The 70244-nt window shown below is 53.6% G+C and overlaps 1 protein-coding gene across 1 annotated transcript; it reads left to right on the top strand.

The window, feature by feature from the left end:
- Positions 1-20866: 20866 nt before the first annotated feature.
- On the top strand, positions 20867-62174 carry WDR1 (WD repeat domain 1). The gene is made up of 15 exons (XM_055589106.1): positions 20867-21139; positions 21628-21749; positions 33141-33231; positions 37981-38128; positions 39360-39540; positions 46911-46988; positions 47373-47453; positions 47791-48024; positions 51109-51198; positions 52691-52845; positions 53948-54035; positions 56946-57056; positions 58080-58253; positions 59949-60093; positions 61240-62174. Exons 1-15 carry the CDS (start codon positions 21124-21126, stop codon positions 61344-61346), a joined length of 1821 nt encoding a protein of 606 aa, XP_055445081.1. The 5' UTR covers positions 20867-21123; the 3' UTR covers positions 61347-62174.
- Positions 62175-70244: the final 8070 nt, after the last annotated feature.

The following is a 70244-nucleotide window of genomic DNA, read 5'->3' as shown; positions in this document are numbered from 1 at the left end:
AAGGGAAAGTTTTTGAAGGAAATGAAAGTGCTACTCCAGCGAACACACAAAGAAAGCTCAGCCTCATTGCTGACATGGAGAAAAAAGTTTTACTGGTCTTGCTAGAACAAACAAGCCACAACATTACCTTAAGCCAAAGCCTAGTCCAGAGCAAGGCCCTAACTCTTTGATTCAATGTCAGGGAGGTGAGGAAGCGGCAGAAATTTAAACCAACAGGCAGAGTTCAGTTCAGGAGGTTTAAGTAAGTCGTCTCCTTAACTTAGAAGCCACAAGGGCTGATGTAGGAGCTGCAGCAAGTTATCCCAAAGATCTAGCTCAGATCACTAGTGAACTTGGCTACACCAAGCCAGTACTTTTAAATGCAGAAAAGCAGCCTCATGCTGGAGAATCTCATAGCTGAAGAGAAGTCAATACCTGGCTTCAAACCTTCAAAGGCCCAGTTGACTTGTTCGGGGCTCATCCAGCTGGGGACTTAAGTGGAAGCCAATGTTCACTTGCAATTTCAAATTCACAGGGCCCTTAATTATGCTAGATGGTGCCATCTACAGAGCACAGGCCGAGTCAAAGTCTGAGTGACAGCACATTCTGTTAACATGGTTTCCTGAGTACTTATGTTTACTGTTGAGATCTACTGCTCAGGAAGAAATTCCAAGTATTATTGCCACTGACAATGCACCTGGCCACCCAAGAGCGCTCTGATGATGATGCAGTGAGATTGTGTTGTTACACATGCTTGTTAACATCTGTTCCGCTGCTGTAGATCGAGAAGTCATTCTGACTTTCTCATTTAAGTACACCTCATAAGGCTATAGCTGCCATAAATAGTGATTCCTCTGAATCTGGGCAAAGTAAATTGAAAACCTTCTGGAAAGGATTCACCATTCTACATGCCATGAAGAACAGTTGCCATTCATGGCAAGAGGTCAAAATAAACGTTCACAGGAGCTAGGAAGAAATCGATTCCAACCCTCATGGCTGACCGAGGGGTTCAAAACTTCAGTAGAGAAGTAGCTATAGAGATGACAGAACTAGCAAGAGGACTAGAATGAGAGGTGGAGCCTGAAGATGCGACTAGATTGCTGCAGTCCTACGATAATTTAATGGATGAGCATTTGCTTCTTATGGAGAGACAAGGTATCTAACCTGGTGAAGATGCTGTGAAGACTGTTGAAATGACAGGATTCGGAGAGTTCCAGCAACTTAGTCAAAAGCAGCAGTGGGGTTTGAGAGGACTGACTCGCGATCTGGAAGTTCTGTGGGTAAAACGCCAGACAGTATTGCACACTACAGAGAAATCATGAAAGGAAGAGTCAGTGGTCAAGCTCTGTTGTTTTGAGACATTACCATAGCTACCACCCCCAACTTTCAGCAACCACACTGGTAAGTCAGTGGCCATCAACATTGAGGCAAGACCCTCCACCAGCAATAAGATTCCAACTCACTGAAGGTCCAGGTGGCTAACAACTTTCAGCAATAAGGAATTTAATGTACATTTAGAAATGCTATTGCACACTTGACTATGAAATATCTGCATTGGGAAACCAAAAAATGTGTGTGACACTGATATGTGCTTTTTTGTGGTCGGAACTGAACCTGTAGTATCTCCAGGTAAGCCCGTCATGCACTAGCTCCCTTTCGGGATTTTTACAAGAACAAACTTAATAGCTGGTCAGTCCAAGTAACTTCTAAGAGTGATAGAAGCTCTCTTCTATCTTGATTCAAGAATCAAGAATGCAGTCTTGATTCTGAAAGATTAAGCCTTTAATATTTCTATTCTTATTCTTAGATCACTAAACAGACCTCACCTCCAAGTATTGGGGACAAGACCTCGCAAGATCTCCACAAATCAAAGGGTAAACATCATGATGAACCACTCAAGGCTCAAAACCTGCTGCCCAAGGGAAGTTGGGCACATTCCTAAGTGTCATAGGGCACAACAGGAGATTGAGACAGAAACAAGAGGCTACTGAGATGCAACATGGTTTCTATTCTGCCATCTGGTAAGGATGTTCAGTTCAGTCGTGTCTGACTCTCTGCCACCCCATGAACCACAGCACACCAGGCCTCCCTGTCCATCACCAACTCCCAGAGTTTACCCAAACTCATGTCCATTGAGCTGGTGATGCCATCCAACCATCTCATCCTCTGTCATCCCCTTCTCCTCCTGCCCTCAAATGTTTCCCAGCATCAGGGTCTTAGGATGTACTGGCTTCAAAATCTGAAGTTACTTAATAGGGAAGTTCTTGAAGATGAACTCTTAAGTGAAATGGACTGGATTGAGCTCTGTTCTGTTGACTCAAACAGCCAATGATCCAGAAGTGTCCTTGAAGAAAGATCTTGACCACCTTGATGGGTGATTGGATCTCTTTCAGAGATTAAGGAAGTAGCTGTGACCTTCCTGGGTGTTCAGTGTCAAGTGTGAAACAAGGAGGTGACTGTCATCTAGCAGGGGGTCTTACTCCAAAAGGAACTTAGGACTTTAGGTCTTCCACCTGGAACCACCTCCAGAACCAATTCATTGTTTTGACAGTTCTTCAAAGTTCTAAACACAGGGTCACTATTTGACCCAGTCATTCTTGTTAAAGAGAATTGAAAACAGATTTAAGCAGTTTTATCTGTACCCTGATGTTCACTGCAACATTCACAAGAGCCAAGATGTGGAAACAGCTCTGTTATCCATCAACAGGTGAAGAGAAGTAAATCGCGGTATATCCAGGCAATGGATTCTTCTTCAGACCCAAGAATTGAATTTGACACATTGTTACTACATGGACAGAATTTTAAGTTCTTCTAAATGAAATAAGCCATATAGAAGGACAAATGCTTTATGATCAAAGGGCAAAAAACAGAATAAGCAAGTTACACTCAAGAAAGTAGACTAGAGGTTGTCAAGGGCTTCCTAGGTGGCGCTGGTGATAAAGAACCCACCTGCCAATGCAGGAAACGTAAGAGACGTGGGTTTAATCTCTGGGTCAGGAAGATCCCCGGGAAAAGGAAATGGCAGCCCACTGCAGTATTCTTGCCTGGAAAATCCCACAGACAGAGGAGCCTGGTGGGCTATGGGGTCACACAGAGTTGGCCACGACTGAAGCAACTTAGCATACATGCAAGCCACACAAGGGCTAGGGAAGGGTGGGGGGTGAGAGCCCTTGCTTAGTTGTTGCAGAGTTTTTGTGGGGCGATTGACAGGTTACACTAACAATATTGTATGGCCATCACTAGTGATAGCCAATTGTACACTTAGGATGTTTCAAAAGGCAAATTTTATGCTGTGTGCATTTTAACACGAAAGATGTCTTCAGGGAAAAAAAACAGCTCACTTGCTTTAGGGGATGAGATGAAACAGCTAAGAGCTCAGCTTTTATAGACAATGTTTCTATCCTCCTTAAACTTCATACATTCAAGCCATAACCCTCAGTGTGATAGTATCTGGAGGTGGGGGCCAGGAGAGGTGTTCAGCTTTGATGAGGTCATGGAGGTAGAGTCCCATCATGAAGCCAGTATCCTTTCAAGGAGAGGAAGAGACTGGAGTGCTTGCAGGCTGCTGTGTACAAGTGAGAGAAAGGGCTCTCAAACACCCAGTCTGCTAACACCTAAGATCCTGGACTTCCCAGCCTCCAGAACAAAGAAACAGAGGTCTTCTAGCCATCTGGTCTGTTTTCTTAGAGCATAAAGAAGGGCATGAAAGCAGGCACTCCAGCCCTCCTCTTGCCCCAGAGCTCAGAGGCAGCTCCACTGTTTGGTAGGTTGAGAAAGGGGGCTGAGGAACACTTCATTCTCCCAGAGTCAGCATGCCTGAGTTTACAGAGATCAAATACCCAGTTCAGTCCTGCCCAGCTCCTCCCTTCCCTGTGCATTCAGTCCCTTTCACTCCTGTCCAGAGACAACCCTGTTATAGAGGAGTGAGAAGGCTGATCCAGGAAAACAGGTCTTTCTCACTCTTGCTGAAGGAAGCTGCTCTGCAATCTAGAAGCTACCAGATTCAGAGACAGTAGAAACCAAGAGATAGCAATGGGAGATGCCACTTCCTGGGAGGACAGTCCTTTACAGCCTTTACTTAAAGCCTGAAGCGCTCCTTGCAGAATCCATTGTGAGATCCCTCCAGCTGTCCTGGACCACTTGCTCGGTGTTGTGAACACGTACTGAAAGAGCCTGAGGATGTAGCCAAGAATTGAGATGAATACATAAGCCACAATTGAGTGAACTAAACTTCAATCCCAAATGAAGATCTTGCCTATATAGCAGCAGTATTAATTTACCTCATTAGAAAAATAAAAAGGTCAACCATTCAAATGGCCAGTGGGTGAAGATTCATCAGCACCAAATCTGAGATCAAGGTTTGATATTCTCAAATTTTTTGAGAATTCATACATAACTTGCAGAAGTACTCATCTCTGAAGTGTCTTAAATCTTAAGAGCAGAGACCCTGAAGTGTTTGAGGTAAGAAAGGGGCTTGACAGTCTAGGTGGAGGGGGTCTTCTTGATCTGGATGTTGAAGCTGAAATGACCTTACCACCCAGCATTGAATTTCAAACATGAACCCAAAAGCAGTGGATTCTCTCATCTATTCAGGAATTTTAGTCCAAGAGGATCACAGAAAGGTTTTCCATAGACCCACCTACAAAAAGTTTACAGTTTAGCAGTTCCTCGAAACACTATAGAATTAGCATTTGGTGATGCCCCTTTAGATGTTCAAACTACCGTACACTCATTTCACATGCAAGCAAGGCTATGCACAAAATCCTTCAAGCTAGGTATCAGTAGTACATGAACCAAGAACTTCCATATGTACAAGTTGGGTTTCAAAGAGGCAGAGGAGCCAAAAGTCAAATTGCCAACATTCATTGGATCATGGAGAAAGCAAGGGAATTCCAGAAAAAACATCTACTTCCCCTTCATTGACTGTGTGGATCACAACAAACTGGAAAATTCTTAAAGAGATACGAGTACCAGACTACCTCCCATCTCCTGAGAAAACGGTATGTGGTTAAAGTAGTAACATAACAGAAACAGACAGGTTCAAAATTGGGAAAATGAGTACAAGACTATATTATCACCCAGCTTATTTAACTTGTACATAAGAGCACATCATGCAAAATGCCAGCTGGATGAATCACAAGCTGGAATCAAGACTGTCAGGTAAAATAACCTCAGATATGCAGATTATACCACTCTAATGGCAGAAAGTGAAGAGGAACTATAAGAGTCTCGTGATGGTAAGAGTGAAAAAGTTGACTTAGAAACTCAAACTAAGATCATGGCACCCGCTCCCATCATTTCATGGCAAATAGATGGGGAAAAAGTGGAAGCAGTGACAGATTTTCTTGGGCTCCAAAAATCACTGCAGATGCTGACTGCAGCCATGAAATTAAAAGATGCTTGCTCCTTGAAAGAAAAGCTATGACAAACCTAGATAGCATATTAAAGAGTTAGCCTCCAATTAAAATATTTTTTTAAAAAAAAGAGACCTCACTTTGCCAAAGGTAGTCACGTATGGAAGTAAGAGTTGGTCCATAAAGAAGGCTGAAAGTCAAAGAATTGACGCTTTTTGAATTGTGGCTCTGGAGAAGACTCTTGAGTCCCTTGGATAGTCAAGAGTTCAAACCAGTCAACCCTAACTAAAGGGGATCACCCTGAATAGTCACTAGAAGGACTGATGCTGACACTCCCATACTTTGGCCTCTTGATGCAAAGAGCCGACTCATTGGGAAGGAAAGACCAAAGACAAAGGGAACAGGGAGTGGCAAAGGATGAGACCGTTAGCAAACTCTGGGAGGCAGTGGAGGACAGAGGAGCCTGCCATGCTGCAGTCTATGAGGCCGCAGAGTCAGACACTAATCAGCAACTGATACAACGACTACTGTAAATCTCTCAGCATTTGGCTTTCGGGGCATCAGGCTAAGGATCACAGTTTGGTGACCCTCAGGCATCAGGGCAGCGTCCACATTTGACAGACGCTCTCGCTTATTCTCAGTAACTTGGACATCCTTCACCTCCACTTAAAGGGGCAACACTCCCTACAAGTACCTGGACATGGGAAAGCTGAAGAAACGCAGCTCTTGCAGACAGCAAGCAAGCATTTCCGGCACACAGGACAGCCCCCGGGGTTCAGCAGGCGGGTCCTGCCCAGCCCGGCACCTCTTTCACCTTCTCATGCAGTAGCGCAGGCTGTCCTGCCTGAGCAGCTCAGGTTTGGTGGCACCAACACCTACTAGGAGCTAAAGGAGTTAAAGGAGCCAAAGAAAGCTTGCTTGCTGGTTCCTGGTGAGCTCACAAGCGAGACAGCAGAGAGGGCTGTGATCCTGAAGCAACAGGACCTACAGATCCCCCAAGCTGGGTCACATCAGAGGCCACACCCAAGCACTCAACACCCCTGGAGCTGGACATTCTTATACGTGAAGCTCCAAGGAAACTGCACGCTTGAGCCCCAGAAACACCCCTATAGTCAAACATCCTCCCTGCCCTCAGGGAGTTTCCCATCTGGCAGAGACAATAGCTGAGATGGTTCGGCTTTGACATCTGTTGACAGGCACCAGCAAGCCCTGCAGTTTCACCATCACAATATTCGAAAGCACAGTGGAGCACCGGCTCCGAGGAAGGCCCCAACATCCACAGGGTAGCCCCCCAGAAGTACCCGCCTCTAGATCCTGGCTGCAGTTCACACTGCCAGCCTCTCCCCCAGGTTTGTTTAGTATACAAGTCTGGCAAAATTATATATATATATATAATTCAGAAAAGCTAAAACTAAGGTCATTTGGTACCATGCAAATGGCAACTAGGAGGCAGGGGCATTGAGAACGACATGATCAGGCTCCCAGATTATGGTCTTGCATCCTGTTACCAGGCTCATCTCCCAAGGCAGGCATCCCTCGGCCTCCTGGTGTGTGGTCTTTTGTGGACAGTAGGAAATGACAGACCCACTTGAAACTGCCCGAGATGGTCTCCCAGCACAGCAAGCTGCTTTCCATGCCTCTCAGGAAAGAGGCTGACCCAGCCTGGACCACGAGGAGGAATGTCCCTTGTGAGGCCCCTGACGTCTGCACATGCAGGGCAAACTTCCTGGGTTTAAAAAATCCTCCGAATCAGGAAGGTTCTTTGTCCTGCTCTGACTGCAAGCTCCAAGGTGCCTCGCACTTGTGAAGACGTGTGGGAAGAATTCCACATCCACTTGAGTGACAGCCTCCCCCAAAACCACCTCCCAGTCACCCAGCACCCCCGCCCCTAAGTCGGGCCTGCCACACACCAGGGCACATCAGGCATTACCCAAAACTCAACTTTCTCATCCCCGATCTTTTTTCTCAGCGACCCAGGAAGCCCATCGGACTGTAGCCTGTCCTAGGCCCCAGAGTGCAGCCGTCAGAACTCAGCGGGTTAGGATGCCCTCCTTTTGTGTGTTTAGAGGCTGAGCTGTATGTCCTTGGGGAGCTGAGCACCCAGCAGAGGACACTGCTTATCCTCTATCCCAGTGTGTGAACTATGGATGTTTTGTCCTGGGATAAGGTTCCCAAATATATGCACGTGAGAAAATCAAGGTTGGGAGAGGTCATTCCCAAGGCTTCTCCCCCATTTTCAGCTAGTTACTGTGAAGTCAGCGGGGTCCTACCACACTCACTGATGACATCCCCTTCACTCTGTTTTAAGGGAAACACAGCAATGCCAAGACTCAACGAAGCGAACTCAGTACCCGTTTGTTGAGTCTTGCCCACCCACCACACAAACCCCAGCCCCTGCACCTCATCCCCTGTGGGTGGCCTTTCCTAGCCCTCAGCACCAGCCCCCAGGGCCCCTGGGCCCACCTGCCTCAAGTCAGAACCATGTCATCCAGTTTCACAGGAGGATTAAAGTTTTTAAAATTAGATTATGTTCCCTGGCAGTTCCAGACGTGTTTTCTGGGTGAGGCCTGGGAGGGAATAACTTGATTTGAGTTCAAGTTCAAAGATTCGTCATTCTCAGGGGGGGACTTGGTACAGGATCTGCCTTGACACCTTTGGATTCCAGGCAGTCAGGATTGGATGGGTGCGATGGGAGGGAGCCACTTGCAAAGGACTTGCTGGGAGAAGCAGCTGGTGCCCTTCTCCCTGGTCCTAGCCAATTGACCCACCTCTCCCAGGATTCAGTCTGATCCTCCCTATTCATCCCTCCATTGTCCAGATTTAGGTGCTGCCAGGGGGAGGGGCTGGGGAGCCCACCTCATTTTGGGGAGGTCTCATGAGGCTGGACGACAAGAGCTAAAGCCATCTCTGCAGTTTGACCCTCACAACAGAGCTCTTGTGGCCCTAAGAGGGGAAAAAGGTCAATCTTCATCCCAAATCCCAAGAAATGCAGTACTAAAGAATGTTCAAACTACAGAACAGTTGCACTCTATCTCCCACACTAGTAAGGTCATGCTCAAAGATCCAGCAAGGCTCTTGTCTTTGAATTCCACAGCCAGGCCCCACCATTAGCCTATTGGTTCTTACCACTAGCCTAGAAGACCCTGCATGACACAGGGTTCTGGAAGAGGCTTAGAACCTGTAAGGGACAAACAGCTACTACTCTGACACACCCGAGTCAGCTCCCCAGGTACTCAGGGGACAAGAGTCAAGACCCGGGCCAGGGAGGCCAAGATTTAAGGGTGGGGCCTTGAAGCTGCTAGATCTGCTCACAGCAGAGAGCAGTCTGTGAAAGTCTGCAACACATCCCCACGCAGTTTCCTCTGGATGAATGGTAGCTCGACCCCTGGAGGGCTCTGTTAGAGCCCACTATGCCACACTCCTTCCATCCCACACTAAGTCCAAGTTTTCCCACTGAGCATGGCCCCAGCAAGAGGGCCCCAAGGCATCAGGGAAACCCATCCAGTACACAGCAGCTAGCTCGGCTCCTCCTGGGCCACAAGCTCTGATACCTTGTTCTTCTGCCACTGCCTGCTTTCAAGCCTGTTTAGACCTCTCTTTTTCCTTGAAAAAGTCTGCTCAAGTCCTGACCTCTACTTAGACTGAGGTTGCAAACATATGCCTCAAGTGAGTCAGACAAACCCCTTTTCTGTTTTAAACCCAGCTAAAGCCTCCCAGCACCTCAGGACTTCAATCAAGGCCACGTTTGATACTCCAGCTGTTCCAAGTCCACACGGCCATACAGATTTAGGCCAATTGTCACCATTAAGAGACTAAATTTCGGCCAACACCGGCACAGAGCCATCCCTTCTACACACACAGCCTGTGTCTACACCCAGGAGCATACAGAGCAGCGAGTGTGCCTTTCTCCAGACACACCAGGAAACCCTCTTTTCCAGGTGAGATTAATTAAAATGATGCACTTGGCGGGAAGTTAATTGCATACCAGTGCAGAGTCTGAGCCAAATTCTCCCCACCAAGCTCTAACCACTGCAAAAGGGGCTCATCTTTATGCTATTAGTTCCTTCAGGGTACTGCCTTCTAGAAACCTCAAAAGCAAGTGAATCAACGTCGGGTTGGGGCACGTAGGAGAAACCCGGGTTGGGTGAGCTTATAGAAGTGTATTGCAGGGACTCAGCGCAGTCATGGATCCAACACAAGAGCTGGAGCCAGCAGCCAGGTCCTCAAGCAGGAGTCTGAGGATTCCCAGGCAAAAAAAACTCCGAAAGTTGGCCTCAATTTGCATTCTGTAATCCCTAAAGTCACACTCCCAAGCCACTTCCAAGTCTTTACAGATATAAGAAGTAGAGAAGCACCTCCCCCATCTGAACTCAGACTCTTCCAGTGGTTAGACTTCCCCTCAGTTCCTCCACCGGTAATCCATTTATTTGCAGTTTGATTAAAAACCCTTGCCAGGGCAGAGTCTGTCTCCAACACTAGGCCCTAGCAGTCCTACATAGCCTAGCAGAATTGCCGTTTTAGCTGAGAAAAGCTGGCTCAACACTCAACATTCAAAAAACTAAGATAGCATCCCCATCTCATCGCTTCATGCAAATAGGGGAAGAAGTGAAAACGGTGACAGATTTTATTTTCTTGGGCTCCAAATGCAGCTATGACATTAAGAGACGCTTGCTCCTTGGAAGGAAAGCTATAAAAAACCTAGGACCAAGTATTAAGCAAAGACGCTCTGCTGACAAAGGTCCAGCTATGAAAGCTACAGTTTCTCCAGCCGTCATGTACAGATGTGAGAGCTGGACCACAAAGGCCGCTGAGTGCCGAAAAACTGATGCTTCCACATCGTGGTGCTGAAGACACTTGAGAGTCCCTTGGACTGCAAGGGGATCACACCAGTCAATCCTAAAGGAATATTCATTGGAAGGACTGATGCTGAAGCTGAAACTCCAATACTTTGGCCACCTGATGTGAAGAGCCAACTCACTGGAAAAGACCCTGATACTGGAAAAGATTGAGGGCAGGAGGAGAAGGGGACGACATACTGCAGTCCATGGGGTCACAAAGTGTCAGACACGACTGGAAAACCACCCCCAAGCTGTTCTACTCCTCCCCAGGAGCACAAGTTTACCACTGCAAAGCATGTAACCAGATCATCCATTTGATGGCCTAGCTTAAGTGACCAGATCACCCACCACACCCCAGTTGTCCAAGCTAAACACCAAGCATCACTGGGCTCCTTCCTTTACCTTAACTCCCACTGCCTGCACAGCTCAAGTTTATCTACTCCCTGTTCCCACACACTGTAAGCTAAATTCAAAATTTACTGTAGCCTTAAGGCAGAGGACAATGAGTTAACAATTTGTTAGCAGTAGCCACAGAGTGGACAATGGACCAACCTGGTGAACGTAGTGATAGTCCCCCATCTGGTGGACTTTTTTTTTGGCATTTCTGAAACAGCCCTTCCCAAAGACTCACCTGGTCAATTCCCAGGTAAAATAAAAAATGTATTATAGAGGAAATATCTCAAGAACTCAAAAATGCCACCAGAACATATCGAGTCTGCTCCTCCAGGGGGAAGTGAAACACGGTGTATTTGTAATAGATGTTACATTGACCTGCAAGTTTTAGAAGCTTTAGTAAGACACGTACAAGAATTTGAAATGAAGTACAAAAGTAGTCGTTGATATTAACCCAAAACCATAGGTGTTTCAACATTCACTTATGTAACAAATTGGCCACCACAGGCATCAGTTTCTACAAAAATTCCCTGGTCAATCATGTGTTAAGGTCTTTTCTCCCAGAAGACATTCTCATGCCTTAGGAAAATAAGGAACCTCATATGCCCCATGTCTCTGTAGCACCTCCAGCTCCCTGGCACCCAATATGCCTTTCCTCCAAGTTATGCACTTCTAATAACTATCTGAGCAAGACTATGCTGCTTTCCCATGATGAACTCAAAAGGGATAGAAAACCTGGGGTGCACCAGCCCCCGGAGTACTTTCCCATCTGTGTCTAACTTTTCAGTGCCCATCATTAACGCAATGGATCTTTCAACAAGCATGAGCCCATGAGTTGCCATAGGCCAAGATTTTGTTTTGAAATATTCAGATAGGTTTGCTTGATTCCACTCCCTCTCCCCCGAGTCAAGGATTATACTCAAGTATCAGTATTTTGGCACTGGATAGTGGAATGGTTTGGGGGTGGGCAACCCAAGGGAGGGGAAATAAGTTTTGTGAACCAGTCCTGAACTATTGTGACATAAACTGACACCCATCCAATGGCTGACTCCACATGCACTCTGCCTGGGAATAAGCACTTACAAATTCCAGGTTCTAGACATTCCCAAGGGCACCACTTTAAACATTTCTCTCAATCCTAGCACTCTTAGAATTAAGTGACCTCTTCCAACTGGTTTCTAGTGGTTCTGTAACTGAGGATCACTTCAAACACCCACAGCATGCCAGGCAGACACCAGGTGAGTGGTCAACATGCAGAAATCATGCTGCCTGACCTACATGGTCTCCATCCTACAGGAGAAAGTCGCTCAAGGGCCCACGTTCTCTCCCCTGCATGTCATAGTCTCCACTGTGGCCAACACAGCATCCCCCAGTCTTGGGAATCTCAGAGACACAGATGCACCAACCTCCTGAGAAACTTCCGCCTAAAGATACACAGGGCTTCAGTGGGATGGACATGCACAGAAGACTGAAAGCCTTGTTTGAAGTTATATCTAGATGCCAACACCTCCCAGATGTATGTTACTGGTGCTGCCTGAAGCCATTAACTCTGGAGAGAAATAAGCTCAGACTCTCAACACCAGCCTCACACTCTGCAATCTCCCTTTGGATCTATTGACTTAAACTCTGCAGGGTTCATGTTGTCTGCGTACTTATTATCCAGTCCCAAAGCCATCTTTAGGGACTGGAGCTCACCTGACCAGGAGCAAGGAGCCTGGGGCTCCTCCAGGTCCACAGTCAAGCCAGGGGCATCAAGAGAGCCACCTGCGGCCATTGTCATGGTCTTTGTAGACTGGGACCTGGGGACTGGAGTCGACGAGAAGAGGGAGGCAAGGGACCCAAGTCTCGAGTGAACAAGGGTGTTTCATTTGTAAAAAATCAAAACCACAATGAGGTACTATTTCACACCAGAATGGCTGCGAAACGTCACGTTTTATATTTTTATACAGGCAGCTTCAGGCAGTTAAAAAATTAAGCAAAAACAAAGCCAAGCAAATAACAATCCTTAAAGGGCCAGAAAGAATTCTAGGTCCTGAGTAAGAGGGGCATAACTGAGTAGACTACCTTTAAGTATAAAGGTCACTGAAAGGAATCCAAGCAGATGCCCTTTCGAGTGATCTCAGTACTGCGAACTGTGTGCAGCTCTGCTCGCTCCTGTTTTCCAGGAATTGATAAGGAAGAGAGAGTCCTTGAGAAACAGCACAAAGAGAACATCATATTGGATCCCTTAAAGTTGAACGTCCCCTGACAGGCCACTACCACTCTCCATCTGCCCTTGGACACAGAAGTACTTCATATGACCAGAACAGCCAGGCTGAGGAATTGGGCCACAAATCTCTGGGGAGCACAAGACGCTGAGTAGCCCCCAATATGACAAATGTCCTGGTGGCTATTTTAAGAGCTGCCATTTTAAGCTACAGTTGAGCATTTTCGAATGGGAGTCAGACTTGGGGATGGGCTGGAGAGCAACATTTATGATCATTGATACTTTGGTAGGGCACCTGCCTGGTTGGGGGTTTCCCCCAAAGTCAAGTATTCCAGAACAGGTGCTAAACATGAGTGTCAAACATCTTGCCGCCTTCCCCTCCAAGGGGCTCAGAGGCTAGGGGTTGGGATTCTGGGCTTGGGAAAGGATGCTGATGACAGGTGAGATGGGCAGGTCCAGTCTTCTGTATGATGCAGGGTTGAATTGTGTTCCTCATGCCCCAGTCATACATCCAGGTCCTAGTACCTCAGGATAAGACCTTATTTGAAAATAGCACCATTGCAGGGGTCAAGACAACTTCATCTGGAATTGGGTGGGCCTTGATCTAATGACTCTAGTATCCTGAGGAGGGTGAAGGAGGTACGGACACTCAGGGATATTGCCATGTGAACAAAGACAGATTGGGCAATGCTTCCACAAGGCAGCAATTAATTGCCAGCAGGCCCCAGAAGGGAGACAGGCACACAAGATTCTTCCTCATGCCCTTCAGGAGGAACCAACCCTGTCAATGCCTTGATCTCAGACATCCAGCCTCAAAATTGGACAATGTTTAAGCCACTTATTTTGAGACATCTTGCAAGGCCCAAGTCTCTGAAATTAGGCCGGCTGCTCACCTGGACCTTAAAAGGATCAGATAATGCAGGCTGTTGTCTATGAAGTGATGACAGAAAAATACAAGGATAGGTCAGTAACGAGTGAAGAGGATATATCCTCCCTGAGCTATGTTTATTAGATCTAGTAACCTATGCAGTGATCAAGTTCTTAGACGTACATCCATCGGGCATAACCTCAAAGGTTATGCCTTCTGTATGAAAAGTTCCACAGTTTGCAGGGAACTGCAAACTCCTACCCACTCCAGTGTTCTTGCTGGAGAATCCCAGGGACAGGGGAGCCTGGTGGGCTGCCATCTATGGGGTTGCACAGAGTCGGACACGACTGAAGCGACTTAGCAGCAGCAGCAAACCCCTACAGCACTCGTTGAGCTTCCCCGGTGACATAGCGGTAAAGAACCCGCCTGTAAGCAGGAAACTTTTCAGGAGACTTGAGGTTCGATCCCTGGGTTGGGAAGATCCCCTGGAGGAGTGTATGGGAACCCTCTCCAGTATTCTTCACTGGAGAATTCCATGGACAGAGGAGCCTGGCAGGCTACAAGTCCATACCGTTGCAAAGAGTTGGAAACAACTGACAGCAACTGAGCACACACACACACAGCACTAAAGAGTTATTTCACCTGGCTGCAAAGCCCAGCGCTCTGACACAGCCTGTGAAACATTTGTTTTCATCTGCGCAGCTTGAGGAGGGACCCAGTAACAAGCACACACTCAGAGGTTAAGGACTCACTTGTTCTTGCCTTAGAAGACCTTATATTCCAGAGATTAATCTTCATACAAGGTTTATATAGGTAGGTCAGGGTTTTGAATTAAGCCTCTTTGACAAAGGCCTGGCAGACAAAGGCAGAGATCTTGCTGTGATGGCCCCGCCCTCGACAGTTCTCCCTACTAGGAGAGCAGCCCAAGGGTACAGCCCCAGGTTTCCAGGACAGGAGGAGATAACCTGTAGCTAAGTTTGCCTCATGGGACTTTACCATCCCCCCCCCCATTCATAGTTAAAATTTATTGTAGCCTTAATGCACAGAATATAATGACTTCAAGCAACTCCTGTTATCAGTAGCTAGAGAATGGGTAACTGACCATCCTGGTGAATGTAGGGTTAACCCCATTCCCGCAAAAATCTACCTCATGGGAAATCCAGTAAAAAGAACCCATAGGTAGAGGAAATTACCCACAGGACTAAAAATACTGCCAGAAAGTCTTCTCTTTCAAGGGAAAGCAGTGACCCCCATGGTGTATTTGTAATAGATGGTCTGTTCCTCTGCACAGAGGTGCCTGTGATCCTGCCTACCACACTAATGAAGTATTAGAATGTTTTAGTAAGATGTGCAAAGTTTCAAATAAAGGGCAAAAAAAGAGTTGCTGATATTTCCGCAAACACTGGTGTTTCAACAGTCACTGACATGAATTGTTGGTCACAGGCATTGGTTTCTACAAAAATCCCCCATCAACGTAATTGGACTATAGATGGATGGGAAACTGAGAACAAGATCCCTTAAATACCAACTTGCCTATCCAAGTTGTAAGTTGCCTTTATTAAGCTTCCTGTAATTGTTCTTGCAAATTGAATCCCCTCCAGGGGTCACTGGAGCCTAGACTTATCACAAGATTCCTTTGACCATCCCCCTTATAGGCAACACCTGACATGGGTCAGTGAAGAGTTGCTCAAGTTGTTTTCAGGAACTTGCCCAGATCACTTGAGACCACTGACTATTCAACTGGACCTGTGTGTGACCTTGTGGCATCACAAGAACGCTCTCAGATCACGTGAACGTTGCTACTTTCTGAACATGCATCCCATGAACCATGTCAACTCATACGGATTTTCCTTTCTACCTCCAATTACCTTTATCCTGCACCTTCTACCATCATCTGCTCTTCACCCACAAAGTATCCCAAGCCCCTCAACCTTCGGGGAGGGAGCCAGATTTGAAGTTTGTTCACCCCTCACTTGGGGGCCTCCTGAATAAGCCTTGTCTCTTCTGCAAAGCTCAGCATCTGGCTTGCTGCATTCATCAGGAGAATGAAACTCACTGGACAACAGAGGCCGACTTGACCCAGCCTGAACTCGATTTTCTGGTGATTTGGAAGTGAGGGCCTGCTTGTGGAGCAGATTAACAGGTGACGGCAGTAAAGCTGGCTTAAGGCAGGAGACAGGTGCTGCTTGAGTGTGGCTTACGTGAGCTTGTTTACAAGCTGCAAAGGACCCAGGAAAGTAAGACTCCTAGAGGGCAGGGGGCAGTTACTCTACTGCATGCGACATTCCTACCGCTTCTTCCAAGAGGTGGGCTAGTCCAACCCTGAGCTCCTGGAGGGGGTAAGTGCCTGCCCCGCACCCCCCGCCCCGTTCTTCATTCCTGCACCTGGCACGGAGCCCTCTTGCAGGGGCCCAGGGCAGAACAGGAAGCAGATCCCTTCCTTGGGAGCCTGGACATGAGAACACTAGGGTTGAAAGTGGGCAAGCAGGAGTTCGGAACACCCGTCCAATTGCTCCTCTCCCCCCAAAGCTGCAAACAGCCTACCTCCTGTACAGATCCAATTTAGGGAAGAGACAAGGGCTGCCACCTTCCCAGGTGGCTCAGTGGTAAGGAATCTGCCTGCCAATGCAAGAGTTGTGGGTTCAATCCCTGGGTCGGGAAGACCACCTGGAAAAGGAAATGGTAACCCACTCCAGTATTCTTGCCTGGGAAACCTCACGGACAGAGTGGCCTGGGGGGCTATGGGGTCACAAAGACTGACACAACTCAGCACACATGCACGTAGAATTTAAGAGTTCAATTGAGTGTGTGTGCTACCCTATCTCTGCCTTGTCAGACACTGGAGTTGGGCTAGCGAGAGGGAGGAAGTGGCCACAGCCTTTCAGGTTGCTTTTTTTTAAATCAGGGCTCTTCTAGACCTGACTACCACTTGCACGCTCGTGTGCAACAAGGGCTGAGGTCAAGCATGCCCAGGGTGAAGTGAAACCTTGTAGGGCTGTTGGAGCCACTATGAGGAAAGCAGGAGCGACTCCCATCTTGAAGTCTGTCATCTCTCTTAAGGACAGGATGTGAACTGGGCCTGAACTCTGCCCAACAATGAGGAAAGCGATGCTAACAAAAACCAGGTCTCCTGGAGACTTCCCTCCCTATAGATGGCAAATGGAGACTGTAGTTGAGGTCAGGCTGCTCCTGTGAGATTTAACCATGGAGACATCCCCATGATGTATAATCATTGTTCCCCCATAACCTTAATTGTTTGTTCTCCTAGCACCTGCTTGTTGTAAAACTCAAGTCCTTTAAGACAAAGGAGGTTTCTAACATGTAACCAGTCACATAGCAAGGGGTATAAAAGTCTCAAACATCAGGGCCCTTGTTGGGAACCGATTCCCCTTGGACCTGCTGGCGTCATGAACTGTACTCCAATGTCTTGAGTGTCCTCCGAAGTGTGTTTCACAACTCTAGATTCCACAACAGGACCACACGTTGAGCCTTTTTTTTTTTCCTCTTTTACTACAAATCAGCTGGCAGAACTGAAGGGGAGAGGTAAGGCCTCCTCACACACATACCTGGAGCCAAATGAACGGTTTCTCTCCAAGTTACCCACCTCAGGTAATTGCAACCAGTTTCCCCCAAAGCCAGCCTAGGGGTTTTCCTGAAGAAAGTTTGAAGGAGTATGCCCCAAAGGGTGTGTTTTTAAGAGATGCTATTTTACACACTTTGGAATTCAATGTGGATTCAGGTGATGCTCTCGTGACATCTCCAGAGGGCAGATTGGCAGCTTCCCTTAGCTTATCCGGTGGGCCCTTTGTTAAGTATTGCAAAAACTGTCGGCAGGGCAGGCAAATTGGATTAACCCAGCAGGCACAGCATTGTATGTTAAATGCTGTTTATGTACAGTTTGGGCTTCCCAGATGGTTCAGTGGTTAAGAGTCAGCTTGCTAATGCAGGAGACGGAGGTTTGATCCCTGGGTCAGGAAGATCCCCGGGAGGGGGAAACGGCAACCCACTCTAGTACTCTGCCTGGAGAATCCCATGGACAGAGGAGCTGGGCTGGCAAGAGTGAGGGGCCGTGGTCTGGCGGGTTACCCAGTCTGAGCAAGGCTCTTCAGAGCTGACTGCCACTTGCTAAGGAAGGGGTTGTTCTCTCCCGTTATCTGCAGTTGGAAGTCTCCCCAGGCAGAGGTGTGGGTGTTCCTAAGGAAGTACTTCCGACCACTATTCCCATATCACAGGGATTTGCTCCCAAGTGGTAACAAAATTTAGTTGAATGAACTCCGACCTTAAAATTGTGAGGTATCAGGAAAGGCCTGGAAACAGGTGCGGAAACCCCAAGGCAGGCTCTGAGCCAGCAGGCAGAGCTGAAGAACCAGGGTGAGAGCAGTTTGAGCGCCAGGCTGGGTCTGGGCACCCTAGGGCCTGGAGAGGCTGTTGCTCTCTATGGAGAGAAAAAAGACTGGAGTGGGAGGTGACAGGATATTAACCAGAGATTCGGGCATCCAAGAGCCCAGGTGAAGAATGTGGCGGTTGTGGGTGGGTAGATGAGTTTTCTGGCCAGTATAGCCAGAGATGGGGCCGCTGATCACTGCAGGAAGGGACAGCACGGAGGAGCCGTCTTGTGCAATGGGAGAAGGCGAGGTTGCCTGGTCTCAGCTGGCATTAGGTCCAGTCCTAGTAGGTGTCTCCGGGACACTCCCGAGGTCAGTAATGAGGCAGTTTCAGAAATGAGGGGCTCAGAAGTGGCTGGGCGACACAGCAGTCACAGACTGGGGTACAGTTGTGTTTGAGGGTCCCCACCGGAGACTAAGTACATTGACACTTGTATTAAAGGTGTGGGTGAGGAGTGGGAGAGCCCAAGGGGGGTTAGTTAACAGCTAGTTACAGCGGATACCAACTCAAGGATGGCTGATCCCTTACAGCTGAGATAAACCAAGCTGGGATCACCCCAGGGAAACAGCACCCCTTGTCCCTCTTCCTTCCAACCCCTGAAACTCCCAAGTCATGTTTTCTGTGACCATATTTTTATAGCAAAGGCCAGCATCCCTAACCCCCAGCCAAACTCAAGTCCCCAGACCAACCTAACTTCCTAAGCTATAGTCTAGCTTCCTGCAGGGGTTGGAACTTAGCTTTAAGTTTGCTGTATGGTCTCATTTATCGAGTCTAAGGTTTTACCCCCATGCATAAGGGTTATCTGCTTTCAAAGGGCTTAAGGTTAATGCTTTAGTTTTAGAGTCAGTCCTTCCGTTACACAGATGCCTGAGGGGTGAAAAGTTAGCACACCTGATCTTAATCCCAGTCCCAATTCTCAGATGATTACAGCCCTCACCTGTAGACCACTCTCCTTTTCCCTTTGTTCTGGCAACATCTCTAGGGTGGTTCAGTTCACAAGACTACCTTCACAGATACTCTTTCTCAACTGAGGACTGCACATGGGCTCTGGGGTCAGCCATTTGAGTACCCTGTGCTAGGGACACACTCCAGATAACAGGGATATCAAGAAGGTATTTGTTGGTGATGGAAGGTTTCGATTCAGTCAGGTGATCAGGGTAGGGGGTTTTCCCTGAATAAAGCACACACACATTTAACTACTTTTGAGTAATTCCAGGTAGCCAACAGAGGTTACAGAAGCCCTGGAGGCAAGAGCAAGGCTGGGGGCATTCGTGGAACACCCAGGAAGCTGAGGTGCTGCAGAAAACAAACAAGAGGGAGCAGAGCTGATAGCCAACAGAGGTTACAGAAGCCCTGGAGGCAAGAGCAAGGCTGGGGGCATTCGTGGAACACCCAGGAAGCTGAGGTGCTGCAGAAAACAAACACGAGGGAGCAGAGCTGAAAGTGGAGAGTAAGATAGTCTCATGAAAACCTGAGACCTAGCACATAGGGCTCAGTAGGCCATTTTTATGACTTATGAGACCTTTTATGACTTATGAGAACTTTTGAGACCGAGCACCTACAGGTTTGAGAGTAAGGAACAGATTTCATTTTCAGTTTTAAAACAGGCTGCAGCCTGAAGAGCAGAGATGAAGGTGGGGCAGGGTAGGAGCAGATGCCTAGAGACCAGATAGGACACACCTGTGTTCACACAGGTGCGCCTTCAGGGCCCTGCAGGACTATTCAGTAAAGACACAAGGAATGGACCTGGATGCAATTTAAAAATAGAGCCAACCCAGGTACAACGTCCCCTGCAACTCCGGAAGATTTCCCGAGAGAGCCAGAGGCAAGGATAGCATGGCCCCCGGGAGGTCGCACAGGCCTGGCCTGGCAGAGGAAGACACACTGACCACCTCGCTCTGGAAGCTTCCACCGCGAGCAATTCCTTATAATCAGTACATCGATTCCTATGTCTGACGCCAAGATCTTTATTATGTTTTTTCTATTTTTATATGTTGAAAATTTTTAAAGCTTCAAATGAATAAAGGTTAAGCATAAAAAATTTTTCCCAGTAGGTTCCAGAAAGTCAAGGATCACCCTGAGGTTTTTGTTTATGTTTAACCCTCCTCTACCCCCGTCCCCGCAAACCCCGAGACAGTACCGAACTTGCTTTTTCCCTGGCAACGAGGCGCTGCTTCAGCCTTACAAGTGGAAGTTCCCCCTTCTGCTTTCATTAGGAAATAAGCACTATTTTTTTTTTTTTTTTAGAACCTACATCCCTCCCCCTTCTGCTCTTGGGTTCCTAGTTTCCTAAAAAGTTTTTAAGAGAGCTCGGGCCCTGCAAAGCACATCCCTAAAACTCCTCCTACAGCTGCTTTTTGCGAGGAAGGGCGACTACCAGTTAAACATGCTTTAAAGGAGAAAGCAAGAAAAAGGACTCTTCTGTGTTTGCAAAACCCAAGCAGGACGCCCACTGGGCTGAGAGGCTGGCAGCTCGGTAAACGCCCGCTACGCAAACACAAGCCTTATCCTGGAGCTCCGGTGATTTCAGCGCCCCCAAAACTTCAGCAAAAAAAAAAAAAAAAAAAAAAAAATCAACTTCCTTAGCCCACCCTTCCCCACCACTAACCGAGCCACCCAACATTTCCCAGCCCCATTCTGACGCGCCGCTCTCACCACGCCGCCTTTTCATGCGGTCGCGGTTTCACGTCACTTCCGGAGGCGGGGCTCATTGGGCGGGGCCCGTGCGGGGAGTGGGGAGGGGCCCGAACCGGGAGGGGGAGGGGCGCGGCGGCGGCCAGGTCCGCGCAGGCTCGCCGGAGCCGCAGCCGCCGAGCCGAGCGCTTGACTATATATGGTCAAAGCTGGGGGGCGAGCCGCGCACGCGGGGCCGCGCTTCCGGGTTCGGCGCGTCCGCAGCGGCAGCGCGCAGGGCAGGGCGCGAGCCGGCCTCTGAGACCCGGCCTCGGACCGCCCCCTCCGCCCCTCTCCGCGCCCTGCACGCCCGGCGCCGCCTTTCGGCCCCTGTCCCCGGGCTCGGCCTCGGCCAGGTCTGATTCGCGGCGCGCGCGGCCCCTGGAGGCTCTCTGGCGAGCGCGGCGCGGTAACAAGTGGGCAAGGATGCCGTACGAGATCAGTAAGTGCCGCGGCCCGGTGCGCCCCCCGCCCCGGGGGTGGGCGCCCGCCCTGCCTGTCTGCCTGGTCCCCTCGGCCATCGGCCCGGCGCGGGCGGTCCGGCGAGGTCCGTGGGGCGCAGGGGAGGGGTGCGGGAGCCGGCTGGTGAGCGCCCCGCCGCCCTCCCGGGGGCGCCGGGCTGGCCGGCGGGGGAAGGCGAGGAGAGCGCCCCAAAGTTGGCGATGCGGTCGGGGCCCCGCAGAAGCCTCCGCATCTCCCTGCAGGGCCTGGTTAAGGGAGCGCGCGGACCAGGAAGTCGCACCCGTCCCCTGCGCTCCTTCAAAGTGGCGGCCGCCCCTCCGGGTTGGAGGCAACAGGTGACCGGCAGAGACCGGTCCAGGGCCGCCCCCCCCCCCTTCTCCTTTTTTCTCTCCCCTTTTCCCTCCCCTCCGCCCTCAGCCCGGCGCGGGGCTGGCCCTCAGGTGCCTGGCTGCGTTTGTGTCTCTGCAGAGAAGGTGTTCGCCAGCCTCCCCCAGGTGGAGAGGGGTGTCTCCAAAATCGTCGGCGGCGACCCCAAGGGCAACAATTTTCTTTACACCAACGGCAAATGCGTCATCCTAAGGAACATAGACGTGAGTACCTCGCCTCCCCCGCTCCACCGGCCGCCGCCCGGATGCCGGTTCTTTCCCTGACCACCCGCCCAGCTTTGGGGTGAATCCTTCCCCTTGCACCCTCTCCCCTCCTGCCCAGCGGCCTGGGGCGAGGACGCCACGCCCCCCTCAGCCTCGGGGACCACGCCTCAGAAGCCCAGGGAGACAGTTGCAGATTTATCCAGACCCAATTCTCTTTCTCCGTGGGGGAAGCCGAGGCTCAGATTTAGTTCCCTTCAAGTGAAGAGCTTCTGGGTTTGAGAGATTGGCCCTTGACCCTTGGGGTGCTTGGTGACTTGGCCTCTCTGAGCCCCGGTTTACTCATCTGTAAAATGGAAATGACTTGGGGCTCCCCGGCTTGCCCTGCTGGCCTGGGCCCCCCTGAGGGAGACCCTGCATGCTGAGCGGACACCCATACTCATGGCACACCCAGGGTCCGCCAGTGTGGCAGGAGCGGGGCTCACACCCAGGTCTCTACCCTTCCGGCCTGGTCTTCCCTTTCGCGGGGTCTGAGCCCCACTGCAAAATAAGGAACCAGTTTATCCCCATGAATCATGCACAGGCCTCCTGTACCCAGGCTGAGAAGGCTTCTAGAGCCGGTTCCTTGGGAAATCCTCGAAAATATTCCGTTACTTCTCTGTAATTATCGAAATGACCCGGTGTGCTTGTCAGGCTCCCCACTGCTGAGATTACACACTGAAATCTTCTCTGCCTGCCTGGACTGAGTAGGGGGTGGGGGGTGGAAGCCGGAGGTATCTACATGACCATTCCCTAGTGTCTGGGGGTGGGGAGGGTTCTCCTGAGCTTTCTGTGTGGGGCTTGTACACAGTTTGTAGGTGGATGGCTTTGATTGGCAATGCCCCCTCAAGGGGTGTCAGCTTTAATTCAGGGTATGTGGGTGGTTACCCCTGGGGCACTGGAACTGTCCCTTTGGAGACAGCCTTGCTTCTGAACCTCAGAGCTGGCTGAAGCAGTGCAGGGGCTCTGTGGTCTTGGTTTCCTTGTCTGTGTGAGTTCTGAGATGCTGCTGGCTCTGCCTCCACACCCCTCTCCCCACCCCCACCCCGAAACAGTCTGCTGGGAGACAGAGCTCCATTCGGCAGTTTCTGCCCTGCCCAGGATGGCTTGGCCCCTCACTTGAAGGGGTGGGTGGGTGTGAATGTGCTTTGAAGGTGCGAACAGCTCCTCTGCTAGACACAGATTCCTCGAAAGCTGATCCCAACTCACTCAGAACTGGGGAAAACATGGCCAAGGACTTAGATCATAAAGATCCGGAGGTCTCCAGAGAGCTTCTGAGATATTGCGAAAAGAAAAGTTGAGATGACTTGAGCAGCAATGGTCCGCTCAAGTAGATAGATATTGATAGGTCCTGAGTAGATAGATACTGTAGTTTGTCAAATAAAATGAATGAAGGCATTCTCAGGGATACAGGGCAGCAGAATGAATGCTTGGGTTTGCCCCTGACAAGGCACGCACACGTCCCTGCGGGCTATACTCACTTCCAGATGGGAGCCTGCCCGTGAAGACCTACTGTGTGTCTGGTGCCATGAAAGGTTCTTAACCTGCAGCTTGTCCTTTAAACCACATCTTCCCCACCTCCCCGCTCCACCCGCCCAGGAGACCCACTGCTCAGAACTGGGGTCCAGCTCAGCGAGATGAAGGCAGCCAGTAAATGGAACCACTTCCAATGGAGACGCTGTTTACAGTCACGGACAAGCACCCTCTTTGCAGGAGGCATTCCCTAACTTATGGAACCTATTCTGTTTTCTGCTTGCTTATTCTTCTGAGCTTTTTTTTAAAAATAATATTTATTTATTTTTGGCTGCGACAGGTCTTAGTTGCAGCACACGGGTTTCTCTCTAGTTGAGGCACCTGCTTAGTCATTGCAGCATGAGGGCTTAGGTGCCCCGTGGCTGGTGGGAATCCCAGCTCCCCAACCAGGGATCAAACCCGCATCCCCCACATTACAAGATGGATTCCCAATCACTAGACCACCGGGGAAGTCCCTCTTCTGAGCTCTTCGTCCTTAGCGGTACCCCCTCGAGTTTACCATTCTCTTTGGAGGGCGCGTCTGCTTACCTTTCCCATCTGTTTGTAAGCGTTTTCAGGGCCAGGACAGCACCGGGCTGCAGATGTGTTCTGCCCACCCTGTTGGGGAAGTCCCATCAGGCATTTAGGCTTTTGTTTGATGGGAGCAGACCATTGCTGCTCAAGTCAAGGTGGGAACAATTTTTGTTAGGGCGGAGTATTCCTGGGGAAAAAAAAGACACTACTCTCATGAATATTGAAATAGAGAGTAATGTTTTCTGGTTGAAATACAGGCTCAGAGTCCAGAAGAGACACGAAAGGGAGGGGACCAGATCGGGGAATGTCCAACAGAACATCTGATGGGCGGCTTATACTGAACACGCCCTCCCCATAGTTGGGTTTCCCACGCATTCATCCCCAGAATGGCGACCGCCACTCTGCCAGCTGTTCCCCAGCCTTGGACTTCCCCTTTCCACACCATATTTAGTTCTCCAGTGAGTCCTATTGCCTCTGCATTCAAAGACTTCCGAATCTGACGGATTTTTCACTGCTTCCACCCTCATCGTGCTATCTCGCCTGGACTGCAAAAACCAAAGGCCAAACTGGCCTTTCTCCCTGGCCCTCCTCCAGCCTGCCCTCAGCACTGCTGCTGAACCGGTTATTAAAATATGGGGTCGAGCTGTTCCTTTGCTCTCCCATCTGAGACCGATGGTGCCCTGTCGTCCAGCCTTGCATCCCAGACTTCTCCTCACTGCCACCTTCTCCCCCTGGGGCTCCAGGCCCCCGGATTCCATGCCCCCTCGGAGCTTGCTGCGTGTGGGTCTCCAGACTTGGGCCTTGCTGTTCCCTTGTTTGCGCATTCTTGCCTCAAATAGCAGCATGACTCGCTGCCCATTTGCTGTGGCAGCTTGGCCTCCTAAGTGGCCCTCCCGTCCTGGCCTTCCGGGAGCCAGACGGCGAGTAGCCACTCTCACCTGCCGTGTCCCGGCCTAGCACAGTGCCCGGCACGTAGTCCGGTGCTCAGTAAGTCTCTTCTTGATTGAAAGGCGGGCTGTGTGGCGGAGATGGTAGGCAGCCATGGAGGTTTTACTGTATGGAAGTAAGAAAGGCTCCCCTGGTGGCTCAGACGGTAAAGAATCTGCCTGCCATGCAGGAGATGCAGGTTCGATCCCTGGGTCGGGAAGATCCCCTGGAGAAGGAAATGGCAACCTACTTCGGTATTCTTGCCAGGAGAACTCCATGGACAAAGAAGCCCTGAGAGCTACAGAGAGTTGGACACGACCGCGTGGCAGATACCGCCTTGATTGCCGCCGAGCAGGCATCAGGCCCTTGCTAACCTTGCACTTGGAGCCACAGCCGTCACGCACTTTGCTGCCTTCAAAGTTGCTTTGTGAACCCAGCATCACGGCGCTTCTCAAGCTGGCGGCAGAGAGCGTTTCTCATCTGTTTTTCTCTCAACACATTTGATCGCCACACCTAGGAGAGGAGAGGAAATTCTCTGCAGGGTTAAAAGCAGGCAGTGAGATGGCCATCCAGAAAGGAAGATTCCAGAAGGAGGGAGCCTAATAAACTCGTACTTCGAGGCCCCGTTGCCCCCCGCCTGCAGTGTAGTTAGAAGGTTCCCCCCTACCCCACCAGTGGCTGTGAAGGAGCCTCATCACGTTCTAAACCGCCTGGGATCACTTCCCTGTAAACTGGCTCTGGCAAGTGAGTGCCCGCTGCCAGTAGCAGCCAGCAGATCTGCTATACAGGCGGGTTTGGGGCCTGTTTTTAAAGCTCTGCAGCCCCTATATTCCAGAGCTAGAATGTACTATATGTATGTGTAGTAGTTGCTTAGTCGCGTCTGACTCAGACCTCATGGACTGTGGCCCGCCAGGCTCCTCTGTCCATGAAGATTCTCCAGGCAAGAATACTGGAGCGGGTTGCCATTTCCTTCTCCAGGGGATCTTCCCACTATATATATACACACGTGCACATATGTGGGGGAAAATGATTTATATGAAGTTAAATTCCAGGGGGTGTAGTGTTTGGAGCAGTCTGGTGTTGCTGTGCTTCCAAGCACGGGCTCTGTGGGCTCATCGTCAGCAGGGCAGAGCCCAGCTGGCGTGCGTGCCACGTGCTTAGTTGTGTCCAACTCCATTGTGACCCATGGAGTGGGTTCCATGCCCTCTTCCAAGGGATCTTCCCGACCCAGGGATCGAACCCACGTCTGCATGCCTCCTGCATCGACAGGTGGGTTCTTTACCACTTGGGCCACCTGGAAAGCCCTGGAGGCCCGCTTAGGGGATGTTGAACTCGAGCGCTGAGTTTCCCACGGGGTGACCTGCCGGTCAGCGTGCAGATGGACCACCTTGGGCGTCCCCTTCAGGTGGGGGTGGGGTGTGTACACGAAGGGATAGATGGCCAGAGGAGGACCGACCTCGTCCCTTCTGTCCCATGACACGTGCCTTGAGTCCCTGCCCCCTGCCCAGGACGACTACATGCTCTATGGGCAGCGCAGAGACAGTGCCCCTGCCTGTGTGGAGCTAACTGCCTCGGGTGGGACTGAAACGGGCCGCCTGATGACAAAAGGAGGTGGCGTGTTTGATCGCCACCTGGACAGAAGGCCAGCAGACCATAGGACCCCAGTGCTCTCCTGGCCCATCGGGCCAGGAGAGCACTGGGGTCCTATGGTCTGGCCTTTTAACGAGCAAGGATGCTGGGCTCAGAGAAGGCTCCAGAGCTGTTGGGGAGCCCGAAGGGTGGGGACGTGTTCCACTGGCTTCTGGGCTAATGATCTTCAGGTGCTTGGGCTGTGATGTCAGTGTCCACCCATTGCCAGTCATCTTGACTGTTTGAACCCCCCACACCCTGAGTGTCAGCTGGCTCAGGGGGTCACTTCTACTTCTCTCCCACCCTCCTTGCCCCCCTCCACTTCCTGTGCTTGAGCCTGACTTGATCCTGTTATAGGTGTATATAAGCACCTGCTGTGTAGCGGAGCCCAGGCCTGGCTCTGGACACTCTCCGGCAAAGGCCTGTCCTCACAGAGCTCACCATCTCCAGGGGAAACCGACACTCAGGACTGATGCCGAGAGAAAGAAACATGCCAGGAGGTGTCATCCCAGGGAACCTTGAGCAGCTGGGGCCCTGGGAAGGGACCAGTCAGGTGGAGCGGGGTTGGCGAGAGAGTCCGCACAGGTTGTGGACCCTTGTGGCTGGAGCCCTGGGGTGGGGGGAGTTACAGGCAGGCAGGAGAGGGTGCTGGGAGTTAGGCAGCCCCACCGCAGCCTGGCCCTGCCCCGAGGCCACCAGAACCACGAAAAGGTTCAACAGATGAACCGTGTAGTCAAGTCAGTGGAGAGACTGTTCTGCAGCTAAGGTATGAAGCAGGTGCGTGCATGCTCGGTGCGTCCCACTCTTTGTGACCCCACTGACTGTGGCCCCCTAGGCTCCCCTGTGCGTGGAATTTTCCAGGCAAGAGTACTGGAGCAGGTTGCCATTTCTGCTTTCTCGTGGGATCTTCCCCACCCAAGGATTGAACCCGCGTCTCCCGCGTCTCCTGCATTGGCAGGCAGATTCTTTACCACTTCACCACCTGGGAAATCCATGTGAGGCAGGAGGGAGGGCAGTTAGGAAGCTGCTCGAAGATGAAGGCATCGTCAGCTGCTGCATCCAGTCCTCAGTCCTGACGTTTCCCACACACGTTTCCCGTCTTGCCAAGCCTGGCCCGTAGCCATGGTGCCCAAGGTTAAATCAGTGGCTCTCAGTGAGAGGCAGTTTTGCCCCCACCCCCACCCTGTTGAGGGGTATTTGGCAATATCTGAAGACATTTTTGTGCTACTGGTATCTAGTGGGCAGAGGCCAGGGGTTGCCAAACATCCCACAATGCACAGGACTGTCTTGCAACAAAGAGTTCCCCAGCCCAAAATGTCAGCAGGGGCGAGCAAAGAACCCCAGTAGGTAACATTCTAACTCACCAGGTTAGCGCTTTAAAAGAAGCATGTCCTCAGCGTTTTGGGAACAAGAGGAAAGGGCCAGCTGTGTCACAGAGCCTCAGGGAAGGTTTCTGGAGCAAGGACACTTTTGAGTTGGGTTTTGGAGGGTGGGTAAGAGTTTTCCAGGAAGGGGGTTTGAGACAGCAGAGATGAGGGGAGTCTGGACAAGGGAGTGCAGGTGCAAGGAGGTTGGAAGAAGTTGAGCTTGTGTCCTCTCAGCACTGTTGCGGACTCACTGGGGCCTTTGGGTGTCTGTCTTACCCTTTGTTGTCGTGTGCTTGCTCAGTCGTGTCTGACTCTTGGCGACCCCATAGACTGTAGCCCACCAGGCTCCTCTCTCCATGGGATTCTCCAGGCAAGAATACTGCAGTGGGTTGCCATTCCCTTCTCCAGGGGATCTTCCCAACCCTGGGACCAAACCCGCATCTCCTGCATTGGCAGGCGGGTTCTTTACCATCTGAGCCACCATTTCTTGCCCTTGGTGGGGAGGCAAAGAAACGGCAGCCCTGTCCCTGGTTACACTGTGGGGGCTGACCCTGGCCCCCAAAGCCTGCCCTCCTGACTCCTCCTAAGGCCCTGGGCAGGCAGAGGGAAAGGGGGACAGGAAGGGAGGGGGCGTCATGCTGGGCCCAGCAGGGAGTGGTGTGCCCACTCTCACGTGGGCACCCCCGCCCCCGGGGCCCCTGTTCTAGGGCTTGGTTTGCTTCAGGGTGGGGGCGGGGCAGGGAGCCAGAGGAAGGTTCTGGGCGTGGCCACTCCCGCCGCCTCCGTTCAGGCTGTGCACTCCAGGCGGTAGCTGGGGAGCTGTCACCACCGCTGCAAACCTCTGTTCCCTGAGTTAGGAGTCAGGCTGACAGTGACTCCAGACATAGGTAATGGAGTAGAACCAAGGGGAGCAAGGCCGCTCAGCTGAGTTCAGGTCCCAGTCCCCCCACTTATTGGGCACATCCCTCCAAGTCTGTCTGCCCCACTTCTTTGCCTGTAAAATGGGTCCTAAGGTTACCCGTAGGTACTGTGAGGTTTCAAAGAGAATCAGCTGAAGCGTCACCCCGGCTGTCTGAGAGTAGTCATCAGCATACGATGGTTGTGTTTTCAAAAATGGCTGCTGGGGACTGGCATGCCCCAGTCTTTTCTGCGGGTCGGGGGGCGGTGGTCAGGAGTTGCAGTGGTGAATCAGACCTGGGCTCTGCCTTCTGTGGGGGTCCACTTGGTGAGAAGCTTTGCAGGTGTAAGAATGACATGTGTCCAAGGTAGCAAATAATAAGGGTGGGAGGATAGGGAAGGTAGTGTATAGGCTTTCTGGGCTGGGAGAGATCATTTCTACTTTGGAGCATCAGGGAAGGCTTCCTGGAGGAGGCAGGGAGCCTTTGCCCGAGCGTTACAAGGTAATTCGGAGAAGGTCATCTGGGAAGTAGGGAAGGTATTCCAGCCTGCAGCGCTGGAGGAGGGCAGGGGCAGAATGGGAAATGGACTTTGGACTGTGGCTTAGGGCTGCTTCCTCTGGGTGAGAGGGAGCCTCCAAGGTCGAGCAGGGTGGGCTGGCTGAACCCTGGACTGAGCCTCTGGGTTCAGTTCTGCAGGTCTGGAAGCAGGTTTGTGGAGCTGCTTGGCAGTCATTGAGTTGGGTCCCCTGTGAGCAGAGGGCCCCGCAGGTCACATTTGCCCCGCAGGTCACATTCACCGCGCAGGTCGGGTTTCTAGGGCCTGCTTTTAGGAACTAGGTGTGTCTAGAAAGCCAGCGCTCTGGAAACTTAATCCTCCCAAAGGTCACTTTGCCTGGAGTTCGGAGGAGGCCGCCACGGGCCATCAGCAGCTCCAGAGGAGCAGGGCTTTGTCCCATGGCTTCACTGATGTGGCGACATGTCCACAGGATTCCAGGCGTGCCGTGGCAAAACTGCCACGCCCTGTGGCTGGGGCCACCCCTTACCCTTTCCTGTAAAGTGCCGCGGTGACCTCTGGCCTCAGAGGACACAGGAATGTGAAAGCTCCTTTGGGGCGGGGGGTGCTTTAGGGATTCTCCCTTCCATGTGTGGAAAGGTATGGGGGGAGAATGCTTCATTTGCTGGGCTGGGGCGGGGCCTCCACGCACAGGTGGGAGGTGGGAACGGTCCAGGGTCCTCTGAATGTGTGATCAGAGTCCGGACATAGAGCCTGGTGGGTTGGTGAAAGGCTGAGGGGTCAGTTCAGATGTCACGGTATTGTCCTGGTCCCAGGAGGGGCAGTAAAAACTGGAATCTGGCCAGGGTGGGAAGATGAGTTGGATGGACTTGGGACAAGCCTAGGATCGCAGGGCAGGGCAGGGTTGAACAGCAGGTCAGGGCCAGGGCTGGGACAGGCCTGGGGTCAGAGGTGGAAGGGTGCAGAGGGACGCACCAAGGGTGGAGGGTGGGGGGCAGGGCTGGGATGCACCTGGGGACCCAGCGAGACGACAGGAGGTTTTCGCAGGCTCAGCCCACATCCGCTAGGCACCCACGGGCCTCAAATGCCAAGGCTTCCTTCTGGTTTCTGCCTGAAGCCCCTGTCCCCTGATGGGGCGGTTGGGGGGAGGAGGGCAGGAAGGAAGTCCCAGGGAAGGGGCGCCCCAGCCCCGCAGGGCTGGGTTTGCCATGAGCCTGGCCGGCACAGACGCTCTGGGGCCAGGGAGGCGTCCCCTTTGGCCGGGGAGCTGAGGGCGGGGTTCTGCTGCTGACTCGGAGTGTTCTGTTTGTTGTGTTCAGCCTGGAGAGCTTGCCCCCAGTTGTGTTGGGAATGTGGACGGGGGCGCCGGTTTCACTCGCCCCAGCCGCTTTGGGGGAAGGATCTGTAGGGGCAGGACTGCCTCCCAGGGCCGATGTTTAACTCACCTTCCACTTCTCCATGCGCCACCCCCTCCCCGCTCCCCTTTAAGGGCAGGGCTGGGCTGGGCATCACTGTGGGCATGAGTCCCCCTGGGGGGTGGTCTCCCACCTGTCATGCCCACATGCAGGGCTGAGAGCCCTCGGTCAGCCTCGGAACACGGGCCTTGAAGCCACCTGGCCACAGACCGCTTCCACCAGCTTCTCTATGAGGGAAGTTGTCCTCGTTAGAACGTTCCAGTCTAGAGGGCTAACCTGGGCAGGAACAGGTTGGGTTCTGACTGATGTTTACTGGATCCTGCACATCATCATTTTATTGCAGGGTAATCTAAGGACAATAAAATCCTTCCGTTTCAAAAGCACAACTAGAGTTTTGACAAATTAAATACCGTCCCATCACCCCCGCCACCAGCTGTCCAGGCACCCCCATGGGCCTCTCCACGGGTCTCTCCACCCTGCCCCCTACCCCCCAGGCCCCGGAAGCCCCATCAACGACTGGCTTTCTGTGGCCTGTGGGCTGGCCTTTCCTGGACTTTGATCAGAACGGACTCCTGCCACGTTCTTTGCATCCGGCTTTGTCATTCAGCGTGAGGCTTTCAGGCTCCTCTTATGGTTGAGGGGCCTCAGCAGTTCGTAGCTTTTTGTTGCCAAGTAGTGGTCCCTTGGGTGGACAGCAGTTTGCTTCTCCAGGCACCTGGGGATGGACTTTTGGGTTGGTTGGTTCCCACTTAGGGGCTGTCGTGAACTTTCATGTGTATCTTTTCGTGAGCACGCACTTTTCTTTCTCTTGGGGTTTTTGCATAAACGTTGTGTTTAACTTTATAAATAACCAGCTCAACTCTTCCAGCTGTATTATTTTACATTCCCCCCAGCAGTATATAAACATTCCAGATTGTACCCCACCCATCCTTGCCAACGTTTGGTGACTTCAGTCTTAATTCTCTTGACTCCCCTGGGTATAGGGTGGTTTCTCACTATAGTTCTGATTTGCGTTTCCCAAAAGGCTAATGACATTGAGCATCTTTTCATGGGTTTATTTGCCATTCAGAATATCTTCAGATGGTTGACATCTCTCTGATTTCACTTTTTGCATATGTTTATTCTGCATCGGATTAACGTATGAACCACGTATGTTAAGTACCTACTCTATCATGTGACACCAAGTCCTAGGGGTAAAAGGACTGTGTAAACTTTTACCCCCCGCCAAAAAAAATAATTGAGCATCTGTCGTTTGCTAACGGCTGTGATGGCTAAAGGAGATACGTGCACGTGGAGCAGGTCAAAGAGGAGTTGGAGGAGAGGGATAAGGGGCCCGGGACCGTGGCGTGTGTCAGGTCAGATGCTTCGCAAGCGCAGGAGAGAGGCGGGCTGTCACAGCAGGCTTGGCGCAGACGGCTCTGCAGGCCTGATAAGCGGGTGTTAGCAGGCAGGGAGAGCTGTTGCTGGCGAGGGCACAGCATTTACGGAGACCAGGGGGCTTGCAGGAATGGTAGGAGGGCAGTTGCCGGAGCTGGGACTTAGCAGGACGCTTCTCCGGACTCCGTTCGGTGAGGGGGCGGGTGATCCTGTGGCTAGGAAGCTGAGAAGAGTCCGGGCCTCTGGCCTTGTTGAGGGGCATTAAGGAGATGGGGAGGGGGAGACTGCGAGGTAGTCAGAAGAGGTGGGGGCGGTTGGGGGGCAGGTCAGATGCGCCCACAGCAGCCTCCCTGGGACCCGATGTGTTCACAGCCCGTAGCTGCTCCTTTCACAAGGCACTTGGCTCTGCAGTGCGTGTCGGCGGGTGTCGGGGATTAGATGCCCTCCTGGGAGGACGCTGGGCTCTGATGACAGAGCATCTGAGCTCAGGGCCTTAGGTTTGCTGAGGCCCCTGGGCCGTGTGTGTCGGGGAGTGCCGTGATCCACTTTGATAAATTGTACGTTTAAGCCTGATGACTGAGTCCGGAGAGCTGCTCCTGGTCTCCGACGGTGGCCCAGTTCTCACTGCAGAGTCCAGCCAGCCTTGGATTTGAGCCATGAAAGGGAGTTTCCCAAATCGAGGGATTTGAACAAGGAGGGGCCCCCCAGCTGCCTGCCCACCTCTGTGTTCCTGCTCCTCCAGGCCAGAGGCTCCGGTTTGGGTCAGACCCTGCCTGGCAGCCTGGGGAGAGCTGGTTCGGAACGGGGGAGACCTGCTCTGGGGAGCTAGACTCAGAGAAGGCGGCAGCCCCCTACAAGTGGGAGAAAATTAAGAGTCGTAGATTTTTTTTTTCCTAAGGAAACTTTTATGTCCCATGTGTATTTCGAAAATACGTATTTGTTTGGCAAGTACTGAAAGAAAGCAAATCACCTCGCATCTCATAAAAGAATTAAATTGCCTAGAATTCTTGTCACCCAGGCAGGTAGGTGTACTTCTGGGATTTTCCTTACGGAGTTTTTGACGTCTGTATTTGTGTGTGTCTGTGGGTCATTCTCCCACCCAACTCCGTTAATCCAGAGAGTGGAAAGCAAGTTTGCCCGCTTCTGTGTTGCCTGTGTTCATTCTGGTCTCGTCCCTGCAGAATCCGGCCATTGCGGACATCTACACGGAGCACGCCCACCAGGTGGTGGTGGCCAAGTACGCGCCCAGTGGCTTCTACATCGCCTCCGGAGGTACCTGTCCATCCGCACACGTGGCTTCTGGCTGCATTGGTGTGGCCTGCCGCCCGCCCCGAGTCCTGGGCTTGGGGAGGTTGGGGAGGTGGGAGAGGGAGGCAGGTCCAGGAGGGTGGGGAGGGTAGGTAGGCTGACATGGGAAGTGTAAGCCACCGAGAACCCCCTTTCCAGAGCTGTAGCTGGCAGTGTCCAGCTGGTTCCAACTCGGAGGTCAGCGGGATGCTCACGAGCCATTAGGGCAGCTGTGTTGTGATGTATCAAAGCCCATTGAGAGTGTGAGTGTGTGTGACTGTGTGTGTGTGTTTCTGACTTGTAGCTTTGCCTCGTGTGTGTGTGTGTGTGTGTGTTTCTGACTTGTAGCTTTGCCTCATGTGAGTGTGTGTGTGTTTCTGACTTGTAGCTTTGCCTCGTGTGTGTGTTTCTGTGTGTATTTCTATGTGTGTGTTTCTGTGTGTGAGTGTGTTTGTGTGTGTTTCTGTGTTTGTGTGTGTGTGTGTGTTTCTGTGTGTGAGTTGCTGTGTGTGTGTGTGTGTTTCTGTGTTTGTGAATGTGTGTGTGTTTCTGTGTGTGTGTGTGTGTGTGTGTTTCTGACATTTTAGCTTTGCCTCGTGTAGTCTTTCTTTCTCTGCTGTCCCTTTCCCTGTACCGAGCACAACTCTGGCCTCAGGCAGGCACTCGTTCTGTTTGGCGGTTGAGGTCTTGGCTCCCTCCAGCTGGACTTCTGTGTGGCCCGGTGGGAGGCTGGGCTAGAGGAGGGACATGAGATGCCCATGGTGAATGAGTCTCTGTTCACCCCGACGCTGTCTTCTCTACAGCTGAGAAGGAGGGCACACAAGGTAGACTGGCTGCCCCTGCATCTCCCATTCATTCATCGGTTCGTACACTCAGCAGGTGTTGACGGGCAGCCTTGCCTGCGTCCAGCTGGGTCTCAGGCCTCAGGAAGGGTGATGAGCTGATGTGGGCCTTGTCACTTCCCCCCCGGAGAGGGATGGAAATGAGCAAATTGCTGAACGGACTAATGGCCAGCGGAGAAGGGCAGGGATCGTACATAGCGGTGGCCGCTCGTCTACACTGCCCTCTCTGTGCCTGGCAGGCGGCGTAGTTGTCCCTGTAGGAGTTGCCCCTTCATAGCTGTGTTGTCGTTGTCTAGTCGCTCTGTTGTGTCTATCTCTGCAACCCTATGGCCTGTAGCCTGCCAGGCTTCTCTGTCCATGGGATTTGGATTTCCCAGGCAAGAGTACTGGAGTGGGTTGGCATTTCCTTCTCCAGGGGATCTTCCCAACCCAGGGAACAAACCCGAGTCTCCTTTACCGCTGAGCCGCCAGGGAAGTCCTCCTACCTATGCAAGCCTTCCTTAAAATAACTCCCCTTCTGGGCCTTAATTTAACCGCCTTATCCGTAAACCGGAGCTTTAGTTCCTGCCAGGTTGGTTTGGGGAGGACCCCGGGCAGCAATGCGTGTGTGATGCCCGGGGTGCCCTGGTGGGCACCACAGGGGACCGGGTGTCTGTCCCTGAAACTCCGGGACACTCCGGGGTGAGAGGCGTGCTCGCTAACGGCTGAGGCCAGCTGCCCAGGGTTGTGTGTGTGGGGCTTAGCCAGGAGCTGGCACGAAGTGGGCCCTTAATGATTTTTATGTTTAGACCTACTCTTGATTCCATCTGTAAAACTTGCTCTAATTTATATCCTATGATTTACTCTAGCCCTGTGATTCCCAACCCCCCCACCCCCGCCCCCGCCAGCCCTGCTTTGCTTGCCAGCACAATGCCTCTTCATTTAAAGCCCGGGATTTGGCCCTGGTGCCTTTTAAAATGTGTCTTCTCGGGAGAGGAGTATGGTTGGCGCAGCTCAGCGGCCTGGTGCTGGGAGCCACGGCCCAGCTGCTGAATCACTCACGAGCCCAGGCCTGCCCTGCGGTCCCCGGGCAGGTCATTGAACCAGCAGGAAGCATGGTCCTCGCCTACTAGTGCAGAGACCGTTGCAAAGGACAGTCCGCAGAAGTACAGGCTCCATCTCACGTTTTCCCTCCCTTGCAGGCTCCCGGCTTTGGTGGGGAAGTGAGCGGGGTGGGGCTGTGAGTCCGCAGGCCGTGGGTGGTGTGTTTTATGTTTCTAGCAAGCTGGTCCTTTGAATGGAGCAAAGACCAGGAAACATTTACTGCACGGAGATTAGTGCTCTGGGCTAAAGATAGTGTTGTGTGTAGAGTATTGAGCTGGAGAGGTGCCGTGCTCTCTGGCTAAAGTGGGTTACCCAGCACCTGGTACTTCCAGGGTGGGGTTGGGAGTCCCAGGACCTCGGGAATCCTGCGGTCACTCCCAGACAGGGCTCCAGCCTCAGATCTGTGAGTCTTTAGATCCCCGTAAGTTTGGCTGGTCCACATTCAGGTAAAGGATCGAACCTTCCGGAAGGCCTGGGTGAGGAGCCCAGGCCCCCAGCCCCTAAACCAGACAGCAGTGTATGCCTTTGGGACCCCTCTCTCCTGGCTGGTGGTCCTCAGGGTAGAGCCATTCCAGGGCCTTATTTACCTTTCTAGGGGATCTTCCCAGGCTGCTGGGGCTGCGTAGGGGTCTCCACCCCTGACACCGCAGTGATGCTGGTGTGAGCCCCACACCAAAGTGGGGGGCACAGGCTCACCATGAACAGATCCTATTTCTTTTCTGGAAGCAGCTTATTGTCTGGGGAGGGACCCTCTCCGGATGGTGGAAGGAGGCCTTGTGGAGGAAGGGAGCCCTTCCCCCGGCCCTGTCTGCCCCGTGCCCTGTGGGCCTCTGCTCTGTGGCCCTGTGAGTGCAGCACGTGGACGCGTGTGTGTGTTTGCAAGCAGTGCCTAGTCTGTGCTGTACCCCGTGGCCTAGCGCAGGGGCCCGGTCCCCAGGGGTACACAGTTAGGGCTGCCCTCAGCCGATGGGGCCACGCCTGTTCTCTAACCCCTCCATCTGTTTCCAGCCCAAGCGCTCCTGAAAAGAATTAAATGTACCAGCAGGGCCCATCAGAGAAGGCTGATGGTCCAGGTCAGGGTCGGGGGGGCAGGTGGTGGAGAAGAACTGTGATGCCAGGCCTGTTAAGGGGAGAGTGAGCTGAGGGCAGGGCAGGCAGACGCCCTCTGAGCCCGGGGAGGGGGAGAGCGGCTCTGCTGTCTTGGGGGCCGGGGGTGGGGCTGTTTCTGACATGTGCTGCAGACGCTGCTGTGTTCTCCATGACTCCGTGTAGCGCCCTGGGCTGGCCTGAGCGCGGGGACTGCACGGCCTGGTGCATGCATGAATGTGAGCACACGTACACGTGAGCACGGGCGTTGGTGCATGGGTCCTTCCTGCACACGCAGTACACCTTTCCCTTCTCCGGCCTCTGCCCCTTTCTTGCCTTTCCCTGCTGGCCCGTTGGTTCACCAAGGGGCCTAACTCACTCGAGTCAGCTTCTGAGCTCGCCTCGGGCAGCGTGCCAGGCCGTCCGGCTGGACCGGTCCAGAGACCAGGGTGCCCTCATCCGTGCCATTCACAGGGAGGCCTGTGTCCCCTCCCAGCTGTCCCACGGCCGGACGGGAGCCCCGGGTGTGTGCCCTCAGAGGCGGGGTCCTCAGTGGCCTCTGCAGAGCCTTAGGCAATCCGCTGACCCATTAAAGACTAACTCGTCTAGACTGCAGCGGACCGGGGGCTGGTCTGAGACTTCGCACGTGTCGATTCACTTTGTCGGCACAACAGCCCTCTAGTGGCTGGTTATCCCCCCTCGGGTGCAGTAGTAGGGGGTGTTTTAGACCCACAGAGCCACAAGGGGCAGGGGTCACGTCTGCAGCAGACACTCACCCTCGAGTGGACCCAAACAGGAGACAGTAGCTGTTCCCCTGGACCTCACATTCAGTGAAGCAGCCAGGGATCCTGGAAGCAGGGTGACCAGAACTGCTGGGGGGACGGGACTTCCCTCGCCACCCCACCCCCACCCCCTACCCTTGACGCACGTGGGGCTGAGCTCCTAGCCTTGAGAGTTCCTGTAAAACACTCCACCTTTCCTGCTCCTTTGGGAAAGGGTGTGTCAGGGTTGGTGCTGGGAGCTGGGTGTCAGGGTGGTGACGGGCAGGGAGGTGGTGATGCTTTATCACTGATCAGCCGCAAGTGCTGCAGTGAGAAACCAGCTTGGCGTCAGGTTCTGCCTGGAGTGTCATCCCTCCCAGCCCCGACCTGTGTGTCTCCCAGGAGGCTCTCAGCCACCGGTGCTGGCAGGGTGCCTGGCTCTACGAGCAGAGCCTGCAGAGCACAGGGGCACCTCTCGTTTCCACTGGTCACTGCAGCACCCACACCCGAGAGACAGTGTCACTAGGATTTTTCTGTTTTGCAAATGAGGATCCTTAGCTCCTAAATGTTAAAGGTAGTTGCCCCGAGCCCGTGTTCCAGTTAGACCCCCTTCAAGGAAAGGAATACAGTCATAAATCAGTCTGCTTCCAGGGTTCAGGGGGTGCCACCGTGAGTCCCTGGGCTTCCTGGAAGCCCGTGCAGGGGCCATGATCCCCAGGGAAACACAGATACCCCGTGCTGGTCCTCATGGAGGCAGCGGGCTCTGAGTGATGGCATCTGAGTGCTGCTTACCTGATGGATGCCCGCGCCTCCTTTCAGCCCTGCCCACGCCTCCTTCCAGCCTCGCCCAGGCCAGCCCACCAGCCTGGGGACCGCGGGAAGCACCACATGGCATGCCCAGAGCCCACGCGGCCCTTGGCCCCAAGGTGAGCGTGGCCCTCACCACCCCGTTGTGCCCGCAGACGTGTCTGGGAAGCTGAGGATCTGGGATACCACACAGAAGGAGCACCTGCTGAAGTATGAGTACCAGCCCTTCGCTGGGAAGATCAAGGACATTGCTTGGACGGAAGACAGTAAGAGGATCGCCGTGGTCGGGGAAGGAAGGGAGAAGTGAGTCTGGCCTCTGCCCCGTCCCCGCTCTCCCCGTCTATGTCCCTTGCTTGGCTCTCTCCTGGGCACCCGAGTGGGAGGGCTGCGGTGACATCGGTGTGGCTCTGACTGGGGGTGGCCGGGTGTATGATGAGTCCTGTGGGTGCTGGGCCTTTGATACAGGGCTGGCTTTAGCAGTGCACGTCCAAAAACCACGTGTCAGCACAGGGAGCACCCCCCCCACCCCCACCCCCGGGTTTGTCTCTGGGCCCAGGCACCTCCTTTGATCCGGCATCCTCGGCCCTTCGCCTCCTGGAACCCGTGCTGTCCTGCACAGGTTCTAGATACAGGGAGACGGAGCAGGTCAAATCGTGGGGCTCCTTAGAGTGTTTACTGGGGTTCCTCCCTGAAGCTTCCGCACGGCCACACCTGCCGAGGGGGGAGGCTGGATGTGATTGCCAGGTGGGCACACCCCACATGGCCTTACTACGGAGGAGGGACACTGGGCAGGTAGCCCTGGGCAACTGCTTGCCCTCACAGGGCCGCTGACCAGCAGGGTCAGGACCTTGCTCCAGGTGTCTGGCTCCAGGCGCAGGCAGGGTTCTGTCCTCAGCCCCGCTGCTGCCGTCCAGCACTTTGAACTTGTCTCCATTTCCCTTACTCAGGCTTTCTCTTAACGGGTATCTTGATAGGTATTCATCCTTCCATTGTCTCTTACGTCATCCCTGTTGGTCTTAATTCCTTCTTCACTGAGTCATAGCTCGCAGTGCAAACAGCACGTTTTCATTGACTGCCGACTGCCCGCTGACTGCAGGGCGGCGTCTCATTTCGAGCAGGGGCCAGGGCCTGGTGTGTTTCGTGGTCCCCACCACCAACCACCCCCCCCATCACTCCCCCCACACCCTCATTAAAACGGCCGTGAAACTGGTGAACCAGGCCTGAGCCATTGGCCTGGCTGGTACTTCTGAGGCATCTTCACGTGGGGGGCTCCTTGAGTCTGGGCTGTAAGACACGGTCACCTGGTCCCTTCCCGAGGGCCCTTGGGGCCGCTCCCACTAGCTCTCCCTCATTTCAGACGAAGCCGGGGTGCTGGTGTGTTGGTTCTTTCGGGGAGCACGTGTAATGCATGATCATAAGCGGGGCTGCCCCCCCCCAGCATCCCTACCCCTGGTCGCTAAGCGACACAGCTGCCCGTCCCAGTGACCTGGCAAGCCCTGACCTTTCTCTCCTGTGGCTCCTCTCGTTGGTGAAGGTTCGGAGCCGTCTTCCTGTGGGACAGCGGCTCCTCCGTGGGTGAGATCACGGGCCACAACAAAGTCATCAACAGCGTGGACATCAAGCAGAGCCGGCCGTACCGTCTGGTGACCGGCAGCGACGACAACTGTGCTGCATTCTTTGAAGGGCCACCGTTCAAGTTCAAGTTCACGATCGGCGTAAGTGAGCGTCTCTGGAGGGTGGTTTTAGGGGGAGCTTTGTGGCTTATATGTGAAGCCAGCGGATTCTAGACCTGTTAGGTGCTGGTGGCAGAAGGTCACGCGTGCACAGCGTTCATGCCAGGTTCGCTGGGTGATGGTTCCAGCTCTCGGGGGTGGGCGGGGAGCAGGTGTACCCTGGGACTGTGTGTGTACTGGGCAGGGGGCACATCTCTGACCAGGCGAGTGTCCTGGCCCGGAGAGGCCCTGTTAGGGGAGCCCAGGCCCGAGGCAGCCTGCCCTCTGGTTGTGCCAGTGTGAGGCCCACTGAGCCACCAGTGTGGCAGAGGAGGTGAGCTCCAGGGGTGTCTGGGTCTGTTCCCTCCGGCGCCTCCTGGGAGATGGATGAGGGCAGGGTCACACCGGTAAGGTGACACGTGGTGAGCAGAGTTGGGTGGTCTGCCTGTGGGGGCGTGCTCTAAATGCTGAGTGGAACCACACAGCCTTCTGTAGGAATGACTGCAGGGCCTTGGTCCCCGCAGCTTTGCACGTGGGCCTGACCCTCTCTCAGCCTCGCTTTATCCATCTGCAAGGTGGGCGTGGAACATGGGTGTGAGAGCATTTTAGCCATGGAGTTGGGCTGTGCACAGTGCCCTCCCCAGGTCCAGAGCGGCCCCAAGGCTCGTTTCCCCCTCCAGGGGTCTGAGTATAGAAGGAAGGGCACCTGGCTGCGGAGAGCCCACCGGCGAGTCTCACAGACCACCCATGGGCGGTCGTGGTTCCCGACCTGCTCTCCCAGCGACTCTTGTGAAAACACTGCAAGGCCGCCAGCCCTGGTGGTAGAGGTGGACGTGACCTCGCTGAGCTGCAGAGTGGAGGACACTCGGCCCTTTACTGCTGGCTGTGTCCCCTGGAGGCGGTTGAGCTGGGCTTGGCCAAGGTCCAGGGACGTGTCCAGAATGTTAGTGGCTTGTTGAGGAGTCTGTAAACTCTGATGATGACGCGATGAGTCATGAAGAGCGGGCAGGGCGTGGCCCGATGGTGGTGAGGGTTCTTGACGGGCCCCTGGGGTGTCCTGGGGACAGGATCCAGGCCGTGGGCAGCATTTCTGGACATGGGTCTCGGCCCGGCTGCAGAGGGGCTTCTCCAGGGTTCCCTGTTTGTGGTGAAGCGGTATCAGTTTTATCCCAGGGCTCCTGAGGAGTGTCTCTGGCTGGCTGCCTGGGAGGCACAGTGGGCACGGCTCCTCTGCCCTTCGGGGTGGGCAACCTGGAGTCCCTCCCAACACCCCCAGCACCTCCCGGAGGCTGGCCCCCGGGGCTGCTGGTCGTGGTGGGGTGGTGTTCAAGGTCATGTTTCCTGAGCAGGATAAGGTGCTCTGGAGCACGGATGAGTCATGCTGAGTCAAGTAGCTGGGCTTCCTGCATGGTGCCCAGCAGAGGAAGGAGGGGAGGTTTCCGTGGCAACCAGAGGCTTTCCCAGCCCATCCCTGTGGAGCTAGCCCGCCAGCTCCCCACGCCCTGCACACACGTTGTGTTTGTTTTTACTTGGCTGAGCTATGGGTGGACAGGGCTTCTTTCCATCCACCCCCACCGCGCCCCCCTAACCCACCCAAGGATTTAGTTGCTCTTTGCAGACGTGGGTTAGACCCAGCAGCTCAGTGGCGGCAGGGGGTAAGTGGACCCAGGATTCTTTCCAGACTTGACCCGAGCCTGTGCTCCTCACCCCTGCCAGTCTTCCCTCTGTAGTATGTATGTGTCCGTTCCACCGTACGTGTCCCTGATGAAATGATCGCTCACCTGGGGACCTGGCTGAAGGTTCTTCCGCTTTCCATGCTCCTTTTTCATCTGGGAGCACCACCCTTACCCCGTGGCCCCAGCCAACATCTGTCTCCAGGGTGGGCACACAGCTTGTCCCCACGTCTTCTGTGTAAGGACCTAGCAGGGATCAGAAGGGGCTGCGGACCAAGAATGGGGTCCTGGGTGGCAGCCCAGCACCGCAGCTGGCCAGCTGTACAGCCAGTGGGCTGGCCCTGCCCCTGAGCACCCCCTGGTAACAGGGTGAGGAAAGCCCTCGTTCATGGCCCCCAGAGCTGGGGCGAAAGGAGAGGTGCTGATGGACATGTGAGTGTCCATGAGCAGCTAGCTGTTGGGCTTCTGCTGGAGAAGATTCTGACAGGCTCAGTTGGCCTTGAACAGAAAGGATAGGAGGACTCTCGGGGTCACTCACACCCTCCTAAAATGCCTCCTAAGGGGCTGACAGCAAGGTCAGCTTGTGACTCTTCCGTGTGTACCTGGCCTCAACCCTCATGGCCCCAGAGTAAATCTGTAACGTGAGGACTGCCCATTGGTCCATGTTCCAGCTCCTGCCATCTTCCTCTTGGCCATGTTTAGGGCCGTGGGGTATGGGGTGAGTGTAAGGAGCCCAGAGGGGTCAAGTTCAAGTTGCTGCCTCAAAAAGGAGTAACTGGTGTTCGGATCAACTCCCAGGAGGCTTGGACCCGGGTGGAAGGAAAGCAGTGTTACAGAACACGTTGGGTGGCCATGCGTCCACCTGCTGGCCTGAGCGCAGGGGTCCTGTTGTTTTTCCTTCTTGTTTAGAGTTTGTTTAAACCACCTTCTCCTGTTGGCAGAGCGAGAGTGGAGACAAAGCTGAGTCATGCCCAACTGTAGCCAGACGGTCCAGGTTCCCGCCCAGCCCGCCGTCCTTGTTTGTCTGAACCTGAAATGGGCTGAGAGGCTGCAGGACCACCAGGTGGAGGTGCTGCAACTCCAATCCCCCTGAAATTGACCCCAGCCCACCTGGGGAAGTGACACCAGGGTCCAGGGGACCAGCTGTGGGACAGAGGCCGTGGGCAGCAGTGTCCTGTGCCCAGGGCTTTATATTCCCCTGCGAGGCCCTCCGGGTGGCCTGAAAAGAGGGCAGGTGGCCCTGCCCATCCCTGCCTCTCCCATGGGGTCTTCTTCCTGCTGAGGGCATCCCTGGGCTGGGTGCATCTGGATGTGTGGTCATAGGCCCACTGAGCATCTCCAGCTCACCCGTGTGTCTGCACCTGGCCACCTGGGGCCTTGGTGAGTTTCCACGCTTCTCCAGCCTCTGCTTCCTCCTCCGTCGGGTGGGCAGGTGGGCACTCCTGGAGCAGACACCTCTGTGGCTGTGTCCCTGGTCCGTTCCATAGTATGTGTGCCTGATGAAATGATGGCTCAGAGCAGGAAGCGTTGGGGGCCTTCTTTACCCCAGGCCCGCTTGTCAGACTGTGGCTGTGTGATCTGGGACTGGAAACTGCCCACCGCGTCTCCCCAGGCCTCTGAGAGCAGAGCACACCCTGGCTGAGGAGGGCATGCCTGGCTCCCCCTTCGCCCAGGTGGGCTGCACAGTCTGGCACCTGACTGTCTCACGCATCGCCCGCGGGAGGAGCTGCCCTTCCTTCCAGAGCCTCCGTCTACTGCGATGGCAAGTATCACCTTCCTAGACACGGAAACCTTGAGCTTGAATGTGTGAGGTTTCCGGGCTGTTGTGATACCCTGTGTCCTTACGACAGGGCAGGAAACAGCTTTGCATTCAAGTGTGTCTCGGGTGCCTGCTCTGCGCTGGCCCTTGCCTGGGCACACAGGTGACCTGAGCTGTCCTTAACCACCACACCCTCATGCCAGCTTTTCAGAAAGCTGTGTGCGTGTCCATGGGGGTCATGCCGGAAGGTCAGTGGGGCAGGGGGTGACCCAGCCAAGCTCCGTGGATGGTCAGTAGCCTAAGGAGGGTTCGAAGCAGCCTTTTGATTCTCCCATCAGGTCCAGTGGTCACTCTGGGCAGGTCTGTGCAGGGCGACTGGAGAGGCAGGGGAGAAACGTGGTGCTGCCCCTCCAGGCACTTGGCCAAGGGTCCTGACCTTGCAGAGGGAGAGAGAGGCAGGTTTGGGAGGGGGCGGTGGGCTGAAGGGGCAAGGTAGCCTTCCAGATCAGGATGGACACCCACTCCTGGGGTGCTGACCATGGAGGCATCTGCTGCCCTCAGGGAGTGTGGGGGCAGTGGGCCCGGGCATCTGGGCTGTTCAGTTCCTTTGCAAGCCTGTGATGTGGGATCAGGGGCAGTTGATCCAGGGTTTCAGCGTGCAGGTAGGAGTCCCACTGTAGGACCCCACCAAGGCCGGTGAAGCCAGGGCGGGCTCTGGGGACACCCGAGCTGATGGGCTGGTCAGCTGAGTGGAGCCCAGGGGCTCTGCGTCCCTGTCAGTGACTGGACTCAGTGCATTCCCTAATTACTGCTGGTGGCCCCCATCTCGGGTTTCTCAGTCGTGGGGGGGGTGATGGGGAGCAGCAGTGATGGGGGGATAATGATGGGTATAATGACAGTGGGGGAGGTACTGATGGGGCACAGGTAATAGCAGGGTGGGTGGGGGTAATTGTGGGGAGGTTCTTGGGAGGGTCCATTGACACTCTTCCAATCAGAGCTCTGGCTTGGCCGCGCCTGAGGCTGGGCAGCCCGCACCCCAGGGACCTGCAGGATGTTACTGCCCCTCCGGGACCTTAGGGGGTCCGGGGCCCCCAAGCCCAGCTCCGTCTTCTGAACCCTCCATGATGTTTCCCCCAGCCTGTTCGTCCTTTGTCCTCTGGCCTCCCCTCCCCGTGAAACTGGCTATTTTTAGCCCCCTTTTTTTTTTGGTTAATGGTCTGCTTACTGTTCCTCCCTCTAAATTGGCTATTTTCAGGAGCCGACATCAGTCTCCCACTCATCTGGGCTCTTGGCTCCAGTGGCAGGAAAAGCTGACGGGGAGACTTTCTAAAGCCACAGCGCCTGGTCCCCGGGTGGAGGGACGTCTGCCCTGTCCAGTCTGACTCCTGCCCGGCAGCCTGCCTGGTTCAGGGGTGGGACGACAGACAGATCCACATGTGTGACGTCCTTGTAGGGCCAGGGGTGTTGAGGGTGGCAGGCCGGGGGGAGGCCTGGTGACCGTGCTGACCTCTGAGCTGGGTGTGTGAGGGGTTAGCCCTGTTGTCTCAAGGAACCATGGTACCCGGAGTTGGACGAGCTGGCATTGCAGGGTGACCCAGGGTCCCACTGGCTCATAGAGTGTTTCTCACTCCCCCCAGCATAGCCCCCACTTTGGCCCCGTGATCTGCTCCACCGCGGGGCACTCTTGGCATGCCGGGTCAGTCACAGGGACCCAGGGGGCTGGCCTACCCCCGTCCCTCGCCCACCTCACCACCCAGGAACCCAGAACAGCAGGGCGGGGTCAGCCAGTAGAGGTGCGGACAAGAGGACCAGACTTGTGGGCAGGCGTGCAGAGCAGCGGTTGGGTTGTTTTTCCTTTGACCTCGTGCAGGAGGAGCCACTTCTGCCTGTCCATCCTCCCATCCCCATGGACTGGTTCTGGGAGGACTGAGAGACGCCCTCCCAGCACTTGTCCTGAACTACCCCAGGAACAGAGTCCGGGAGCCCTCGCCACCCAGCAGGCTACCTCGCAGCCCTGGGGATGGCAGGCTGCTGGCCATGGGCCTGAGGAGTTAAGGATCTGACCCCCGGGCTCCCCGCCAAGCCGACCAGCCAGCCTGCCTGCCTCCTGTCCAGGGCCAAGAGCCAGAGCTCTGCACGGGAAACCGGAGACCTGGGTTCCCAGAACCTGGGCTGCTTGGAGCCTGGTTGTTCCCTGGGGAAAGAAGGGTACCGGAGGCTCCCAAGGGGGTCTCAAGGTGGTAGGGTGACTGAGAGCCGCGGTCATGGGGAAGGGCAGTCAGAGGGCCCAGTTTGGAAAGTTCGTTCATTTTAATGGATCGTGAGCCCACTGGGAGACGGCCGTTCTCCAACTAGCTCAGAACGCAAGCCTGAGAGCCGGAAAGGTTGGCCTGAGAAGCAGGATAAGTGGACGTGATAAACAAAAAAGGCAACACAGGCCATCCTGGGGTGGGGGGGTGCGTAACCCTGTCTCTGCCCCCATCTTCATGTTGAGTCAGTTCCTAGGCAGGTTGATAAGTCCAGGGGTCCCCAAAGAGAAGAGGGGTCTGGAATTCTCAAGGAGGAGAAAAGGACAAACTTTTTTCCACTCTACATTCTTTAGCATTATATAACAATAATGTATCCTGCTTGAGGACAGTTTCTGGAAAAAAACCTGGCTAATCCTATTATCTTAAAATGTAAATTATGGGAGTGGGTCTAGTGACAACCTCCAGACATTCTTTTGATTCACTGTAATAACTGATTAAAAGTATATAACTCCATTGCTAACACTAGTGAGGGGGTACTCTTTCTGACCCCCTTCTGATGTCGATGTCAGCTTTGTCTGTCTTTTTTATACTTTAATAAAACTCTGTTACACAAAAGCTCGGAGCGATCAAGCCTCATCTCTGGCCCGGGTTGAATTCTTCTCCGGAGGCCAAGAATCCCGGCGTCTTTTGTGGTTCAGCAACAACTTTCAATGTGGTCCCCCAGTGTCTGCGCTGAGTCCAGATTTCCCTCCCCCCACGAGGACCCCCGTGGTGTTGGGTCAGGGCCTACCCACCCTCAGGGGCGTTATCTTACCTTGACTACACACATAAAGACCCTGTTTCCATTGAGGTCACGTTCACAGGTCCTGGGATTTCAAGCCATCTCTCAGGACAAGTCAACCCATAAACTTTATACACAAACACGTGCAGCTCCTTCCACCCCAGCAGCTCAGGCTTTAAAAGTGTCGGTGGTTTACCTTGGTAGGGGCTGGGATTTGCATTGAGTCGAATTGCTTTTCCTGTAGGTGGGGCGTCTGTGGCCACGGGGGCAGGTGACCCGTGCACCTTTAGGAGAACTGACGACACTTGTCGCTTCATGCGTGCTGGCAGGGGCCAGGCTTCGGATTGATGGCTTGTGGGGTTTTCAGAGGATCACTCTCTGATGCAGACCCTTATTGACTCAGGAAAGAATGACTTCATTTACTCCTTTAGGTAATGGAATCACCGCTGGAAGTCATATCTCCTCAGACTCTTATTGCCAGGAAGGTCATCGCCACTGTTTAATTTCTTTGAAACCTCAGTTCGTTCAGCAAATGCCCAGATGAGCGTCTGCTGTGTGCTGGGCCCCGGGCCAGGCTCCGAGGACTCAGGAACGAGGCCTCACAGTTCCAGCCTCACTAAGCATGGGGGTTCTGAGCTTGAGTGGACTTAAGAGCCAGAGGGAGGGTGGCGTTTCTGTCTGCAGAGGTTGGGGAGCATGTACGTCACAACAGGGAGGCCTGGCAGGCAGAGATGGGCCCTGCCGAGGCCGGGGGCTGAGCCAGACTTCTTGGTGTGTCCGCTCGGGGCTCCTGCCGAGCTCAGAGGGCTCCCGCGGACTGGCATTCACATGCATGGTGGTCGTGGGCCTCAGAGCTCGTAGAGAGCTTTCCTGAGCTGCCTGTCCCTGGTTAATCGTCCCTTTTCCTACAGGACCACGGCCGCTTCGTCAACTGCGTGCGATTCTCTCCTGACGGGAACAGATTTGCCACGGCCAGCGCCGATGGCCAGGTGAGGTCCAGGACCAGGGAGGTGGGGAGCGGGGGGCATTCGTTAATCTCTTGGGCCTCTGGTTGTTCAAAACAGACAGACTCAGTGAAGCTGGTCTCAACGGGCAGCTCCCTCCCTCCTCCTCCCAGGATGTGACTCCGTTTGAGACTGTGTCCTCAAAGCGTGATAGCCCCATCTCTCTGTCAGTCTCCTTTAAAAGGCGCTCCAAATTCATCCAGTTTTGATGAATTCCTGTAAAGTCACAGTTGCCAACCCTCTTGATGGTGGAGCGGGGATGAGTGGGAGGAGCTCAGTCAGTGTGCTGACGGCCGGGCATACACACCTACACATGATCCGTGTGTTCATACACTCGTACGTGATTCACATGTTTGTATTTCCTGAAAGATCTTCATCTATGATGGGAAGACGGGAGAGAAAGTGTGTGCGCTGGGAGGAAGCAAGGCTCACGACGGCGGCATTTACGCTGTGAGTATAGGCCCGTGTTCACGGCTTGCTCTGTGCTTATGGCGGGGCCTGTCTGCGTTTGTCATCATCCATATGCGGGTTGAAGTTGGAAGCTTGAGATGAGGGGTCAGGAGTGGGGGCACTGGCAGAGACCGTCAAGGTCACGCGGGACAGGGTGCGGTGGCCCACAGAGGCCTGTGGCTGGGATGCTCGTCCTGTCTTTGCCCTGAGTGTTCCACCACCTCCCAGGCTGTCATCCCTGCTCAGGCACAGGGGCTGTGGACACAGCTCCGGTGTCTGAGTCTCTTCCCCCCGCCGGTGGAATGCTCTGACCTGTGACCACCATTTGTTTGAGTAGATCAGCTGGAGTCCTGATAGCACCCACTTGCTCTCTGCTTCCGGAGACAAAACCTCGAAAATCTGGGACGTCAACGTGAACTCGGTCGTCAACACGTTTACCATGGGCTCCAACGTCCTGGACCAGCAGCTGGGCTGCTTGTGGCAGAAGGACCACCTCCTCAGCATCTCCCTGTCTGGCTACATCAACTACCTGGACAAAAACAACCCCAGCAAACCCCTGCAGGTCATCAAGGTAAGGCCGGGCCATGGAGCAGCTTGGCCTGCAAGGACTGGCCAGAGGGGAGGCGGGCATCCTGCCGGAGAAGGGGCAGCTGAGGCGAGGTGGAGGTCCAGTGGAACCGCAGGACGTTGCTTTGGGGATGTGAGTTTAGCAGAGATGAGAAGCCAGGCGCTGAGATCCCCTTGAGCTGTTAAGAAAGCCCTGGCCCCTGCTCTCGGGGCTCGTTTGTCCCAAGGGGCTCAGCCTTCCTCGGTTAGGAGGCCACCAGCTGTGTCCCCCGTATCAGGCAGGATGAGGAAGATGCTGAGCCCTGAGACGAGGCATGTGGTGGGGTGTGGCCACGGTTGTGGGGGGCCCAGCTGGTCTTGGAGCTGGGCCAGGACGATGTGCAGGGTGTGAATGTGAGAATGAGTGGGGAGGCCCTTGTCCCGTGTGGTTAGGGCAGGGTGGGCACCAGCCAGTGGTGGGGAGTGGGCACTTGGAAGCGGATGTGGACTTGGAGAAGCCCGTGGAAGCCTGAGGGGCAGAGGCCCGAGGTGTGGGCAGCAGGGAGCGATACTGGAGGGCATTGGGGAAGACCCCGCTTCCCTGCCTCCCATCCTCGTCTCATCGGGATGGCTCACCCAGGCCAGCTGGCCACCAGCATCTGCCCTGAGTGTCCCGCCCAGGTGGGGCCGTGCCTTCTCCCTCCCTCAGCCCTGGAGATGGTGGCGTCTCAGGAAATCGCAGCCGGACTGGGAACTCCTGTGTCTCAGGGCCCCGCTCTGACCCCCTTGCTGCCCACGGGCTTGCTTCTGCTGCTGGGTGGGGTGCTCAGGGTCACCCTCACCTGCCCTGGCAGCCCTGGGTGAGCCATGCTTTCAAGGGAGGGGCCTCCACAGCAAGGCTTCAAGTGGCTCCCTGTCCTGCGGCTGAGCCCTGGGGCCAAACGTCAGCACCTCCTCAGGCCCTGCTCGCTCAGCTGCTTTCAGGCCATACAGACAGGCCCTGGGAGGCTCCTGGGCCCCGGGGCCTGGGTGTAGACCAGGCTAGGATTATTCCCCGGGGGCCCAGTCCCTCCGCAGGCCATGGGTTGCCAGCTGCCTGACCCTGCAGCGTGTGTGCACCCCACAGTCTGTGAGCCGGTGGCTTTCATGGGCTCAGGTTCCCGATGCCCGTGAGGCAGGGGCCAGGCCAGGCCATCTGCCTCCTTAGGCCTTGTGTAGCTAGCTTGTGAATCCCGAGGGGTGTTTGGTGCCGACATCAGGCTGCAGGTGAGCCCAGGAACTGGGCTGGAGTTAAATCAGTTCTTCTCAACCCTAGTGCACGTTCAGGTCATCTGGAAATTTCCATAAAGGGCTTGATGCCTGGCCAGCCCTGTCGGGATGCAGTCAGAGACCGTAGGAAGCTCTGAGGGGTCGGTACTTTTAGGTGCACCCAGGTGATCCTGTGGCTCGAGCTGGAGCTGCATCAGAATCGAATCACCTGAGCAGGCCCGCTTGTCAGAACACGGCCGCTGGGCAGCACCCAGTGCTCACAGCGTTCATCTGTGAGGCGCGGGAGAGCCCCAGTGCTCACAGGCTCCTGGCAAGGCTGCTTGCTGCCCCAGATGGGGCGGGCCAAGTCCCAAGGCATCCCATTACTCACAGATTGTGTCTGGGTTCCCAGGCTGCGTGGGGCAAGACTCCCGGTAAGGCCTGGTGGGTCGCTGCCCTGTGGGAAGGACTCAGGGATCCTGAGAACTGTGTGTACCTTTCTCTGATGAAACACGTCTCGTCGTGGCAGCAGTCAGCGGTGCTCAGAGGGCTCTGGCTGCATCTGAGGAGGAGAAAGAGCTGTGATTAAACCCCATCTCTTAGATTTCCATCCCAGGAGCAGTTAGTTCAGTTCAGTTCAATCGCTCGGTCGTGACCAACTCTGCGACCCCATGGACCATAGCACGTCAGGCTTCCCTGTCCATCACCACCAACTCCTGGAGTTTACTTAAACTCGTGTCTATCGAGTCTGTGATGCCATCCAACCGTCTCATCCTCTGTCGTCCCCTTCTCCTCCCACCTTCAATCTTTCCCAGCATCAGGGTGTTTTCAAATGAGTCAGTTCTTTGCATCAGGTTGCCAAATATTGGAGTTTCAGTTTCAGCATCAGTCCTTCCAATGAATATTCAGGACTTATTTCCTTTAAGATTGATTGGTTGGATCTCCTTGCAGTCCATGGGACTCTCAGGAGTCTTCTCCAACATCACTGTTCAAAAGCATCAATTCTTCGGTGCTCAGCTTCCTTTATAGTCCTAGTCTCACATCCATACATGACTACTGGAAAAACCAAAGCTTTGACTAGACAGACCTTTGTTGGCAAAGTAATGTCTCTGCTTTATAGTACACACATCACATTGTGGCAACAGTCAGCGATGCTCAGAGGGCCCCGGCTACATCTGAGGAGGGGAAAGAGCTGTGATTAAACCCCATCTCTTAGGTTTTTTCCATCTCAGAAGCAGTTAGAAAGGGAGGTAAAATGCCTCCCTTCAAAGCAGTCATCTGGTTGTACACGAGTGTTCTGGGCCCCTTTGTTGCTGATCAAGGAGGGATCACAGCCCTGGGACTGCCCTGGTTGTGGGATCACAGCCCTGGTGAGGGTAGGGAACTCAGGAGAGAAGAATTCTCATGAGCCAGGGACAGAGCTGGAGCTGTGAGCTGGGTCTCTGGGTGGAGACTCTCTGGGCCGTCCAGTGGCTTTGGGGTTCTGCTTCTGCGAGAGTTGGGCCTTTAGTACTGCTCCTTCACCTTCGTGGAGACCCAGTGCTGGGTGGGGGCTTGTCCTCCATGGCTGGGGACGGGGGGCGGCTGCCTGGGTCAGTCTGCGCAGACCCAGGTGCTCTGCTGGGGCTCCTGCTAGACCCCCGTCCTCCACACAGGTCGGGGTTAAGTGCCTGGGTGGGGAGGGACCCAGGTATCAAGGGGTGGTCAGCAGGAGGCGGCTGACCCAGGCCGGCGGGCGGTGTTTCAGGCCCACGAGGGCCGTGGCCGCTCCCTGGGGCTTAGCCGGCGGTGAGCGTTTGACAGTCACTGGCTGGACACAGGCATGTCCTCGGCTCACCCCACCCGTCTGTCTCCTCCGCAGGGTCACAGCAAATCCATCCAGTGCCTGACGGTGCATAAAAACGGCGGCAAGTCTTACATCTACTCCGGGAGCCACGACGGACACATTAATATCCTTTGACTCACAGTGCTGGCTCCGCAGGCCCTGGCAGGAGAGGCGGGAGTTTCCTGTTCCCACGGGGCCAGAGGCCAGGCTGGACAGGTGGTGGCCACAGGGCTCCTCTGCCTCGTCCTGGCCGCCGAGAGGTGGCCTGTTCCACACTCGGGCCCTCCAGCTCCGGGTCATGGCCTTGACTTGATGGGTCACTCGCTCTGCGGCCTTGAGGGCCTGGTTGCTGAACTTCCCTGTTCGTGACCTGGTCCTGGCCTCACCCCTCACGAGCAGCAGAATCCATGTGCGTTAGGATCCGGAAAGACTTAGAGCCTGTTGTGGGGAGTCCTTTTGTCTTAAAAATGGGAAAAGCGAAGCTCAGACACCTCGAGTGGCTTCTGCTCGGCGACAGCAGAGCTGGGCAGAGCCCACGCCCTGTCCCCCAGTGCGGGGCTTTGGGGTCCCCCCGAGACGTTCCCAGCAGCCCTTCCAACCCTCCCACTCCAGCATGGCCAGTGATGTCCGCAGGGCCTGGCTCGGCGAGGTATCATGGCTGCATGAGAGGGCTGCCCTTGTGCAGCCCAGCCCCTGCCCCTGGAGGGGCTTCCAGGCCCCGCGCTTCCCCCCACCTCCGTGGTTCTGCCTTGTCTACAGGGTTCCCTCCTGGGAACGGTTCCCCATAGCCCCAAGGGAGGAGGGCAGAGGTCCCCCTCTGCCCCCTCAAAACAGAAGGAAAAGAGGGTACAACTGGGGTCCTGCCCCATGTCCCCCAACTCCGGGCACCACCCCATCCTTCCTGCTCGTTCCCGGCCAGCCCTGGTGTCCACTCACCATGATGTTGACCTCTTGGGGGATCCACAGCGGAGGCGGGGTGGGGGGGCTCCCATCCTGAGACCTGTGAGCTGCAGAAGATGCCCGCAGCTTCCTAGGGAACTATCCTCGGTGCAAACAAAGACGCTTCTTTGTTGATGTAAAAGGAGAGCCTCATAACTTAAAAACAGCTCACACTTGGGCACCCCGAGCGGACGGTCAGCCTGGGACCGGTTGCCAGATGGCACCTGGGCAGCCATCAGCCAGTCCTCGGGGCACAGGCCGCCTCCCACTGAAGGTGCTGGGCTGGACAGCAGGCAAAAGAGAGCGAGGGGGTCGGGGGGCATCGGCCCGGGTACGTGGGGTCCCCACAGGGCTTCCTTCTTGAGCCCCCTCGGACAGAGGCACCACTCCATTGTGGCAGGACAGCGCCGTCCTGCCACCCGCCCAGTTCTCATTCTAGAGACGGGTGGACTCTCCCACTGCATGCTCTCTTGCTGGTTGATCACAACGTCCACTTCCTGAAATTTGGAGCACCCTGAAATTTGGAGCTGAATGTGCACAAAGAGGTTCACTCAGCCCGGTGCCCACTGTCCCTTCCATAATGTGCTGCCCGGGAGAGGGGACGGGCCGTGGCCTCCCCAGGGTGGGGCACGCACCACATCCTGAAGCCAGGCTCTTCCTTAACCCCCTGGCCCCACATTACTGGGATTCTGAGACGGGGGAGAACGACTCCTTTGCTGGGAAGGGCCACACGAACCAGGTGTCCAGGATGACCGTGGACGAGCACGGGCAGCTGGTGAGCTGCAGCATGGACGATACGGTGCGGTACACCAACCTCACGCTGCGGGACTACAGGTGAGAGCTGCCCGGGGCCAGACGCACTCCCCTGCCCCTCAGCCCGTCGGTGGTGGAGTCGCCCTCGGGGGGCCCATGCTGCTGCTACCAAGCCTGGGCTGACCAGCGCACCCAGGGCAGAACCACGGGCTGGTCACCGTGCCCCAGGGGCCCTTTCACCCAGCCGGGGAGGCACCACGCTTGGCTCAGTTCTGTGGCGTTTTCCTCAGCTTACCGTTTGTTAAGTAGTGGTTTGTGTGTGCAGATTTTTCTGGGATGTGTCTTTGTAGTTTCAACCAAAAGTGCTAAGTCCCTCAGTCGTGTCCGACTCTGCAACCCCGTGGACTGTAGCCCGCCAGGCTCCTGTGTCCATGGGATTCTCCAGGCAAGAATACTGGGTTGCCATGTCCTTCTCCATTAACCAAAAGTAAAGGTGACAGTTTTCACCCATCCCGTTTAAAGTACCAGTTATATATATATATTTGTCTGTCTGTCTGTTTAATTACATTGTGGAGGAGACTGGTCATGGCCATGGAAGGGTGAGAAAGTGAAAGTGCTAGTCACTCAGTTGTGTCCGACTCTGTGCGACCCTATAGACTGTAGCCCGCCAGGCTCCTCCATCTATGGGGATTCTGCAGGCAAGAATACTGGAGTGGGTTGCCATGCCCTCCTCCAGGGGAATCTTCCCGACCCAGGGATTGAACCTGGGTCTCCTGCATTGCAGGCGGATCCTTTATCATCCAAGCCAGATTCTTTGGGAGGTCAGGACCAGAACTAAATTCTGTCTGAACCCAGGGAGTGCCAGCCAGGGTGTCTGGCTGGTGCACATGGGGCCCGACCCAGGACAGGGCAGCGGGGGGGTGGCCCTCGGCGCAGATGCGGGACATGCCGCTTTCACCTCCTCTCGCCGCCCCCACCCCTCGTCCCAGCCCCCCATCTCGACTCTCTCTCCCATAGAGTCGGGGAGTCTTTCCTTCCTCCCTCCCATGTCTGTTTAGCAGAGGCTCCTTCGGCCGCGATTGGGTGGAATTCCCACCTGTCACCGAGCGGCTGTGGTCCTCACTGAGTGCGTGTCTATGCCTTCCCTGCACCCCTGGAGACTAACGCATCCTTCTCTCCACAGCGGACAGGGAGTCGTGAAACTGGACGTCCAGCCGAAGTGCTTGGCTGTCGGCCCCGGGGGCTACACTGTGGTCGTGTGCATTGGCCAGGTACGGCTCCCACCCGGGTCTGACCAGAAGGTCCAGACTGACACTGCGCAGTGCCTGGTCCCCACGTCCCTCCACAGCCGTTCTCCCCTTCTTTACTGAGAGCTCTGCTGCGTGTGCTGAGGGTCTCCCACGTGTTCACTGAATCCTCAGCAGCCCCATCAGTTAGGCCGGCATCATCCCCACCTCACAGGTGGGGAAACTGAGGCACAGAGGCTAAGCTGCCCCAGGGCTGCATCCGGCAAAGGGCAAAGCTGGGATTTGAACCCAGGCAGCCTGGTCAGAGCCCACACTCGAGGGTCAGACGCCCTGCATGGGGTGGTCCCTCACCCCTGCAGCCCACAAGAGGCACAGCCAGTGTGGCTCAGTCCGCTCATTGCAAATCCCAGCCCTGCAGTGCTTGGCTGTGTGGCTTTGGGCGTTTTCCTCACCCTCTCTGAGCTTTAGTTTTCTCGTCCCTTGCAGCTCACAGGGCGGGTTACGAGGAAGTACACAGCAGGCTGTTGGTACCGCCTCCGCGAGCGAGGAGGCTGAGAGTGGCCGTGCCTCCCTCCCGGAGGCCCTGTGATGGTGGAGGGTGGCACCCGGGCCTCCGCGGGGTCTGCTCTTCCAGCCCCGGCAGCCTGGGTTCTCATTCAGGGCGGTGAAGGTCTGTCTACATGCCATTTCTTAAAATTTCCGGAACACACTGCCCTTGACTGAGACCCAGGCCTGACCCACTTTATCCAGGACACTGCTCTGCAGCAGACGCCGTCTGTCGCCAGGGCGGGGCATCCCAGCGTGCAGGGTGGAGGAAGCAGGCGCAATAGAGCCCCTGTTGGCATGAGCAACAGACCCACTCCAGAGAGCTGTCTTTCAGATCCACTGCCCCTCCTCCGTCCTGGGAGCTTAATTGCTTCAGGGAGTGTGGATTCCTGTGTGTCCTAGATAACACAGCCCTTCCGCCAAGCAATTACGGCAGACAGCGGGGTGGCCAGTGGGGGTGCACGAGGAATTGAGGACTGGGAGCGCCGTAGCAAGTGTGGGAAAGACCAGACGTGGACCTTCTAGAAGGTCACACTGGGAGAGCTCACAGGTTCCTGGAAGAGCCGCCCGAGGCTCTGCTTAGAAGGGGCTGGTGGGTATAGGGTCTACTCCTGGGTTCCCAGGAGTCCATGGCCCATGCGATCAGGTGTGATGACTGCCCTGTTTTATTCTGTTCCCCTGCTTCTCTCGGGCATCCTGACCAGAACTCCCCACGGCCAGTCATAGGGTCCGCAGACTGTGCTGGAGGGGCCCACGATTCTCAGTCAAGGAGCAGCCACATTCAGGTCTCACCTCTGAGACTTGAACCAGAGTCTGGACAAAGGCTCGCCGTCTCTCCGTCGGGGGTGCCGGGCAGTAGGGGTGCTTCCTGAGTCGGGCTGACGACTCGGGTGAATGTTTGTCCAGGTGCATTTTCTGTAGCAGATTTTAAGGTGGGTGCTGCCACCCATCGCCTGGGCTTCTTCACCTCCCCCACCCCACAGCAGACCCCACAACAAACCCCGAGGATGGCGGAGGGGGGCTGCGTGCCCCTGGGACCGCTGGTGGCTTGAGCCAGGATCAGATGGGATCAAGCCAGAGCTACCACAGGTGGAGGCCACGCTGTTGGGACAGTCCAGTGAATTAGAACCAGGACGGGCAGCAAGAGGTGGGTGGGGGTGGGGACAAAGGAGGGTCACTATATCGGGGGGCCCTGGGCCGTGCGCAGAGGGTGGGAGATGCAGCATGGTGGCCAGGGCAAGGCTTTGAGGTCGTGCAGCCCATATGTGAGTCTCTACTTGGCTCTGAGAGCTGCAGGGCTTGCACCTCGTTTGCTCCTATATTGACAGGAGGTGACCCTGCCACCCCAGGGACCTGCAGGGTGTGTGGCTCAGGTAGGCTCCAGCGGCTGGTTTTGTTTGCTTTTTATGAGGCACTTCGTTTACTCTGAGCCCTGAATTCCATCCTCAGGCTATCTAGGCACCACTGGGTTTTTAACCCTGGGAGCCCAAGGCTCAGGACAGTTCATGAGCCACATGTGTCCATCCCCTGCCCCTCCACCCCTGCCAACCCCCATCCCGGGCAGCAGGTAGCTGAGCCAGGATCAAGTCCCATCTGTGTCGGCAGAGCCCTTCTGTAGGGCCTGCACCCCTGGGTGCTGAGCCCTGCCCGCCAACTCTGTCCTGCCCTGGCAAACACGGGGGAACTGAGGCAGGGGCTGGCCTGGGTGGGACGAGGGGGCGGGGTGTGCCGTGGGTGCCTCCAGGCCGCTTAGCCGTGAGCCTTCTGTGTCCTGTCCTCCCCTCCCTGCCAGAGCTGGGGACAAATAGATGGCCTCCACAGACCTGCACTCCCAGCGCTGCTGTCTGCCCGCTAGAGTCAGCCCCCAGGGGCCTGGTTTCCCCTCTGTTAGTCGGGGGGTGGGTGGGGGGGGCCCACCAGCACTGTCCCCAAGCTCTGGGGACTCACCAGTGACGTTGCTAGCAGTTTCATACACCACGGGTCGAGGTTGCAAAGGATGTTTCTTTGGACAGACCTGAAAGGCCAGGACTTAAAAGTCCAGCCGGTCTCATTCATTTCTGGTGTCAGATTAGAGGCTCATCGCTTCCACGTGCTGTGTCTTCTTGAACCCGGGACAATCTGCTCAGCAGAGCTCTGTCATTACGCCCGCTGGTGTGTAGTTGGAGGAATTCAAGTTCAAAAGCAGCAGATGGCTTACCCGGATGTCCGGGCGGGTGGTAGGGACAGCACCATTGCTGCTGATGAGGGAGTAACACTGCGGGGCCCTCGGGTGGTCCCACTTAGTGCGGCTGAAGCCCTGTCCTGGCCCCCCACCCCCGACCCCCGGACGGGGCCTGGGCCGTCTGTCCCGGGCCTCTGCTCTAACCGCGCTGTCTGTGTGTTTCCCAGATCGTTCTGCTGAAGGACCAGAGGAAGTGCTTCAGCATCGACAACCCTGGCTATGAGCCCGAAGTAGTGGCCGTGCACCCGGGTGGTGAGACAGTGGCCGTCGGGGGCGCGGTAAGGCCCTATCCCCACACCCTGTGCCCTGGGGTCTTTGAGTGATTTGGGGGAGGGCGGTCAGGGCTGTGTGGGTGCCAGGCTACCTCCTGCCACCCAAGTGAGAATCTTCCTGGGCTGCCCCCTTCCCCCACAGGAGACCAGGGTCCCAGCAGTGAGCAGGCCGTGCTAGGGGCACAGGGCAAAGAAGCCCTCAGCCTGGGCGTCGGTCCTGGGGGCAGTTGGGGGAGCCTTGTGGGCACAGGGAGGGGACGGGAGCCTTCACGCCACGTAGTGCAGCACCCGCCAGAGGGCTGCAGTTTCCCCGAGTCTGACTCCTGTCGTCCACTCTTTCCCCTCACCTCCTGGCCCCTGCAGAGAAGTGCCGGGACCCCACAAGGATGGGGCGTTTGCTAGGACAGAGGCTGGACAGAACAGGGAGAGGGGCCTGGTGCCCGAGGGGATCTGCCAGGCCTGGGAGGGGCGTGGGGTACAGGGCACGGGACAGATGGTGAGGCTCAGTGCACAGTCAGATTGGACGAGCGGCCCTCGCTGGAGACTTAACGCCTGTATAGGTGCTTCTCAGAGCTCGGCCTGTGGACAGTTGATTGGAACATACTGGAAATTTTTGTAAAAAGGGCAGTCTCGTGAGCACCCAAACACCCAGATCACAGTTGGGGTTGGGGAGGCTGGGATCCGCAGTTTGATGTGATTTTAAGATAATTCAATCTCTTTTCATGTAATTCTGCCCACTATGCTAAGCCAGACACCAGAGCTGCTGCTGGGTTGTAGAACGTGTCCTCTGGCACCTGGGGACGAAGGGGTAGTTCTTCTGGCACCTGAGCTGGCATGTGGCCAAGCCGGGCATGAGTTGGTGGGGAGGAAAAGTACTACTTCTTATGGATACTCGGGCCCCTCCCTCTAGGAGGATGGGCTTCAGGAGAGTCGGGGGGTGGGGTGGAGGCGGGGAGGGCGTACGTGTTGTCTGTGGGCACAGGTGCCCATGTCAGGGGAGTGACCCGCCGCCCCTCTGTCCTCCTGCAGGATGGTAACGTCCGCCTCTACTCCATCCTGGGCACCACGCTGAAGGACGAGGGCAAGCTCCTGGAGGCCAAGGGCCCTGTGACCGACCTGGCGTTTTCCCACGACGGCGCCTTCCTCGCCGTGTGCGACGCCAGCAAAGTGGTCACGGTCTTCAGCGTTGCCGACGGCTACTCGGTGAGTGGGCGGGCCGCCTGCCTCGGCCCCACACCAGGCAGCACAGATGGCAGGAGGGGTCCACAGCCTCTCTCCCTGGTCATCACTGATGGGGCAGGTGCACAGGACACGCAGTTTTGCTGCTCCCAGAGCGTGAATGACGTGGGCCAAGGAGGCTTCCCCTGCCGCCCAGCAGTTTGTGGGCTTGTAGCAAAGTTGCCAAAAAGCTAGGGGCCTGAGTGGGAGCCAGGCTGCTGTGAAATCGGGCTGGTAGGTTCACCTCGGCAGTATTGCCCAGTGACTTCTGGGACCTTCTCTGTCAAAGGGCTTAGGCTAGGTTTTTTTTTTTTCTTGGATATCATTGCCGCTTAAAGTCCTGCAAAGTGTGAGTGCTGGTCGTCCAGATGTGGCCTTGCACTTGGGGTAGAGGGGGTCCCTGGGCAGTGGATGAGTGAAAGAGGACCCCGTTGCCAGGACCCTGGGAGCTCATCCGGCCCTGGCTTGGGAGACGTGAGAAAGCCTTAGACCTGTTTCACAAGAGACTGCACTCCGGAGGGCTCTGGTCAGCCTCTGGGTATGAGTGAGCTGGTGTGATTGGACCTCAGGGCAGATGGGAGGAGGGGTCCCTCCAGTCCCCCCCACCAAGCCAACCTCCCCCCCACCCCCAACTTCCAACCCTTAGGACAGCTTTGAAATGTATAGCAGAGTCCAAAGAATTTGCCCTCTAGATTCTACCATTATCCATTTTACTGTGTCACATTACCCATCTAGTAATCTAATTTTTGAGTGCATTTAAGGGTACATTTAAGTGCATTTAAGTTTTGCCATTAAGTATATCAGCCCACATATTGACTAGAGTTTAGTGCTTTCTTGGTTTTGGCTGTAAAATTTACATATAATGAAGAATGAATGAGAACATAAGTATATACTCATGCTTTGCTTCTGACTGCGACCCATACCTCCGTCAACATGAAGAACATTCCACCTCCTAGGAGGTTCCTTCAACCTGAGTAGCACATTTATCAAATCCTGCATTTATCACATCTTAAGTGATTTCATTTACATATAACAAGTTTACAGCGTGCTGAGTAATCTGCAGCATAGACTCCACAAAAAATGAAAGAGGCAAACTCGAAAATCATGGTTAATCTAGGAATTAAGAACAAGGTGGAATACTCAAAGTAAAAGCGTTAGTTTAGTTAGAGAGCATTAACTTTCTGTTCACATTGACCTGTTTGGTAAGACAGCGGCTCGAGGCTGACACGCGCTGTAGACACGTGCTCCTGTGGACAGACGTCTGCCTGCAGAGCACACTACCCAACTTGGGCTCCAGGGCAGTGGCGCGTGTCTGGGGGACAGCCACTTCCTCCGTCCATACACGCATAGGGCCTGGTCCATGCCAATAGGACCTTCTCGTGCTTTCTATTCCTACTTTTCTGACTCCCCTCTCTAGGGCAGAGAGCTCTGCAGGCAGGTGGGCACATGTGGCCCATTGACACATGCTAGGAGGACAGCCCCAGAGTCCCAGGATCCTGGGAGGGGTGCAGCAGCCGCTGCTGATCTTGGGCTGCTCCTGTCTGTGCCTTTGAGCAGTGGCCACCCTGGGCGTGTTATGAGGTGTCGGTGAGTTGGTAAGAAGCCTGACCTTAGGTGAGATCATGCCCACTCACTCTGGCCTGGACCCTGACCTGCCACCTATTTTCAATTCACATCCAGGAGAACAACGTTTTCTATGGACACCATGCAAAGATCGTCTGTCTGGCCTGGTCTCCGGACAACGAGCACTTTGCCTCGGGTGGCATGGACATGATGGTGTACGTGTGGACCCTGAGTGACCCTGAGACCAGGGTCAAGATCCAAGGTGATGCTCCCACCCACCTCGGCTCCCTGAGCAGCTCCGGAGAGGCATCCCCAGGGCCCGAGGGTCCCTTCTGTGCTTTGGGGGAGGTGGCCCCCTCGGGAGGCCTGGCCATCCAGCAAACATCTCTGTTGGTCCAGGCAGACGTGCAGAGGACACCTGTGTGCCCAGCGTTCATCCAGCAACCATGTCCATCCAGGGTGGATCTCGGTTCTCCTGTCCCCATGTCCCCACCTTCCACCACCTCATGTGGGCTCTGGTCCCTTTCCATTCAGTCTCTACCCCACAGGGAGCCTTTTATGTTGAATATAAATGGCATCCTCTACTATACAAAAAAGTTGTGTCAGGTGGGGGAGGGGCCCCCACCTGTGTCAGGCCCCACCCTCACCCCCCATCAAAAGCTCTTTCTCAGGTGGTGGGGGAGGGCACCAGTGGGCTGTCCTCAGGTGTGCAGGCAGGTGCACTCCTTGGTTCAGGATGGGGGTGGGGAGCAGAGCAGACTTAGATGGGCCATCCTGGTCTCCACGGGAAGCAGTGCTGGTTTTGTAGGAAGACTCAAGTTCAAGATGCAGCAAGGAGCTCTCAGAGTAGAGGGTGGGAAGTCCAGTCCTTAGGTCTGGGCTGTGGCAGGGGGTGGGCGGGTCACAGGTCACTGAATGTGCACTGGCCTGAGGTCAGGCTGTTGTGTGCAGGGGTTCCCTAGCTTGTGTTATCAACTTTTTTATTCATTGTGGCCTTGGTCCTACCAGAATTAACACTGGGTCCTGTCTATGTGTTATCTGTATATTGTCTGTATATTGTTGCCTTAGGCACAGAAAGACAGACTTGCACCCCTGTGGGGAGGGGCAGTTCCGCCCCTCAATGGGAGGTTCGTGGTTGTCAGGACTCTGCTGGTACCAGGAAGCTGCAGCCAGGGGTGGCTGGCTGCTAATCGCCGAGTGTCAGGGGTCCCAGCGCGGGTGGGGGTGCTGAGGAACCCAGCCACTGCCCCTCCCATCACCCAGACTCGCCCCCGCTGAGAAGAGGGCAAGGGGGTCTGGTTGAGCAGGAGGATCGTGTTGGGTTTCTCCCGTGACCCCTGCTGGTAATCTCAGCCCAGGGTGTCCCTGTGGCCGCAGAGCTCAAAAGCCGCCGCCTCTTTCTCCCCAGATGCGCACCGGCTCCACCATGTGAGCAGCCTGGCCTGGCTGGACGAGCACACGCTGGTCACAACCTCGCACGACGCCTCTGTCAAAGAGTGGACAATCGCCTACTGAGGAGCCCTCCTCACACCAACTCGAGACCGAATCAGGGACGCGGGGTGAACGCAGCTCCGCCTCTGTCACTCCTCTCTGCCCCGCCCCTGCCCCACCTCCCAAGGGAGGGGCCTCACCTCGTGCCCACCCTTGGCCCCGCCCCCTGGAGGGAGGGGGGCCTGCCGCCCACCTGCCAGCTCGCTGGGCCATCCTGTCTGTCCCAAGTTCTGAAAGCTTTAGACCCTGACCGTTTGCACATGGGAAATTAAGCGGGCACCTTCAACCACGTGTGGCGCCTGACTCAGACCCACCGCTTGCCGCGCAGAACATTCCAGAGGCAGAGCCTCCAAAGCACACAGACCCTCCCGTGGCTCCCGGGGGGTTTGCAGCCCCTCGCGCTCCCCACCTGCGGGTCCTTCCGGTTTCTGTACCTGCGAGAAGAGGGGCCGGCAGGGCCGATGCTGTGGAGCAGGTGGCGCTGGTTTCAGGCTGACGGGCGCACATGGAACTCCACGTTTCACTGTCAGTTTCTGTGCTTGGTTTTGAGAGTGGAATCGTGGGGTTTGGTTTTTGTTTTTTTTTTTCCAGTGTATCTTAATCCATGCCTGTCAGTGTTTACTGCGCTGCCTCCAGGCCTTCGGATCCTCTGCTAGCGGGTCGGGAGGCATCCTGCTCACCAGTTCACTCTTGTGCTTTGATGTTTTTTCCTGTCTTTCTATCCTCTGCCCTTGAGAGAACAGATTAATTTAAAAGGCAAATATGGAGTCACTGTAAACTAACTCGTCCTCATTTACACCTTCCTTTTCTTTTCCAGTGCGGAAATTAAAATAAGTATATAAAGCACGGTGATTTGGAGTCTCGTTGCGTTTGTCGGAATCACTGGTAAAATGCTGGCTGAGAGCGGGCCCTCCCCTTGCACTTGTGAAAATACTTTGAGCGCTTTAAGAGATTAGACAGAGAAATAATTAAATATCTTTTCTCTTCGCTGTGGGTCGCTGACTTTGTGTAATGGGGACACGTGGAGCGGGGGCTGGAAAGCTACATGGGACCCCATGACCTGGGTATCTCACTGGCATGCAGCCTCCGGGGATGGTTCGGGAAGGCATGGAACCTCAGGATCCCTTCATGCCCCAGCTCCCCAATACTGTGTGTCTTGGACCACCTCGCTTCTCTGCACCTGAATTTGTATGTATACTGAAAGCATGGGACAGGTTGAGCTCAGTCCTGCCTGACTCTCAAGTTCTGTGGCAGTTCATGACCTTTCTGGTACTGCCTCAAGAAGTAAAAAATAGTGTGCATTCTGATGTTGAAAAAAACTAAATTCCCAAGCATTTAAATTAGTAATGGAAAGACTATCTTATTCTTGGCTAGAAGACAGCATCATAAAGACGTCTATAAATTTACAGGCCCAGTAAAAAATTTCCCCTTCTGTTCTCATTGCTTTTACAGTTCATGTATAAAAAGGAGCTAAAAGTGGAAGAGAAATGTTAGTCTATAACTGAAGTGAGGGTCACCAGAGGATACAAGTACAGGACTGCTTTGTTCCAGTATGAGTTTGGACTGGGGCCAGGTACCTTCACATCAGTGGGGAAGTGACTATTAAGTAAGCTGGGTAAAACTGGCTAACAGTCTGAAAAAATTTCTTGCCATGTCACCAGATCCAGACCTAAGGTCTAAAAGTAGATCCAAGTTTTGGATTTTAAACAGCAGTTTTAAGAGTGCTGGAAGAAAACATGCAATCTCATATAGTACACACAAGCCTGAGTGTTCCTTAGAATGACAGAAATAATGGTCAAGCAGAGAAGACTGGTACTGCATGAAGGTGGGGGGAACACCGTAAAATGTTAAATTATGGTAAATGGCATCCATATTTTCAGCACATGCTAGGCAAAAGCATGTCTATTTGACATTTGATGTGGTTTTTTAAATGGGAATTTTATGTCCACATGTGGGAAAGTTTTCCAAATATATGACCAAAAACAGAATAATGCATACAGACTACAGACATTAAGACACCAGGCTCAGAATTTAAAACAAGGCTTTCGGGTGTAGAAGGCCAAGAAGAGGGAGGGAGGGAGTGAGGAGGGTGTTTACCAGCCAGCCTTGGGGCTACCTCCCTCACTGAGTCCCTTCACTCAAAGAACTAGAACATTTTACAGCAGAACTTGACTACACCCAATATCCAACTCGTTTCAAGGAAGGAGGTGTTTGTATTCAGAGACCTTCACAAGAAAATTGAATGTGGAAATAAGCCACTTCCATTATCTTTGGAGAGAAGCTGGGTGTAGGTAGCCTTTGTGAGCTTACAGTTAGCATAGGATCTGTGCTCACAGCCTAAGCTGCCCTCAGGGCTCCACAAAGGGCAGGGGTGATAACTGTGCCCAGTGTCATTTCTTCTTGCAGACCGGCTCTGGTCATCCGGGAAGGTTAGAAGGATCCCAGGACCTTGCTGAGCTGCCTAGAACTGTGTAGTTGTTAAGTCACTAAGTCATGCCCAACTCTTTCTGACCCCATGGACTGCAACACGTCAGTCTCCTCTGCCCCTCATTGTCTCCTGGAGTTTGCTCAAACTCATGTCCATTAAGTTGGTGATGCCATCCAACCATTTCATTCTCTGTTGGCCCCTTCTCCTGCCCTCAATCTTTCCCAGCATCAAAGTCTCTTCCAATTAGCCAGCTCTTCACATCAGGTGGCCGAAGTATTGGAGTTTCAGCTTCAGCATCAGTCCTAATTCAGGGTTCCAATTCAGGGTTGCTTTCCTTTAGGATTGACTAGTTTGATCTTGTAGTCCAAGGGACCCTCAAGAGTTTTCATCAGCACCACAATTCAAAACATCAGTTCTTCAGTGCTCAGCCTTTGTGGTCCGACTCTGACATCTGTACATGACTACTGGAAAAACCATAACTTTGAGTGTATGGACCTTTGTTGGTATAGTGATGTCTCTGCTTTTTAATATGCTGTCTAGGTTTGTCACAGCTTTTCTTCCAAGGAGCAAGTGTTTTTTAATTTCACAGCTTCAGTCACCATCTGCAGTGTATTTGGAGACCAAGAAAATAAAATCTGGAACTTTGACTTGATCCAAAATTGATCAGCAGTGGCTGGCAAGGACCCACAGCTGGAGGGAGCAGCACGCACCCTATTGCTCAGCTGCCAGCTCAGGGCTGAGCACAGACTTGGCACTGGCCCTAGAGAGGCGACGTGGGGAGAGAGCTGGACTAAGCGATGGGATTCTACCCCAGTTCTGAGGGGCTTGACAGTGTGACCATGGGGCAAGTCAGCATCTTCTCCAAGCCTTCCTCTCAGTTGGTAGGATGAAGTTCAACTAGAAGAATGTTGGCTTCTATGAGACTCTTTGGGAGCATTGCCCCTCTTAAACGACTATGTAGATAATTGAAAAGTGCATCTGTGTGCATGTGAGAATGTGCTGCACGTATGAGAATGTGCTGGAATGGAGTTCCTTGCTACAAAAGGTTGTTTTTCCATGTTTACTGCTGACCACTGATCACTGCCGTGACATCATTGTATTGATCACCAAACCAGCCCACAGTGGTATGAAAACCACTCTCAGTGGTTCCTATACTGGAATCAAGAATTACTGGGAGAAGTGTTGGGTCTTGGGTCCCGTCCCATATGAATGTGCCCAGTGTGGGTGCAGCCCTGAGCCTGTTAAAGCTTCACATCGCCTGCCTGGACTTCTGAGCCCCAGCTGCCCCCTTGGAATATAAACCAGAGCAGTGACTTGTGGTCTCTTGACACTCTTGAAAATTACTACAGACCCCCAAAGAGCTTTTGCTTGTATGAGCTTTATCTATCAACAAAACTATCTAATTTTATCTATAGATACTGGATTAGAAATGGAAAACCAAGGGGAAAATGGTTACTGATGTATGAATCTAGTATTAGCAATTATAAACCATTTCCATGTTAGTACATCTTTAAGAAAAATAATTATATTTTCCCAAACCTACAAATAAAAATAGTAGAAGAATGACATTGCTTTGTATCAGTACTTTGGAAAATTTCTTTAATGTCTGGCTTCTCCAATCTACAAAATACATCTTTTAGTTGAAATTTATAAAGAAAATGTGGCCATGCACTGATACACACTTGGAAAAGGGACAATTATTTGAGTAGTGTTTTTAGAGAATTGCAGATATTCATCTTTGACACTATACCCAAACTCAAGAAGTAGAAATTTCTTCAAGGTTAACTTCAAGGTGGAATCAAAACCATTATAAACTTTATGTACTCTATTATATTAAAATTCACTCAATGCATCTTTGATCTATGCATAGTTTTATATCATTCTTTGACTATTTGAAAAATACTGGTTCATTAATTTATGCAGATCTTTCCAATGTTAACATTTTATACAATATCAAAAAAATCACATTTGTTCAGCTCCTCACCTCACCAGCCTCATTTAGAAACATCATTAGCTATTGAGAAGGAAGCTCTTGGGCTCATGGAACTTAAGAATTCCAGATGATTATTCTAGGTCCTTGGGTGTTCCTTGGGGCCCTTCCACAACCTGTCTTGTTGTCCTGGTTGAGGTAGAGTTGCTTCTGTATTGTGGACTCACCTTCAGAGGAAGGCACACAAGTGGTCTTTAGGGCCCAAACACCCATCATTTCTACTCCCACTTTGGGGGAACATTAGTCCTCTGACCATACCTACCTGCAGAGACCTGGGTGGCTGGAGTAGTGGGTGGAGAATGTAGTCCAGGCCTGGCACCCCATGCCCAGCTGAATGCTAATGTCAGGCATTTGCTTGCCTTGCTAAATCTGGTTTGCTTTCAGGCAGATCTGGGACTGCAATGCTTCCTAACATCTCTGTTAACAGTATCCTTGGGTTGCAAGGTGAATTTTAAAAATCTTTCTTTAGTTGCTCCTATTCTGCATGAACCAAAGTTTACCTCAAGCTCTATGACTAAAACAAAATGAATAGTTGATTACTGAAATTATTGAAACTGATATAAAACTCCAACCACACATGATATAAAGATGATATGAAGTTCCAACCACATGCGATAAAAATATGATATAAAGCTTCAGTACCCATCTGAAGTTTATCTGTCATTTCTAAACTGTATTCTGAAGTTACACTGATTATATATTTGAGCTTAGAGCATACTATTTTTAACTTCTAAATACCCCACTTAACACATATGTTGAGATTCTATAAAAGATTTTATTTATAGAAGTAATTTTACTGAAAACAGTTTGACAACCACTGAATCAGATCATCTTTAAAAGCAATAATTTCACATTTTATTATAGAATAAAAACAAGCTTCAAATTTCCCCCTGATTATTTAGGTACACAAAAAAAGCTTGCCAGAAAAAAAAATTGCCAGAAAGAAAAGGAATCTTTTTTCTGCTCTAATCCACAGCACTGAACAAGCAGTTTAGTAAAGTTAATATTAATTATTCCTTCATTTTAAAATGAGAATATAATTACTGTGTGAGGTGAAAAATAAAGACTGGGAAATCCACTCAATGCCATCCCTGGATCACGTCCTGCTGGGCAGCTTCCTCCACTTTGTCTCACTATCTGATGTGGAGAGAGGAAAGCTGGGCCAGAGGTAAGGATGCCCAAGTTCCAGGCTCTTTTCTGTCACTTAGCAGCTGGGTAACTTTCACTTCAGTCAGATTGCCTCCCTGGTTCTCAGTTTCTCCATGTGTTCATTCATTTTTTTATTCAAAGACAGCTGAATAAAGACAGTTGTCTTCCTGATATTGTGTCTAGTACTGCGTTAGGTGCTGGAAGAAAAAAGGATTACGAAAAAGAAGACGATCAGCTACTACTATTCACTGGGGACCACATAAAGGGCAGGTAATGTGCTCTTCACCAGGTAAAACAGAAGCCTCAGTTACATTTGAACCTCAAATAAGCAACACATCATTTTTTAATACAAGTATATCCAAAAGCAGATACTCCAATACTTTGTCCACCTGATGAGAAGAGCCAACTCATTGGAACAGACCCTGATGCTGGGAAAGGCTGAGGGCAGGAGGAGAAGGGGTTGACAGAGGATGGGACAGTTGGATGACATCACTGACTCAATGGACATGTGTGCTAAGTCATTTCAGTTGTGTCCAACTGTTTGTGACCCTATAGACTGTAGCCCACCAGGCTCCTCTGTCCACGGGATTCTCCAGGCAGAAATACTAGAGTGGGTTGCCATTCCCTTCTCCAAGGTATCTTCCTGACCCAGGGATTGAACCCAAGTGGCAGACGGGTTCTTTACCACTAGTGCCACCTGAACATAAATTTGAGCAAACTCTGGGAGATAGTAAAGGATAGAGAAGCCTGGCATGCTGCAATCCATGGGATCTCATACAGGACAGCAACTGGACAACAAATATCCCAAATATTGTGCAAGCATACACAAAATAGGATTCATTGTCAATCTGAAATTTATATGTACCTGAACATCCTGTATTATTTATTTATTTTTTGGCTAAACCTGGCAATCCTACATAAATTGTTTGCATAATTCTCACAGTAGTCCTATATGGGTATGGGTGTTATCCCCACATAATAGATGTTGCAACTGAGAATTATCAGCTGGGTAATTTGGGGCCAATGTTTGAATGCCTTCAGAGAGGAGAATATAGACTTGAAATCAGATTATACCGGAAGTTCTTTGTTATGTCAGAGTGCAGAATCGAGACCAAAGAGTAGGGACTTCCCTGGTGGTCTAGTGATTAAGAATCCGCCTTCCAATGTAGGGGATGGAGGTTCAATCCCTGGTTGAGAAACTAAGATCCCACATGCTGAGGGGCAACTAAGCTCACAAGTAGCAACTTCTGAGCCTCATACTCCACAATGAGAAGCTCTTGAGCTGCAGCAAAGACTCAGTACAGCCAAAAACAAAAGACCAAAGAGTAGAAGACACAGAGAGACAAACTGTGGCTCTAGAGTGCAATGTGCCACCTTCGAAGCAGTGAGCTGCCCGTCCACATTTGTATGCCTGAGATTGATGGCAGCTTGAAGAACTAATTGAAGATGCTTGAATGAAGGGCTACTTGGAGACATGTGAGTGAGGTTAAGGAGACCAGGAGGAGACAGTGATGGTGAAGCACCCGGGAACTCACTCAGCAGGACTCTGGCCCCGAGGGCACGCAAGGGGGCACTAGTACCAGTACCCAAGAAGTATAGTTCAGTTCAGTCACTCAGTCCTGTCTGACTCTGCAACCGCATGGACTGCAGCATGCCAGGCTTCCCTGTCCATCACCTACTTCCAGAGCTTGTTCAAACTCATGTCCATTGAGTCAGTGATGCCATCCAACCATTTCATCCCCCATCGTCCCCTTCTCCTGCCTTCACCACCCAAGGAGAGTGGTGGTCAAGAATAGGGCTTGGCTCCTCTCACAGGCCAACCTCAACAGGAGCCAGAGAGCCTGGTTTCTCCCCTTCCCAGATCTCTGACTGTCCCTCTTGGCAACTGCTTTCAGACAGGTCAGAGCAACCGAGGGCTAACCGGGAGCCATCGGGTATATGCCTCCATCATCATTGTCCTGGCTCCTGCCCATTGGCTCCACCATCTTTAAATGGTATCTTTCATTCTTAGGCTTTTGCCTCATCTTCTTTTTGGTGAGTCTCCCTCCAATGTCATATCTGCATTCCAGAAAGGACTAAAGAAGGAAGATGAAGAAGAAGTGATACTTATATGAAGACTTCTTCCTGGAATTACTACTGGCTTCCAATTGGATTTCATTAACCAGAATTGGGCCACTGCTCGTATCAGAAGCACTGAGAAACGTGAATCTTAGTGGGACCCTTGGCCACCCTGAACAAAATTGGCAAAGCCAGTTTGTGCATCACCAAATATGGGTTGGGCCCTATGTTTCCAGCCTCCTTGCAGTTCATATGGAACTTGGGGGAGCAGTGGAGACCACAGTTGGACAAATTAAGCTTGAAGCAAGTGGATATGAGCTGAGATGCTTGGCCCAATGTCATTTGTGGTTCATGAAGTCAGGTCAAGAAATGTGCTCCCAAATAACTCAGCTTTTTGACAGTTATGACTTCTTTAATTCCTCCTTCCCCCTCGCCCTTTTGTCCTTTCTGTTATAGCATCTAGTTCATTGGGTATGGAAACAACATCGATAATGTTAGAAAGATGCAAAGTACTTCATCAAAATGATTCCAGTGCTCAGGATTGGCCAAATTAAATGGCCACAATGACTGTCTGGCCTGGGAGAAAGCTACCTTTATCCCCATCTCAGCCACAGACACATTTCTGACTTTAGTGGACACAGCATAGAAAAGTACCACCCATTTCTTCACTTTCTGATGAACAGCTTTATCAATTCTATGGCTTTTTGGACATAACTTGTAAAATCTCTAAGTGGTCCCTGTCCATTTCAGCTTTTCAGTCTCCCTTTTAAAAATCATATATTTATTTGGCTGTACCATATCTTAGTCGTGGTACCCTGGATCACCAGGCAAGTCCCTCAGTCAGCTTTTAACTGAAACAAATTTGTAGCAAGCAATGTCATCACCAGCCGTCAGGAGACAGGCAAAGTCTGTATTGCCGTGAACTATTCTGTGCATCACAGTTGGCCTGGAAGTGTCTCTGGCCTCTACACCCCACGGTAGTGTGTAGCACCGCCAGGAGCACCCCTGCCCCAGGTGTGACAACTGAAAATCTCTCTATACATGGCCAATTCAGAAAAGAGGATCTCTTACTCCAGTTAAAAGCAGACTGAGGGACTTCCCTGGTGATTCAGTGCCTAAGACTCCACACTCCCAATGCAGGGAGCCCAAGTTCAATCCCTGGTCAAAGAACTAAATCCCACATGCTACAGCTAAAAAAATAAATAAAGATCTTGCATGCCATAAAGAAGATTGAAAATCCCAGGTGCCACAACCAAGACTCAGCCCAGCCAAATAAAATATATAATTGCTTTTGCTG

This window comes from Bubalus kerabau, chromosome 7 (genome assembly GCF_029407905.1).
Source record: "Bubalus kerabau isolate K-KA32 ecotype Philippines breed swamp buffalo chromosome 7, PCC_UOA_SB_1v2, whole genome shotgun sequence".
NCBI classification, from domain to species: domain Eukaryota; kingdom Metazoa; phylum Chordata; class Mammalia; order Artiodactyla; family Bovidae; genus Bubalus; species Bubalus kerabau.
Note: the sequence above shows the minus strand (reverse complement) of the source record. Positions and strands in the feature narration are given on the sequence as shown.

Excerpts from the sequence above, each read along its gene's own strand:
- WDR1 (XM_055589106.1), top strand. Across the intron at positions 57,057-58,079 it reads CAGTGGCCGTCGGGGGCGCG|GATGGTAACGTCCGCCTCTA; the intron begins GTAAGGCCCTAT and ends GTCCTCCTGCAG. Across the intron at positions 58,254-59,948 it reads GCGTTGCCGACGGCTACTCG|GAGAACAACGTTTTCTATGG; the intron begins GTGAGTGGGCGG and ends ATTCACATCCAG.